Source organism: Pristis pectinata, chromosome X (assembly GCF_009764475.1).
Source record: "Pristis pectinata isolate sPriPec2 chromosome X, sPriPec2.1.pri, whole genome shotgun sequence".
NCBI classification, from domain to species: domain Eukaryota; kingdom Metazoa; phylum Chordata; class Chondrichthyes; order Rhinopristiformes; family Pristidae; genus Pristis; species Pristis pectinata.
In genome coordinates this window covers 6,112,028-6,184,116 of record NC_067450.1, presented here as the reverse complement: position 1 = coordinate 6,184,116, position 72,089 = coordinate 6,112,028, and the positions used below count along the sequence as shown (strand labels likewise).

Sequence of the window (72,089 nt, the reverse complement as noted above, 5' to 3'; positions counted from 1 at the left end):
GCAATAGCAAATTAGTTAAGGGGATAGCATCAGCGCAAAACCTTACTTTTAGGACCACAACTGGGCCTTAGTGATAGAGCACCTGGAGTTCTGTGTGCAGTTTTGGTCTCCTTATCAAAGAAAGGATGTATTTGCCATTGAAAGAGCGCAGCGAGGATTCACCAGATTGGTTCAAGGGATGGTAGGTTTGTTGTAGGAGAAGAGATTGGGTAGACTGTGACTGTATTCTCTCAAGTTTAGACAAATAAGCAATCTCATTGTGACTTACAAAATTGTTTATGAAGGGCTTAACAGGCTAGATGCAGGGAGGATGTTTCCCCTAAGTCTAGGAGCAGGGGGCACAGTTTGAGAAGAAGGGGTAGGCTGTTTAGGACTGAGATGAGGTGAAATTTCTTCACTCAGAGGGTGGTGAACCTTTGGAATTCTCTACCCCAGAGGGCTGTGGGTGCATAGCCATGAGTTCATTGAAAACAGAAACAGAGAGATTTTTGGATATCAAGGGATGTGTGGATAGTGCTGGAAAGTGGCGGTGCAGTAGAGATCAGCCTTTTACCTCAGTAGGCTTGAAGGGCCAGATGGCCTACAGGTGCTTGTTCTTACAATTATTAAGATTGTTCTTATTTTCCAGCTACCAATTTGCCTACCTGCACAGGTTGTCCCCACACCATCCCTCCCAGTTTCTCAGTTCTGATGACAGGTCTCCAACCTGAAACATTAACTCTTTGTGCTGTATGGTTCTATGGTTCCTCAGATGTTGCCCGGCCTGCTGATATTTTCCCCAGCAATTTTCTGTTTTCCTTTCAGATTTCCAACATCTTCAATCTTAATCATTTTCATTTACACATGAAGTTGGCTTGTTCCTTTGCACTGTCGATTGGCATTGCCCAGGTATTGTTGTTGTGCCACCAGCTTCCAGCTGGCATCATTTTATTAGATGTTAAATTTCTGAGACCATTCCAATTTTTAAAGAAATTATACAATGTAAAATCCGTCAGTGGTCTTGTACTAAATTAATTTAGGAAATATACTCATATCATATAAATAGCAACATCTTGTATTTATATAGCACCAATGACATGCAAAACTTCTCAAGGTACTTCACATCAAACCAAACTTGATGCCAGGCTTGGGGGAAGATGACCAAAAACTCAGGCAGAGTTGGATTTTATAGAATGTCTTGAAGGCGAGAGTTGGAAAGGTTTAGGGAGTTCCAGAGTTTAAAATTAAATTTTAAATTTTTACTTACAGCGTGGTAACAGGCCCTTCCGGCCCAACAAGTCCGCACGCCCATTTTAAACCCCAATTAACCTACCCGTATGTCTTTGGAATGTGGGAGGAAACCGGAGCACCCGGAGGAAACCCACACAGACACGGGAGAATGTACAAACTCATTACAGACAGTGACGGGAATCGAACCCCGATCACTGGCGCTGTAATAGCGATGCGCTAACCGCTACGCTACCATGCTGTATAAGTGCCTTAGCAGCTGAAGGCAGGGCTGCAAATGGTGGAGTGATTCAAATGAGGGATGCACATGAGGCCAGAAAAGGAGCAATGCAGATATTTTGGAGGGCCAAGAAAAGTTACAGAGATAAGGAGGGACATGAAAAACAAAGATGAGAATTTTAAAATCAAGTCATACAGTAGGTTAAGCTGGAGGCAGTGTAGATCAGCAAGCACAGAGGTGATAAGTGAAGCATCCAAGAGAATGGGCCAAAAGCTAAACCCCCCTGAGACCTCCATCAATCTGCCCCCACTTAACTAACCCCTCACCAAAATCTGAACAATCAAAAGCCATGATGACACCCTGGAAAATAGGGATCATCTTCGATATTTTAGGAGCGCTTCTCATGAACGCAAAGTTTGATAACATAGTTCGCTACTGCTTCCAATGCACCAGCACAGTTTTCAGTTAACTGAAGAAAAGAGTCTTCCAAGACAAAACCTCAAATCCGGCACCAAGTTCATTGTCTACTAAGCAACAGTGATCCCCACCCTCGCATATATTTAATAGAAATGGACAATCTACAGTAGGCGCTTCAAAGAACTGAAGAAGAACCATCAAATCTACCTTCACAAAACCCTCCAAATCCACTGAGAGGATGGGCAGTTGAATGTCAGTGTCATCTCCGAGCTTAACACCCCCAACATCAAGGCTCTGTTCACACTCAACCACCTCCATTTGGGAAGACCATATCATCCACATGTCTCACAGCAGACTCTCAAAGCAAGGACTCTACTCCAAGCTCCATTATATAGCAAGAGGTCACCAAGAGAACAGAAAAACCACTTCAAAGATGTTCTCAAAGGTTCTTTGAAAGAAGTGTAACAGTCCCTTTGATTATGTGAATCCCTGGTCCGTGACCACTCATACTGGAGGAAAAGCATCTGAGGAGGTACTGACCACCTTGAATTTCTGTAGCAGAAGCATATGGAGGCCAAGTGTAAATAGTGGAATGGATACACAGTAGCCCAAGCTAGCCACCCACCTGCCCTGACTAGCACCTGCCCCATCTGTGACAGTGTCTCCTGATCCCACATAGGACTCTTCAACCACCTCAGAACTCACAGAACTGGAGTGGAAGCATGTCATCCTTGACAAAGCACTAACCAAGAAGAAGGTGAAGAGGAAAGTGGGTGAATGAGACTTGGCATAAATTAGGAGCTGGGCAGCGGAGAGTTGAATAAGCTTATGTTTATAGAAGGTGGAAGATGGGCAACTAAACAGGAGAACATTAAGGTAGTTGTCTAGATGTGACAAATGCATGGATGAGAGCTTCAGCAGCAGAGGAGCTGAAGCAGGGATGGATTTGGACCATGTAATGCTGATGAAACTACATGGAAAAAGCTGTTTTTGAAAAATGTAAGAAAAGTAGCTTGCAGTCCTTCAGAAACAGGTGACTGCTGAAAGGAAAGAAATAAAGACTAACATTTCTATTGTGCCTTTCACAACCTCAAGCTGTCCAAAGAACTTTAGAGAAAATAAAGTATTTCTGAGATGCAGTTACCGTTGTAATATATGGAAATAGCAGCCAATTTGTTTGCAACAATGATTCCAAAACAGTGATAAGATAATGACCAGATCATTTGCTTTAGTGATGTTAGTTGAAGGATAACTATTGACTAGTCATCATAATCTCATCTCTGAGTAAGAAGTGTGTGGGTCACATCTCAATCTGATGGCTTGGGAACACAGTCTAAACTGATACTCCAATGCAGTACAGGCCATCCCTGGATTACAATCACTCATCTTACGGACACACCTACATACGAGCAAGCTCCCATAATATTATTAAATTCCAAGATCCAATGTATGTACATACGTTTGCTTCAGAGAACAGCAGAACTAGTTTCCTCCCTCTCTACTTTTAGTAATTGTTCTTTCTCATCAGTCTTATGTGTTTTTTGATGCCTTTCATTACAGTACTGTGGAGGTACGGTTACCATATCAAGTGATTTTTGTGTATTTTCCACCTTATGGCCAAAATTGACTTATGGACATCTGTTAAAACAGAACCTGTTCGTTACCCAGGGATGGCCTGTGTTGAGGGAACACTGCAGTCAGAGTGCAACATTAAACCGGGACGCAGTCTGCCCTCTTGTGGCCATAAAGATCGCAAAGAACAACTAGATGAAGAGCAGGCAAAAGGTTCAAGTCTCCTGGGCCAATATTTCACCCTCAATTAGTGTTACTAAAACTCATTATCTGGTCATTATCACATTTCTGTTTGCGGGAGTTTGCTGTGTTGGTTATTACACTGCCTGGACTACAACACTGATTCAAATTGCTTTATTGGCTTTGGGATATCCTAATGATGGGAAAATAAATAAGTCTTTTTTTTCTGCTAATTAGCCAGCCAGCCGCTGTATACCAAGCATTGTGAAAAGTGACATAATTTGTAACTAGAAAGAGGACTACTTTTACCTGGATTTTGGATGTAATGTTACGACACAAAAGCCAGAATTAATTGGCGGACTTCCGACAAAAGCTTGCTTTTCATTTGAAGTTAAACGATGCCATCTGCAGGCTACAAGCTGTTGTGACAACTTATGGAGTCTCACAATTTCTGTGTTCATAATTAAGCAGTTAAATTTATTTTGATGAATTAATATTCTAATATTTTTAGAAAATATCTGTTGATTGAAAAGCTCTGTTTTGAGTTGAAGAAGTCTCACAGTCTTTTTCCCTTTCTAAAAAGTGTTGCAAAGTATTTTGTTGACCTATCGTCCTTGTTGACTTATTTTTCTTACTTTTATTCAAAGATCAATATGAATGAGGATGGCAATTTTATCCATATTTGAGCATGTCTACCGCAGAATTTAATGTTGCTTTAAAATGTTTAACAATCTCTCCTTGAAATTCCTTACAATATCTGTCCAGAGGATAACATTTTGCCAGTTTGAATATATATACCCCCACAATATAATTTGATGTAATATTCTGGATTAATTTTTCTATACCATCTTGTTACATCTTTATATGATCTCCTCTTGGTTTCTAGGTTGAGGAGTCCATGCAACAAATGATTTAATTCCTTCAACATAGAGAGTTTTGTATTCAAGCAAACCCATACACAGTCATATGTACTCAAACACATTTGTATGCCCAGACAGATATGTGCATATTGGTATTGGTATTGGTTTATTATTGTCACTTGTATCGAGGTACAGTGAAAAACTTGTCTTGCATACCGATCGTACAGGTCAATTAATTACACAGTGCAGTTACATTGGGTTAGTACAGAGTGCATCGAGGTAGTACAGGTAAAAACAATAACAGTACAGAGTAAAGTGTCACAGCTACAGAGAAAGTGCAGTGCAATAAGGTGCAAGGTCACAACAAGGTAGATCGTGAGGTCATGGTTCCCTTATACGATGAGATGGACTATTCAATAGTCTTATCACAGTGGAGTAGAAGCTGTCCTTAAGTCTGGCGGTACGTGCCCTCAGGCTCCTGTATCTTCGGATGGAAGAGGAGAGAAGAGAGAATGACCCGGGTGGGTGGGGTCTTTGATTATGCCGGCTGCTTCACCAAGACAGCGAGAGGTAAAGACAGAGTCCAAAGAGGGGAGACTGGTGTCCGTGATGCGCTGGGCTGTGTCCACAACTCTCTGCAGTTTCTTGCGGTCCTGGGCAGAGCAGTTACCGTACCAAGCTGTGATGCATCCAGATAGGATGCTTTCTATGGTGCATCGATAAAAGTTGGTGAGTGTCAAAGGGGACAAACCAAATTTCTTTAGCCTCCTGACGAAGTAGAGGCACTGGTGAGCTTTCTTGGCCGTGGCATCTATGTGATTTGACCAGGACAGGCTGTTGGTGATGTTCACTCCCAGGAACTTGAAGATCTCAACCCTCTCGACCTCAGCACCGTTGATGTAGACAGGTGCATGTACACCGCCCCCTTTCCTGAAGTCAATGACCAGCTCTTTTGTTTTGTTGACATGGAGGGAAAGGTTGTTGTCATGACACCATTCCACTAAGCTCTCTATCTCCTTCCTCTACTCTGACTCATTGCTGTTTGAGATACGGCCTACAACGGTGGTATCATCTGCAAACTTGTAGATGGAGTTAGAGCAGAATCTGGCCACACAGTCATGAGTGTATAGGGAGTAGAGTCGAGGGCTGAGGACGCAGCCTTGTGGGACACCAGTGTTGAGAATAATCATGCTGGAGGTATTGCTGCCTATCCTCACTGATTGCGGTCAGTTGGTTAGAAAGTCAAGGATCCAGTTGCAGAGGGAGGTGTTGAGTCCTAGGTCTCAGAGTTTGGTGACAAGTTTGCTTGGGATTATTGTATTGAAGGCAGAGCTGTAGTCAATAAACAATAGTCTAACATAGGTGTCTTTACTGTCCAGATGCTCCAGAGCTGAGTGTAGGGCCAGGGAGATGGCATCCGCTGTAGAGCTGTTTCGGCGATAGGCGAATTGCAGTGGGTCCAGGTTGTCTGGGAGGCTGGAGTTGATGTGTGCCATGACCAGCCTCTCGAAGCACTTCATGATGGTGGATGTCAGAGCCACTGGTCAGTAGTCATTGAGGCATCTTACCTTGCTTTTCTTCGGTACCGGCATATGCATTAACACACAAATGTGTTCACACATACATATGTACATATACATTTGCACACATATATTTGCATCTATAAACATTCATGCCCAGACATACATGCATATATATGCAGAATCACATAAGCATACGTTCATACATTCATGCACATTCACACACACATACTCATACATCCCTTTTTTCTGAGGCAGTCCCTTGGGATCGAGTATGAATTGGTTCCCTTCCAGTTCTGTGGGTTCTCGGGTGGCTGATGAGGCCAATGTGGGAACTGCAGCCTCTTCCACAGGGCGGGTGGGTAGTTTGTGAAGTGGTGCACTCCTTCTGCCATTTACACCGGGCTCCTGTGTGCTTTCAGTGCACGGCCTCGAGGTTCTCAATGACATCCCACTTTGAGCAGCCGTGGACCAGAGGTTCCCAGGAGTCAGTAGGGATGTTACACTTCTTCAAGATTTGAGCGCACCCTTGAATCTTCATCTCTGCCTGCTTCATAACATGATCCTACGACAGAGTTTGGAATAGAGTGCCTGTTTCAGGAGGCTGGTGTTGGGCATTCAAACAATGTGGCCTGCCCAACATGGACGACTGGAAAAAAAAACTAAGACCTCAGTGCTTTTGCATTGACCTGGGAAAAGACACTGACATTGGTTTGGTTATTGTTCTGTGAATTTGGAGAATTTTCCTGAGATGATATTGGTGGTATCTCTCCAGTTCCTTGAGGTGCCTGCTGTAGGTAGTCTGGGTCTCAGTACCATACAGGAGGACAAGGATCACTCCTGCATGGCAGACCATGAGTTTTGTGCCAGGTTTGAAGTTTTGACCTCCAGAAACTTTTCCTCAATTGGCATCATCAATTGATGCAGTGCATCATCAATATCTGCCTTTGCTGAGAGATGGCTCCCACGATATAGGAAGTGATCCATCATGTACCTTTACTGTCAAGGGGGAATGTTGTGTAGCAAGGACAGGTTGGTGGAGGAGCTTGTCCTGTGGATATTGAATGTAAGGCCCATCGTTTGAAATCCTCTCAGAGCTCAGCCTCTGAGTATGCACAAATGCAAGTGTCCTCTGCATACTGCAGCTTGACTACTGAGGTTCAATTGATCTTGGTTCTGGAGGGCAGTCACCGTAGGTTGAACAGTTTCCCATTAGTTCCGAAGATTAACTTCAGAGCCACGGGAAGTTGATTGGAGGTAGGGGACAGCATTGCAGCAAAGAAGATTGAGAAACATGGGGCAATGACACAATGCTGTTTGATGCTGGTCTTCACTGACATTGGTTCTGGTGCAGACCCATTTGTTAGGATCATTGTTTGCATGGCATCATGGAGCAAGTATAAGATGGGGATGAAGCTCAGTTTGAGGAGGATGTTCCGCAAACCCCTTTGATGGAGGCAAAGAATTTTGGTGAGGTTGAAGATGGTCATGTATATGGTTGGTGCTGCTCTCTGCATTTTTCTTGGAGCTGACAGTGAAGATTATGTCCACTTTGTCTTGAACGTGCATGGCTTTTACAATACAACATAAGATATCTTTATTAGTCACATGTACATCGAAACACACAGTGAAATGCATCTTTTGCGTAGACTTTTCTGGGGGCAGCCCGCAAGTGTCGCCACGCTTCCGGCGCCAACATAGCATGCCCGCAACTTCCTAACCCATACGTCTTTGGAACGTGGGAGGAAACCGGAGCACCCGGAGGAAACCGGCGCAGACACTGGGAGAACGTACAAACTCCTTATAGACAGCGGCGGGAATGGAACCCGGATCGCTGGCGCTGTAATAGTGTTACGCTAACCGCTACACTACCGTGCCTGCCCATATGTCGTATGTCATATAAGACCCTACGTATGTCAAGGCTGTCAGCAAGTTGCTGAGCCTCTTGTGCTCTCTTCATCTACCACGTTCTCCTTAGGTCACAAGTTTTCTGTGGGAGCTCAGCAATCAGGTACCTGTAGAGCTGGTTCTTTATCCTTGAATAAAAATGGATCTTCCAGTCAGGAATGCCTTACACTTCTGGTTGATTAGCTCCTTGCTCTTCTTATTCTCAACAAACCAGTCCTGGTTCTTGAGAGAGAAGCCAAGGTCTCTCCACGTGCTGATTATGACAGACTTCAGGGCAGTCTATAAGCTGTGGATGCTCTGGGAATCGACAGGTTGTCTGTGAGGTGCAGTACGTTTGAGAAGAGCTGCTTTAGTAGGGTGCTTGAGAGCTTCAACATTGGTCTTCATGGATTGGATGGTGTTCAATCCCACCAACCACTCACCCCAGCAGAAGGGCTGGTTCTGGAATGACTGAAGGAAAATGCCGTTCGCATCTTGAACTATGTGTGGTGTAGGGTTTGGTTGATCGGTTGGAGGTCCATCAAGGCACTTGGCATTGCTGCACTACACTCGTTCACCCTGTGTCGTGTGGGTTTCCCCCAGGTGTCGTGCAGTCATAGAGTTATACAACCCAGAAACAGGCCCTTCGGCCCAACTCGTCCATGCTGACCAAGGTGCCAATCTGAGCGAGTCCCATTTGCCTGTGTTTGGCCCATGTCCCTCTGAACTTTTCCTATCCATGTACCTGTCCAAATGTCTTTTTAACGCTGTAATTGTACCCGCCTCTACCACTTCCTCTGGCAGCTTGTTCCATATACCCACCACTCTCTGTGTGAAAAACTTGCCCCTCAAGTCTTCTTTAAATCTTTCCCCTCTCACCTTAAACCTATGTCCTCTAGTTTTAGACTGCTTTTAACTGGGGAAGAAGATTGTGACCATCCACCTTGTTTATGCCCCTCATGAGTTTACATACAGTACCTCTGTAAAGTCACCCCTCAGCTTCCAGCCTATCCAGTCTCTATTTGTAACTCAAGCCCTCCAGTCCCAGCAACATCCTTGTGAATCTTTCCTGCACCCTTTCCAGCTTAATAACATATTTCCTATAGCTATGTGACCAGAACTGCACACAATACTCCAAGTGCGATCTCACCAACGTCTTGTACTGCTGTAACGTGATGTCCCAACTCTTGTACTCAGTCCCCTAACCGATGAAGGCAAGCATGCCAGTGCCTTCTTCACTACCCTGTCTACCTGTGTCACCACTTTCAGGGAACTATGTACTTGTACCCTTTGGTCTCTCTGTTCTACAACACTCTCCAGGGCCCTACCATTTACTGTGTAAGTCCTGCCCTAGTTTAATTTAAGAAAGCGCATCACTTCGTACTTGTCTGAGTTAAATTTCATCTGCTATTCCTTTGCTCACTTTCCCAGTTGATCTAGATCCTGTCGTAATCTTAAATCATCTTCTTCACTATCTACTATACAATCATTTTTGGTGTCATCTGCAAACTTACTAACCATGCCAGCTACATTCTTATCTAAATCATTAATATATTTGACAAATAACAGGGGACTCAGCACCGATCCCTGCGGCACTCCACTGGTCATAGGCCTTTGATCTGAAAAGCAACCCTTCACTACTACCCTCCCACTCCTACCTCCAAGCCAATTTTGTCTCCAATTGGCGAGCTCACCCTGGATCCCATGTGATCTAACCTTCTCGACCAGCCTCCCACATGGTATCTTGTCAAAAGCTTTGCTAAAGTCCATGTAGACAATGTCTACCGCCCTGCCCTCCTCAATCCTCTTGATTGCCCCTTCAAAAAACTCAATTAAATTCCTGAGACACGATTTCCCACTCACAAAGCCATACTGACTGTTTCGAATCAGTCCTTGCCCTTCCAAATGCAGATTGATCCTGCCCCTCAGAATTCCCTCCAGTCACTTTCCCACCACTGATGTTAGCTTCATTGGCCTGTAGTTCTAAGGCAAAGGCACAACATTAGCCACTCTCCAGTCTTCCGGTACCTCACCTGGTACTCGGGTTTTCTCCCACATCCCCAAGTCGTGCGGATTAGTGGGTTCGTTGGCCGCTGTAAATTGCCCCCAGTGTGTTGGTGAGTGGTAGGACCTGGGGGGATTTTGATGGGAATGTAGGGAGAATAAAGTGGGATTGATGAAGGATTATTATAAATGGGTGGTTGATGGTCGGCATGGACTTGGTGAGCCAAAGGGCCTGTTTCCATGCTGTATGTCTTATGACTCTATGACTATCAGCTCAGGGGTAATTAAAGATGAACACTAAATGATATTTTGCCAGCAAAGTCCACAATAAAAAATACATTCATAAATATATCCACTCACTCACATATTCACACATAATGTATAACACCCAAAAGCATCTTCAAGCTACTTTGCTTGGTTATCATGCACATTAACTTTTAACAAATCAAATGAAATATGGAAAAAAAATGACAAGAAAGATAATAAAAATCATCTTTAATCTTTGCCTCGTGGAGACTCCAACCATAACACCATACTTTTTGTGAATATTTTCACTTTTAACAACCACTTTATGTAAATATATAGTTTTTGTTACATAATTAAGGTTTCAAATTGTTGGGGGATTTAACAACTGTTTGTGTGCAAGGAATAAGGTTTCTTTAAAATTTTTTTAAATTTTAAATTTTATTTACAGCGTGGTAACAGGCCCTTCCGGCCCAACGAGTCCGCGCCGCCCATTTTTGAACCCAAATTACCTACCTGTACGTCTTTGGAATGTGGGAGGAAACCGGAGCACCCGGAGGAAACCCACGCGGACACGGGGAGAATGTACAAACTCCTTACAGACAGCGACGGGAATCGAACCCTGATCGGTGACGCTGTAATAGCTTCGCGCTAACTGCTACACTACTCTTTATTTGTAGGTCAGCTTTGCAATAAGGTAAACATTATTTCATTCTAAAGCTCCTGCTTCAAAGTACTTTAACCATTATCTGACCATATTTGATTTATTTACCATTATTAACTGACTAAAAATTTTGTGTACCCAGTGCATGAAAAAAGGTGTGCTATTTCCAGTCAAGTACTATTTTTTGCCACGAAGAGGCAGTGTTGCTTAAGGAAATAGAATCAACCAGGCATTAGATTATGGTTCCATTAATGATTTTGTTCCTTCAAATAAAGACATATTTATATAGGACAGTTTGTGCAGTTTTTACAATTGCATCATGGTCAAATTACTGATTAGTATCCTGGATTATTAATCTGGTGATGTGAGTTCAAGCCATGGTACCTGGGGAATCTAAATTCAATTAGTTTAATAAATCGGTAGTGATGCCCATGATATTACTGCAGTGTTGTAAAACTACACCTGGTTCAATAATACCTTCCAAAGAAGGAAATTTGCTGTCCTTACTCCAACTGACATGTGTAATTCTGTTTTTAATTGCCCTGTGAGTGGGCCAACAAACTATTCAATTCAACAAGCAATTAAGGATGGACAACAAATGTTGTCCTGGCCAACAATGTCCAAATCCCATGAATAAATAAGTAAAGAAAATTGGTCTCAAAAACACCTTTGGGCAGTGTATCACTTTGCAGTTCAATCATCATTAAAGGGACCATCCAATTTCCACACAACCAGTTCCCACAGACACCAATAAGATGACATTGGTATTATTTATTACAACTGTATTGGTCAAGTCACTAAGGGAATTTCCTGTTCTTATTCTGATGAAGGCTGGTACCTTTAATATCTGTACAAAGATAGAGCTTCAGTTTAAAAATTCCCGGTTAAGCAACACTTCAGTTTTAAAATTCCCATTCTTGTTTTCAATTCCCTTCATAGCCTCAACCTCCATATGTCTACGATCTCCTCCGGCTCTCCAGCCTATCTGAAACGTAGTTGATCCTCCAACTTTGACCATTTGATCCTCACAGAATTAAATTGTTTCCCCATTGGCAGGCCTGGCTTCAGTTGCATGGCCTGGAATTCCCTCCCTAAACTTCTCCACTTCTCTTTCCTCCTATGAGTCATTTCTTAAAATCTACTGCTTTAACCACATTTTGGTCAAGTGCGCTAATCTTTCAGTGTTAAGTCACATAGCCATACAGCATGGAAGCAGATGAGTTGCCCAACTGACCTAGTCCCACATTTGGCCCATATCCCTTTAAACCTTTCCTCTCCATGTAACTGTCCAAATGCCTTTTAAATGTCATAATTGTACCCGCCTCTACCACTTCTTCTGGCAGCTCGTTTCATGTACTCAACGCTCTCTGTGTGGAAAATAAAAGTGTTAAATTATGCACCCTCAGTACTGCACAGATCTATCAACCTAGACTCTGTGCTCCTATTTTGCAGGAAGGCTTGAACATAACCTTCTGACAACATGTTTGTTTTCCAGTAGTTTCCTGGTCACCATTACTGAGGCTAGCTTTTGCTGTGGATAAAGGGGAGCCAGTAAATATACAATACTTAGATTTCCAGAAGGCATTTGATAAGATGCCGCATCGGATATTATTGTAGGAAATGGAAGCTCATGGTGTAGGGGATAACATATTAGTGTGGATAGAAGGCTAACAGGAACCAGAGTAGGTATAAATGGTAGACAAGGTGTAATGAGTGGTGTGCCACAGGGATTAGTGGTGCACCCTTTATGCCATTATATAAATTACTTGAATGAAGGTGGCAAAGGTATGGTCCCTAAATTTGCTGATGACACAAAGAAGAAAGTTGTGAAGAGGAGATAAGGAAGTTACAAAGGGATATAATGAAAATCAAAAAAAAACTGCAGATACTGCCATTCTGAAACAAAAACAGAAAATGCTAGAAACACTCAGCAAGTCAGCCAGCATTGGTAGAAAGAGAAACAGAGTTAACAGTTCAGGTTGAAGACCCTTCGCCAGAAATGCAGATACAATTGCTGTGCAGGCATTCAGTTTGCACACAGTAGTCACCAGCCCTGTTCACAATGGAGGAAGTGAATCACAAAATAATGTGCATTTTCATGGTGCTCATTGATAACAAATATTTCTTTTGAGAACTCTTTGCTTTTCAATTAGTGAGCAGGTCCAAAGAGACCATGTGGCTTACTGCTGCTTCTATTTATGCTCTTAAACAGTGCCATGCGATCATAAAATTTGGGTCCTCATTTAGTGGACTAGCAGTCAGAGTTGTGGGCAATTGATACAGAGAAGGGAGTTCAAACCCCACTGTAGCAACTGGGGAATTTACATGCATAAAATTAAACAAATTTGGAATCTTTAAAAAAAGCCTAGTCTTGATAATGGTAATCATAAAATCACAGGTTTCCTGGAAAACCCCATCTCATCACTAATATCCTTCGGGGAAGAAAATCCACGATCTTTGCCTGGTCTGGTCTTTGTGTAAGAGATAAGATATCTTTATTAGTCACATGTACATCAAAACACACAGTGAAATGAGTCTTTTGCATAGAGTGTTCTGGGGGCAGCCCGCAAGTGTCGCCACGCTTCCGGCGCCAACACAGCATGCCCACAACTTCCTAACCCGTACGTCTTTGGAATGTGGGAGGAAACCAGAGCACCCGGAGGAAACCCACGCAGACATGGGGAGAACGTACAAACTCCTTACAGACAGTGGCAGGAATTGAACCCGGGTTGCTGGCGCTGTAATAGCTTTACACTAACCGCTACACTACTGTGCCTATCGTGTGACTCCAGACCCACTAATATGGTTGACTCTTAACTGCCGCCTCAGTTCAGGGGTATTTAGGGATGGACAATAATTAACGGCATTGCCATCGATGTCAACATTCCATGAACGAATAAATAAAATATTTGATCTGAAAGAAATAAGTCTTAGACATTGCAGTATGTTCTTCACTACTGCACTGAAGATGGGACAAAAGCAAGTGCTAGGAAAGCAAGAGCTAAGTGGTGGGGGGTGGTGGTGGTTGGAACTGTCCTGAATCCTGCACATTTAGTTTCCACTGTTCATTCCTGCTCCTGTACTTCGAACTATGCTCTCCAATGCTATCTTTGTGCTATGTTGTCTGCGCCCTTCCTGTACCCCATACACCAGAGTAAAAAGTTACATGTTCATCTCCTAGCACCAGCAGTGTGAACAAGTTTGTAGAATGCACCAAACAAAATGCTCGAAGAACTCAGTCTGCCAAGGCTTTCTGGAGCTCCCGGTTGCCAGCCATTTTAATTCCCCTCCCCATTCCCTCACCAACCTGTCTGTCCTCAGCCTCCCCCATTCCCAGGGTGAGGCCAAATGCAAACTAGAGGAACAGTCCCTCATATTACCCCTGGGTAGTTTACAACCCGATGGCATGAACATTAATTCTCCAATTCTGCTCCCCCTCTGTCCCTTTTCTCCTCCTTATCTACCCAGTCCCCCTACACCCACCCCAGACCCCCACCACCCTGTTTCTTTCCCTAACTGCCCTCACCCACACACTCCTCCCACTAGGTCCCCTCCCCCACTGTTCCCATCTGCCTTTCCCACCTCCCTCACTTGGTCCCAGGCCCCACCTTCCTCTCCTGTCAGATCCCACCATCTGCAGCCCTCTGTCACCTCCACCTCTCATCTCCCAGCCTCCCAGCCTCTGTCACTGTCTCCACTCCCCCCTCTCCCCTCCTCACCTGGATCCACCTATTGAATGTCAGCTCTTGCTCCACCCCTTCCCCTCACCCTTTTATACTAGCTATCTCCCCTCTATCTTTTGGTCCAGATGAAGGGTCTCAACTTGAAATGTCAACTGTCCATTTCCCTTCCACAGATGCTGCCTGACCTGCTGATTTCCTCCAGTATTTGCAGCCTCTTGTCTCCATTTTCAGAAAGCACCTTGAGAACAAATGCTGTTATCAGTTAGCTGATACTCAGTGAGTAGCATCCACTCCTCTGATTGAGAAGATTATGGGTTTCGGTCCCATCCCAGAGATTTGGGTATGTGCTGTCCTGAATACACACCCAGCATAGTACTGTTAAACCAAGGTCCTCTCAGATGGACATAAAAGATCGGGGAGTTATCCCCAACATTCTGGCCAACATCAACCAGCAACACAAAACCCAATTATCTGGCCACTTGCAGTCTGTGGGAGATCTCTGGGTCACAAATTGGCTGCTGCATTTCCTGCAACAGCAACTTATCTGTGAAATGCTTCAGTGTGACCTGACACCATGAAAAGTGTGCGAAATGCCAGTTAATTTGCTTTGGTCAGCAAACCACAAAAAATGATCACAAACAAAGTTTAAGGGCGAGAAAGTTCTTTATAGAAAAGGCAGTTTGAAAGTAGATTTCCTTGCCTTACATCTCTGTTGCAGTTCAAATTCTTCTTTAAAAGGAATTTGATTGTTGCTTTAAAAAAGAGAAATATTAAAAGGAATGAAGAGTGGGCAGGACTTGCCCAGGTGGCTCATGTGGAGAGAAACACTAGTGCTGCCCTGATCGGCTATTTCAATGGAGTAACGATTTAAAACTGAAGCTTGATAGCTACCTATTACTATTTCTGATGGACCTCATTACATCTCCTTGTTGTCTTGCAGTATCTTAAGAGTCTAATAGGTGGAGGTGTGGCTGAGTAGTCTAAGACCTTTCATTTCCTGTCCTAATGAGGATTAGAGTGCAGATCCCCTTTCTGATAGGGTGGCGCAGCAAGTAGAGCCACTGTCTGCGTGGAGTTTGTTTTCCCTGTGACCACAGGTTCTTTGGTTTTCTCCCAAAGGTTGCTGGTAGGTTAACTGGCTGCTGTAAATTAGCCCTCGTGTAGGTGGGTGGCAGAATAGGGGGCAGTTGACAGGCGTGTACGAGAGAATAGGTTACAGGGAAATAAGGGGAGGAAATGGGACTGATGAGATTGGTTCGGAGGTCAACATAGACTGGATGGGCCAAATGGCCACCCACGTTGTGAAAAAAAAGAGAACCATCCATTACAGAAAACAACCCAACTTATTTTCATAACCATGTCTCACAAGTGAGCCTAGATTATGAATATCAACAAACTAGCCTGTCAAGGTAACAGTGCACAAGCTTCTACCCCATGCTCACTGGTGAGCTAATCATATCCCTTCGGTGGGAAGGGAGAAAACCACTGCAGCAATACAAAGGAGCTAGGAGCTGGGGGAACTCAGCAGGTCAGGCAGCATCTATGGCAGGAATTGGACAGTCAGTGTTCTGGGTTGAGATTCTTCACCTGGACTGGAAAGGAGGAAGATAGCCAGTACAAAAGGGTTGGGGGGAGGGGGTGGTGTGTGGGAGGGAGAAATAAAAAGAGCTGGCAGGTGATAGGTGAGAAACAGATTGGGGGGGGGGGGGAAAGAAAGGAGAGAAAAATAAAGTGGGAATAAGTAAGAAGCTGAGAGATGATAGAATCTGATAGAAGAGGACAGTGGACCATGGAATAAAGGGGAGGTGACGAGGGGAACCAGAGGGAGGAATGTGTGGGTGATGGGCAGATTGAGAGGGCGCAGGAGGGGAAAAGGGACAAAGGGGAGTGGTTACCAGAAGTTAGAGAAATGGATGTTGACGCTGTCATGTTGGAGACTACCAAGGCGGAATATGAGGTGTTGTTCCTCTAATCTGCTTCCAGCTTCAACTTGGCAGTGGGCAGACATATCAGTGTGGGAATGGGAATGGGAAGTGGAATTCAAATGGCTGGCCACTGGGAGATCCTGGCTGGTATGGCAGATGGAGCAAAGGTGCTTGATAAAGCAGTCCCCCAATCTGTGTTGGGTCTCACTGATGTAGAGGAGGCTGCACTGGATGCAATAAATGACACCAAAAGGGAAACTGTGCCTTGCTTTTGTGGAATTGGTTAGATTGGTCCAATGTTCTTGACTTTCAGTAAAAGGGCACAATCTTCACCAATCATTTACTCAAGGTTTACACCAAAAGTGTGTAAAAACAAAATCACTGAATAGTGATTAGACACCTTGGTTGGTTTCTCCTCTTCCCAAAAATCAGAGTCCAGTTGTTGCTCCCTACCTTTTATCCCAAGTAAAAGACAAATCATAAATTGACTTAAACAGTTGTAATGACAATGCATTCATGCAATATGCAATCCATTGAAGGCAACAGCAGTGCTCCATGCAAATCTTTTCCCTTCCTATCAAAGGGACCTTCTACTCCCCATGTTTATCCAGTTTTCCCCTTCCATTTCTCTCAACCTCCCGTTTCAGTGAGAATCTCCACATTCTAAACATTCTGGATAAAGCTTCTTCAGAATTTCTTTTATGACCCTCTTTTGGTTTCCTGCACAGGTGGAAACACCTTCACTATATTCACCCTATTCTTCCCCTTTTATCATGTTAAAACCCACCATCAGAAAGAAGAGCTTCATCCTATTTGACCTTAGGTGACAACCATATCCTGATAGTATCCTTTTGAATGTTTTGTTGCGTCTTCTCCAGAACCAACTTTTCAGGCAATTCCTAAGAGAATATTCACTGAAGTATATGTAATCTGTTTCCCAAACCATTTCTCCCCCCCCCCCCTCCCCCAAATGACAGCAAGATGTTTAATATCCAATTAAAATTAATTGTAAAATAACCAAGAAAACATACATGCATATTATCAAGCTTTATTTCACATTTATTCCCAGGAGTGGAATAAAATCCTTCAAAAACCGTTATTCTCACAATCCTTTAAGAACTCATTGAGGACTTGAAAGGCAAGACATTGAAAATTATTGAAATGACCAGACAACTTTTAGCAAAATGTAGGTACTTCATCTTCTTTGAAAGACAGATGACTCAGAGAGTGTCTTCCCATTCTTGGTCTCAATCGTCTTGACAATAAGAGATCTGCTTGTTCCACTTGTTTCCAGGCCACCATGGATTGAGGTCTCAAACTGCATCCCTGGATACGAATAATCTAATAAACAGAGGCACAGTTTAATCACAAGGAAGAGAAAGAGTAATTATTGCATTGAGAAGCACAACATCTGCCAATTATTAACTAAACACTAAGCAGTACCCATGGCCAACATCTGCCACTGTACCAGAAAGGGAAACAGTGCACTGCCTTTGTTGAATTGGTTAGATTGATCCAATGTTTCAGACTTTCAGTCAAAAGGCACAATCTTTACCAATCATTTACTATGTTATACTGTCTATTAGGTTCACACCAAGGGACAGTGTAACAGATGAAGGGAGCTGGATTGGGTAGACAAGTGAAGGAAAAATACTCAAATTGAGAGCCAGTTGTTCTATTCTACAAGAGGACTCTGTCATCTTATAGGGTTGTTGGGAGAGCGTTTCCTCCTAGATAAATATTTATCATTACATTCAAATCCTTCCAGGTCTCACCCCCATCCCTGACTCTAAACTTCTCCATCCCTACCACCCTCCAGGATCTGTGCTCCTCCAGTTCTAGGCTCTAGAGCACCCCATGATTTTAATCTCCACCATTATCAACTGTGCTTTTAGCTGCTTGGACCCTGCGCATAGTGGGAGTGGCTTTGCCATACATCTGAAGCAGTTCAAGAAAGTAATTCATCACTACTTTCTCAAGGGCAATTTGGGCTGGCAATAAATGTAGGCCTTGTCAAGAGATGCCCAGTCCTGTGAATGAGTGAAGTATCTCCCTAATATCATTGCAACTTTCCACTTCTACGATGTTTTGTTTTTAAAATCTACCTCTTTAAACAGGTTTTGTTTAACTTCCTAATGTCCATGTGAAATCAAACTTCACTTGATAGGATCCCATCTGTATCTGCCACCACACCCACCTACGTATTTCCAACTTTCTAACCAAGGGGGTGAGAGACCCTTCCTGTGAACACTCACTCTGCCCAGCCCTGTCTCTGATCTAGTTACAAGGAGCTATTGACACCAGAGGACAGCAGGCAACTCAAATACATCCTGCTCTGCACAAAGATTAGATTTTTTTATTGATTGAAAAGACAGTACTTTTAATACTTTTTGTTGATTGGTGCATGGTCACGCTCACTGGTTTTGACAATCTGCAAATCAAAGACAGAGTAACTGTTATTGGAAAGAAAACATACATGGGTGAATAAACAAAATAGTGGAACCCATAGTTTGTGTAGCACTCATCTGTACTTAGAATTGCCTTATATTATCTTGGCTCAGAGCCTTGAAGAGCTCCTCTCATCCTGCATCCCATAACACTACTGGAAGTCTAGTGGAAGTACACATAAAAGGCAATTCCTGGTACATTCCCAGTGGAGGAGTGGGAGAAGTGAGGAGATACCCAGTCTCAGTTTCCCACCACCCATCTCCTATTTTCATTAAATTGGTTGAAAGCCAACCAAAAATTTGTAGCCACTGGTTCCACCTGAGTGACTGAGGTAAAGTTCTTGGGCTTAATAGTGAAATACACTGAAAATATTATTTCAAAAGACAGTAAATTCATGAATCAAATGATTTTATTCCAAGGTCTAGTTTGCATAGATAGTTTTGGTTTAGGTTTTCTGGAGGATGATTGTCCATTTACATTTTTTGTTTGTCATTAAGTACTTCACCAGTGTCCTGTCCAATATAGGAGACTGAGTTTGCAACCCTGCATTCATGCATCTCATATCAAACCTTGAGCTGAATCTCTGCTGAAGTTGAAGCAAAACTGCTTCAAGTAATACACAAGTATTGTCATCAAGAGCAACTGTTCATTTAGAACTTGGGACCCTCTTATTTCCCCTTGGAAACAATTCAATCTCATCCAGAGCTACAGATTTTATGCTGCAGCACAACCAGCTGACAGATCAGTGGGCCTCCCAGTATCACAAAGAAAGCCCCCCACTTCAATCCATAAATGGGGTTCATTTACATTTTAAAGCTACAACACCATGCACCAGTTTAAACATACACAAGCCCTTTCAGCAGCAGTCGAGGAATGCAGCCCAGAATAATCACAGGCTCAGATGTCAACAATTAGGTCAAGGTCATGCCCACCAATTCTCTTGAGCTCAGAGCAATATAATATGGGACTGCCAGGCCTCTTCCAGGGGCTGGTCCCCTTGCCCAGAATATCCTGGTAACAGTCAAGACCCAGTCTAACTTGTCTGCTGCACCAGGCATCAACTCCAGGAAGGTAATATAGCTCAGCCAAACCTCCAAGGTAACCTCACACTACATTCTCAGAAAACAGCCAAGACTGGAACACATTTTCCACAATCACTGACTACAGGCAGACGTCAAGCTAGCGCTGGAGTTGAGAAAAACTTACTGCAAGCAAGATTTTCATTGCACCTGTGCATACATGTACTTGTGCATACAAACTTGACTGACATTAATTGGACTAAACCACATTGAGAGATGCTTGATGTACAAACCTGATCTCTTCGCCTTCAAGCAGTTTCTTGTAAGTGGCAATTTCAATGTCCAGGGCAAGCTTGGTATTCATCAGCTCCTGGTACTCCCGCACTTGGCGGATCATTTCTTGGTTAGTTTTGTCAATGGCATTCTGCAGTTCAGCAATGCGGTTCTTGGCTTCAGCAATGGCCATTCCTCCACGTTCTTCTGCTTCAGAAATTGCAGCCTCCAACGCCTCTTTCTGTAACACATGGAGAATGGTTAGTCTCCAGTGAGCCAAGAATTTGACTTGGGAATTAGAGACAGCTGAAGAGTCCAGAACAAGGGGGCAGAATGTTAAAAATCAGAACCAAACAAGGCAAGGAACTGTCTAGCTTCTACTAATCTCCTTCCAGTGTCCTTTTCCAAGGCAACTGAAATAGCCCATATAGTGTACCTTTTTCCCTTTGTTAGTATATTTCTTTGCACTATTAAAAAGGGAATAATAATATAGTAGTCACGTTATGGAAATGGTAACAGACTGGACTAATGATTCAGAACCACAAGTTCAAATCCCATAAGGGCATTTAAATTCAGTTAAATAATCTGGAATTAAAAAGCTGCTCTCAGTAATGGTGACTTGCAAGAACCCATCTGGCTCTCTAATGACCATGAGGGAAGGAAATCTATCATCCAAAGTGTGACCCCTGATTCACATCAATCTAGTTGGCTGCCCTGTGAAATGGCCCATCAAGCCATTCAGTTGTATCAAGTTGCTGCAACTCACTGAAAGAGCACCCTTGTTACACAGACAATTGTGGCTCACCTACACCTTCTTAAGAAGCAGGTAGGGTGGGCAATAAATGTACACCTTATCAGTAACATCTGCATACCATGGGAAAATTCAATAAAGTAACTTCAATTTTATTTTAGTTCTGATGAAGAGCCTTTGACCTGAAATGTAGGTGTTTCCATTGATGCCGATTGATCTGCTGAGAGGTTCCAGCATTTACTTTTATTCCACTTTAATTTCTTTCATGGATTTTAAATCACAATCAAAGCAGTTTTACAAATTAAATGCAAAATGCGTCATAAAATCACACTGATATAATGGTAGGAATGTCTTAACTTGGTTCCTTCATCTTCTCTGGCTCTTTTTACAAGTGTGCCTGGTAGATTGGTACTAAGGTATGTAAACAGGGAGCTTCCTGTTGAGTCAAACCATGTTGAGTCAGGTGCAATAAGCCAAGGCAGGAGGAAAGGGGCCAACTATTGACCTCAGATGACATAGTACTAGGGATTTTGTTCCAGAGCTTCCTACAGGCTAGACTGCAGGCTTGATTTTCTTTTTTTTTGTTGAAAAAATGTGTTTATTGGGAAATGAAGGATAACCGATCTGCCTCACCCCACCTAAATCATCCTTTCCATCTTATATTGCTTGTCATGTATAGTAATGATTTGGATGACAACATAGGTGGCATGATTAGTAAGTTTGCAGATGACACCAAAATTGGTGGTGGTGTGGTAGACAGCGAAGAAGGTTGCCCATGGTTACAACAGGACCAAGATCCACTGGGAAAGTGAGCAAAGGAATGACAGATGGAATTTAGCTTAGGCAAGTGTGAAGTGATGCATTTTGGGAAGTTAAACCAGGGCAGGACTCACACAGTAAATGGCAGGGCCCTGGGGAGTGTTGTAGAACAGAAAGACTTAGGGGTATGAGTACATAGTTCCCTGAAAGTGGGAACACAGGTAAACAGGGTGGCGAAGGTGGCATTTGGCATGCTTGCCTTCATCAGTCAGGGCACTGAGTACAGGAGTTGGGACGTCACATTACAGCTGTACAAGACGTTGGTAACACTGCACTTGCAGTATTGTGTGCAGTTCTGGTCACCTGACAATAGGAAGAATGTCATTAAGCTGGAAAAGGTGCAGAAAGGATTCACAAGGATATTGCTGGGACTGGAGGGCTTGAGTTACAAGGAGGTTGGGGCTGTTTTCCCTGGAGTGAACAAGGCCGATGGGTGACCTTATGGGGGTATACAAAATCATGAGGGGTAGATAAGGTGAATGCTCAGTCTTTCCACCACCACCCCCCCCCCCCCGCCCCCATAGTAAAGGAGTCTAAAATTAGAGGGAATATGAAAGATTTAAAGGGGATCTGAAGGGCAACTTTTTCCAGAGGGTGGTGGATATATGGAATGAGCTACCAGAGAAAGTGGGAGAGGTGGGTACAATTACATTTAAAAGACATTTATACAGGTTCATAGATAGGAAAGGTTTAGAGCAATATGGGCCAGGAAAGGTTTAGAGCAATATGGGCCAAGTGGGACCAGGTCAGGCAGGCACCTCGATCAGCATGGACAAGTTGGGTCAAAGGGCATGCTTCTGTGCTAGAAACGAAGAAGTCATAAGGCCATCCTCCAAAAAAGCCAGTTGAATTAGAGTCACAAGGTTAATAGGGACCTTCTGAACTGCAGAGTCAGTCTAGGAGAAGGGAGTAAATAGAAGGTACAAGAAGCATTTTACAGTGCTCTTACTTGTTGCTTCAAACCCTGGATTTCAGAGGTTAGTCTTCCAGTTTGTCTTTGCATGTCTGTGATCTCAGTCTTCACAACACGGAGCTCATCTGCACATTTTCCAGAATTTTTCTTCATGTCACTGAACTGAGACAAAAATGCAAAGCTCATTATCATTCTTCAAACATTTATTGAACTGCCTACAGCTCCCAAACATTGATGCATTTCACCTTTTACAGATGCAATGGCCCCAGTTTACCTACTGATTTCAAAACAGTGTTTTCAAGGTTGATTCATTCTCTTTAAAGGAGGCAAGGTAAAAATCAAGTAGTGGTAATCATGCAAGACCAAGTTTTGATTATGGATTGTATGAGGGTGTAACACAGATAAACTGAGTTGTGACTGAGAATGAAGAATTTACAGGGATAACACTACAGTTGACAGATTCTCAAAAGATTGAACAAGCTGGGATTGCTTTATCTGGAAAAAGGAAGGCTGGTTGGTGACATCATTGAGATTATTGAAAGATTATGGATGTAGAGAAGGGGCCTTAAACTTAATTAACCCAAGTGGGAATTCTGGCAGAATTTCATTACCTTGTTAATGATGGCAACATCAAACATACAACCACAAGCAATGGGGGAGGCAAACAAAATAGACCAATTTAATGAAAAGGTAGGCAGTTACACAAGGAAGAGGGAAACAGAAGGACATGAAGGGGTTAGATAAAAAGACAGGAGGGAGGAGGCTTGTTCCTATGCTGTGATTTCTTTGATGGGACATTCTCCGCTTGTCCAGATAGGTGCTGATCTAACATTTGAAACCATCACCATCCAGTACAAAGCAGCCCATTTGAATTGCACTCCCTTTCACCACTCAACCTTCATTCCCTTCACTGTTGGCACACAATGGTTGCAGTGTGTACATCTATAAAGTGCACCGTTACAACTTTTAAGGCTACTCCAACAAGGCAGCACAGTGACGCAGCTGCTGCCCCACAGCTCCAGCAACAAATCCTGGCCTCTAACACTGTCTGTGGAGTTTGTGTTGTCCCTCTGACTGTGTGGGTTTCCCCTGGGTGCTCTAATTTCCTCCTACATCCCAAAGATGTGTGGGTTGCTGGGTTAATCGGCTGCTGTAAGTTGCCCCTAGTGTTGGTGGATGACAGAATCTGGGTGCAAGTGATGGGAATGTGGGGAGAATAAAAGTGGGATTAGTGTAAATGGATGTTTGATGGTCAGCACAGACTCGATAGGCCGAAGGGCCTGTTTGCCCATTGTAGGACTACGAGACCAGTGCAGTCTACAAAGACAAAGGCAGCAGGCAATGGGGTAGTGCATGGAGACACTATCCCCTGCAGGTTCCCCTCCAAGTCACACGCCAGCAAAAATTTGGAATTGTATTACTGCTCCTTCTTCGCCACTGGGTCTAGATCCTGGAACCCAGTAGCACCATAGGAACACACTCACCATATAGACTGCAAGGGTTCACCACCATCTTGCAGGGATGGGCAATATGCTGGCCCACATTCCACAAGATAGAACTCTAAATACTGAAATGCAGCAACAAGTCCAGCACAAAGAATGTGGGGGAGAGGAGAGCAGGAGTCCAGTCTGGAAAAGCTGTGAATCATTATTTTACAAAACACTGATTTCATGTACTAGTACAACTCAGTTATTGTATACAAATTTGTATTTTTGACAGTGGGCAAAGTTGTACATTTTTCAAGAGGGAGCACTTTCAAAGCCTTTGAACTGGAAAGAAGTTTATCAAGTCAAATGCATCTTGCAGTGGGACATCAGTACTACACCACACCACTTTGTTGTGCTTCCAGAAAATAAGGCATGGAGGGCAGCAATTTGGGTTTTGAGGGGAGAGGGGATGGGGAGTGATGTACAGCTGACAGTTAATCTAATATCATCCATTTTATTATTATCCTTCCAAGTTCCCAAAATTGACCTTACACATATTGGTCCTGAAGCTCAATGGGGGTTCCTCAGTCATCACAGGATCTCAGACTGAACTGGGTTACATCAGAGCTCAGCTAGGGGGTTGAAAGTCTTCTGCCAGACCGTCAATGGGCAATAGGGAAAACTGCTGCAGAATTTGAGGGCAATAGTTACATTTATGCAACATTGAGACAGATAATCAGTTATGCAGAGAAAGTTGTACCTTCTAATACTGAATGTTTGGTGAGGGCAGAATTTCTGAATTGGATCTTCAAGTGCATTCACTCTATCCTGTTGATATTTATTGCAAGAGGTTTCTTGATGCCCACCCACAGAAAAGTGTTGGTCTTTTGTATTTTGACAATATACAGGGAAAAACTTTTGGTAACCAAGGCAAAATAACCAAGGAGGAGATGAGGAGCATTCTCCCCACAGCTCATTGTTACAACTTGGCAATGCACTTTCCAAAAGGGTGGTAGAAACAGACTCAGGAACAACTTCATAAGTGAATTGGATAATCTGTCAAAAAAATAAAAAAGGGGTGGGAGGGGTAACTGCAGGAACATGGGGAAAAGCAAGTAGGATCATTGACAACTCTATTGAAAAAGGCAGCACAGGCCTAATGGCCTGAATGTCCAGTGAGATTTAATAATGAATTATTTGGGTGAAATTGTACTGTATGTTATTAGTTTAAAAAAAGAGCACAACTTTATATTCCAGAGCCTCCCTTCCCTAGAGGTCAGGCTTGTTCTGGAATTCAGTATTTATATTTATGTAGGATGCCAAGATTAGGAGATTTTTTCTTTGGTAATCACAGCTTCCTGCAAGATCATTCACACTCCCTGGTCCCAGATCTCCAGAGGTCCTTACTGATAAGACCATTGGCAGTAATGAGACAACTCTTACCTTCATCTCACATGTAGAGATGTTTTCTTGGCGCATTTTGTTCACCATTCCTTCATAATGAACCCGGACATCATTGATGATGTTGCTAAGGTCCAGGTTGCGACTGGTATCAACTTCCAGAGTGACAGCAGTGTTCTTGATCTGGGCTTGCAACTCACGGATTTCCTGGGTGGCAAAACAAAGATGTACTTCAGCTGAGCAATGTCCATGTCCTGCTTAGCAGTTACAGCTATTACTTAAACAGAAACAAACAAAAGTAGGTCATATTTATATTGTACACCACGTCAGAATTATGTCAACAGGGTTAACTGGTAAACATTGTTTTAAAGGTCACTTGGTACAGCAGCACCTATTTGCTACTGCAATATATGTATTCACATTAACCACACGGAAATAGTTCCTACCCATTGAATAGCTTATATAATGCAACACAATGGAGGCATCTAGAGATTACTGCCATTTGCAGTTGCTAATTAAACACAGCATTTGACGAATGTGGACAGTTGTAATCCAGATCGTGATGGGCATCGCCATCAATAATAAAGTCTTGGCACTTGTATAAAGGACTGGTAATGATTATGAAAAGACCTTGAGTGTAAACGTGCAAGTCACTAGATCTCACATTGTGCATTTCTTTTCTGTATGGGTTGAGATCTTGGACAAGGGGTCAGAGACTACAAGTTATAGCCAGGCTTTTCAGGAGTGAAGTTAGGAGAATGATAGAAGCTTGGGGTACTCTTCTGCCAATCACAACAGATGCCAGGTCATCTGTAGGGTTTAAACCAGAGATTGATACTTCTTGGTTAACCGGAGTCTATCAAAGGATATGGAGAGAGAGAGCAGGTACCTGGAGTAAAGTCACAGGTCAGCAATGCAGAAAAGGATTGAGGCCATCTTCACCTCACGTTCCAACATTCAGCTGCCAAATCTTTTGGCAAAAAGGCACCAATTTTGTCCTAATGAATGTTCAAAGACCATAAGGTCACTGCAGTGGGGAATAGAAGAGTGTTACAAGTATGGGCATACTCCTTTGGTCAGGTCTCAACCACACTAGCGAGGCACAGAAGGGAGCTTTCACTTGCATCTAAATGCACTCTGAGAGACCTGGGAGGGTTAGAGGTCTTAAACTGACACGTCTTCCATTTCCCAGCATTGTAGTTCTTTGACGAGCTTCTGGTCCTGTCCGCAGACACTGAGCCTTAACTTGTCCCTCAACTTGCTGGTTCTCCACAACCTGCACTGAACTGCAACATTGGCTGAAGATTAACTTCATCTCCACAGAGCCTCAGGCTTTTAGACCCTTATATTTCTCCTTAATTTACAAGCAGTTTGAATCTCTCCTAATCTCTGCCATGCATGTGTAACCCAAATTCTCTTTGTGACTGGTTCTGTTAATACTTTGGTTCTAATTACAAACCCAAGCTTCTTACTTCCAGCTTGAATTTTTTTTTGCCTCGAGCCTTCTTGGGTTCTTTTCCTGTCTGCTCATCTTCCTCTTATTCCGTCATGTCACCTCTAATATCTTCTTTTTCCAATCAAGGCGTTTCTACTCCCTTGCCTGCCTTTTCTCCAAGCTGCCTTTTTCTCTCAGCAACCTCAAAGAACCCAGTGAGGCCATTGAAACTGCCTTTTTACAGGCAGGAACCCCAGCCACTGTCCCATCTATCCCTCTCACTAACCTCCCCACCCAGTGTATTCACAGGGTCCCATAGGATTAGAATTACAAAGACACAGAAGGAAGCCATTCTGCCCAACAAATCTGTACTAGCTTCTGCTAGATCCCATTGCCCTGCTCTTTGCCAGTTGCTCTGCACATTTTACCGATTGTGCATCTCCAAGTCCCTTTGGTCAGCCCTGACTGACTGTATCTACCACCCTTACAGGCACTGCATTCCACATCATGGTCCTCAAATCCACTTGTATGTTTTGCCCAAAACTTTAAATCATGCCACCTTGTCCTTGAAATGCCCCTCCATCTAAACTAGGTCATGATCTTGTGCACTTCTATCAAATCCCTGAGCTTCCTTGCGCCAAGGATAACAACCTCAGCTTCTCCAGTCCAACATTATAGCTGAAATGCCTCATCCTTAGAGCCATTGTACTAATGCCCAAATCATTGCCAACCTCCTTCCCATCTTGCATGCTTTGTCCAGCCTGGTCTCAACCAGCTCACAAGCAAAACCTTCAACATCCACCACAATGTGGACAATTGCATTGAAATACTGTCAGGATAAGGGGTTGGCTATTTACAATTAAGAAGATGAATTTCTTCCATGAGAGTTGTGAATCATTCAAGTTCCTTCTATTAGGGGTATCAAGGAGGCAAATTCATTAAACATTTAGACTGAGAATGGATAGATTGGATACAGGGTTACTGGGGAATAAGTAGGAGAGTGGGGTTAATGCAAAAGATCAGATTGGGCACAATTGTATTGAATGGCAGGGCAGGATAGAGGAGCCAAAGTGAGTGATTCAGCTCCTACTTCTGATGTTCTGGTGAGAGAACAGGGCCTTACTGTAGCTCCTGTGCCCTCCTAATCCAACTCCAGGGGTTTACCAGTTGAAAATGGAGAGATCGTCACAACTCTCTAGGTCTATCCATTACACACAGTATGGTCGTTACCTCATCAAATATTTCCTTCAGGAAGTTGATTTCATCAGTAAGGCTCTCAAGCTTCGCCTCCAACTCCACCTTGTTGAGATAGCTTTCGTCAACATCCTACAAGGAAAAGAAAAAGACAAGCGTAAAATTCACATACTGCACAGGAACAGTACAAGGTGGAGACTAGGCTGGGAGTGATTTCAACACCATTGTTTTTACTTTTTATCCTCCAACCATTTTTTCTGCCTGCCAGCCTCCTGATCACCAGCCATTTCACATACCTTTAGATGCATTTAAAGGCAAGAGGGGGAAAGTTTAAAGGAGATGTGCAGGGCAGAGAGAGTGGTGGGTGCCTGGAATGGGTTGCCAGGGATAGTGTTGGAAGCAGATACGATAGAGGTGTTTAAGAAGCTGTTAGACACATGAATATGCAGGGAATGGAGGGATATGAATCATGTGCAGGTAGAAGAGATTTCGTTTAATTTGGCATTGAGTTCAGCACAGGCCAAAGGGCCTGTTCCTGTGCTCTTCTATGTACCTTGGCAAAGTGGCCATTCTTCTTACATGCTTGGATTCTCTACCCTGACACAACAAAACATGTGCCCACCGAACAAAAGCTTGTGCTTACTCCAGTGAACGGCCCGAGGCCAGCTTGGTTAAGGTTTTCAGCATAATCTTGGCTGGCAGCTTGTCAATGAAAAACAGCAGCAGAATATTCAATGTCTGCAGTGGGCCAAAGAGCAGGCCAAGGTTTCCACTCTGCCAAGCAGTGATCTTCTCAGAACGCCAATCCCACCACATTGAGGTCCCTACTGGAGCTACACTGATATCTCCCAATCCCTCGAACCCCTGGACACATGTTCCATATTGTAGTGCAAGCTATGTGGCAAGTATCAGAGGGGGTAGTGCCCACTAAAACTAGTGCAACACCATTATTCCTGCTTCAGTTAAACATTACTTCCCCCTCCTGGATTTGGGAAGGTGCTTGCAGGAAATTCTGACAACCATGGAGGTGGGTGCTATCCAACTTTCTGCAGGAAATGGGATTTCCAACCGAGAGTCAGTGTGCTTTCAATTCTAGCAGGAGATTGGGAGTCACACGCAAACACACCCTTAGTTGACCTCAGCCAGGGTGCTCAGCACCATCCTGCTTGGGAGGGAGAAAATTAGTTAAGCACAAACCAGGGATAAACACCAGGCATTTCCTCACCACTTCACTGGGTGAAAGTGTTTTATTCCCCCAAAATGGAATTGACTTTTAACGTGAACCCACCTTCTTGATCATAACAAATTCATTTTCCTTCTCTGTGCGCATGTTAATTTCATCTTCATACCTGCAGAATAAAAATAAATGCTGCAGTTAATGATTCTGGGCAAAAGCTGCATGTGGATTGTCTGCAAACTGATCACCTGCCGAGCATTTCTTAATAAAACCAGCCAGGAGTTGTTTTTAAAACAACTTTGATACTATACCTGCCAATAAAATAGTACACTTCTGGAATTAAAATGATCTACACTGAATATTAAATACTTACAATTTACAGACTGTTCAGACTCCTGACCCTTTACACCCACCCTGTTCACATGCAAAAGTTTTGTTTCTAGCTTTGAACACCAGCTGCCCAGAAAAAAAATGGGTAAATGCTCCATTTGGCACTGAGCTATAAACACCAGGATTCCAAGCCCTATCCCTTCTTCTGGTGAAACAGCTTTGCACTGATATCAGAGGCTCAGTAAATGCCCTCACTATTCCAGGGCAGAGGGAGAGGGGTTTCAAGTATAGATCTTTACCCTGGTCACAATCCCCTGAGCTCTGTTGAAAGTAGGTGTTGGACAAACTGATGCACTCCGTAGTTCAATAGCCAGCATTTACTGTCTAAACCCACACATGGGGGAGATGTTGCACTGACCTCACCCAATGCAAGGGGAGCACCTTGGATGGAAGGGGTAGACCTACTTGTTCCTGTGCAGCTACACACGAATTGATGACATAAGAAATAGAAGGTAGGCCATTCAGCTCTTCATACCTGCTCCACCATTCAACAAGATCTTGGCTGATCATTTACTTCAATGACACTTTCCCCCACACTAACCCCATATCACAAGAGTCCCTCAATATCTAAAAATCTGTCTATCTGCCTCAAATGTAGTCAGGAACGGAGCCTCCACAGCCCTCGTGGGTAGAGAATTCCAAAGATTCACCACTCTCCAGGTGAAGAAGCTTCTCAAAGTCCTCAACCCCTTGATACGAGACCATAACTCCTGGTTTTAGACAATTCAGCTGGGGGAAACATTACATCTACCCTGTCAAACCCCTTATGAATTTTCAATGAGATCACCCCTCATTCTAAATTCAAGAGAGTTTAGGTATAGTCCACTTAATCTCTTTGTAGGACAATTTAACAAAAAACTTCACCTGCCCATCCCTGGAATCATTCTGGAGACCTTTTCTTGCACTCTCCATCACAAGTACATCCAAGGCCTTGTAGGGAGACCAGACCTTGAACACCATTTGAGGTGCACTCCCAGTAAGACCTCCTTACTTTTGTACTCAAATTCTCTTGCAATAAAGACCAGTTACAATTTAGGATTAAATCTCAGAGTCTGATTTAATCCTAAATTATTATTCCTAGACAAATTAACTGCAAATCCATTCCAGTCTTAGTGAGACTGTTGGGCACAAAATGAGTGCAGCCTGCAAGTCAATATTTCCCTTCAAAGTAATTTGCAGTCGTAAATTTCATAAAATTCCAGAAATTGGGAAAGAAAGGCATCATACAAGTTCTTTCTTTCCATTAATAAAAGCAAAATGAACGTCTATTATTCTACAAGGGGTAAACAAGTTTAGGGAAGAGTTGTTTATCTTGATAATCTAGATAACAAATAGCAGCATTTAGAACCTGGTCATACTGCCTTGCAGACCATTGGTCTGCATCAAGTTTTCCAACCTTGCCTAGGAATCATTAACTCAAATGTACAGCACAAAAGGAGAACATCTGACTTATTCTGTCCACACAAGCAATCATACTGATACCAAAGTCCCATGCACACATTCCCAACATCGCCCTAAATCAGCTTCTCATCTGGCAACACGTATACAGTTAATGGCAGGACCCTCGACTGCAGTGATGTGCAGAGGGATCTTGGGGACCAACTCCATAGCTCACTGAAAGTGACAATGCAAGTAGATAGGATGGTAAAGGAGGCATATGGCATGCTTGCCTTCATTGGTCAGGGGAGCAAGTGCAAGAGTAAGGAAGTCATGTCAGGCTGCCGGTGTAGTGGTGAAGGCAGATACAATAGTGGCAGTTAAGAAGCTTTTAGACAGACACACAAATATGCAGGCAGAAGGGATTTAGTTTAATTTGGCTGAGTGTTCGGCACAGACATTGTGGGCTGAAGGGGCCTGTTCCTGTGCTGTATTGTTTGATGTTCTAACATCTCAAAGATCCACCCCTTCTGTCTGTTTTCTGGTAGAAGTAGTGGCCACGTACAGACAGCTAGTAAGAACAGGATGAAGCACAAAAATGACAAGGAGGCCCCATAGTTAAGGAGACAATTGACACTAAAGAAAGGTGGAAATTCATTCTTGGTCATGTGCACTAAGTGGGCTATAGAGTGGCAGCCATGGTCTGTACTCCATGACTAACAGACTTCAATTCTAATCACGACTCTATTGTGTCCTTGGCAAATGTGACTCGGGACATATTCTTACCTGCTGCTGTTTCATCTTGCTCATGAGCATTAACCACTTGACTGAGGTACCAGTGGAAGTGGAACGGCACATCAGCCCAATCAGTGCCTTCAGGACAGGGGCAAAGAAAACTGAAGAATTCCTGCCACATAATCAGAGTTAAACTTCCAACCCTTTCTCTCTCCCCCCCCACCTTGTGGAAACCCACCTTTCCAAATAGAAAACAGCCATTGAGCTAATGTCAGCTCCACGGTGAGTTAAGGAGTGGCAGCATAGGAAAGCACATTGATCAACTTTCTCCCCTTCAGGAGGGAGAAGATTCAAATTTGTTTCATTGAAGAATTTGAGTCTACTGTAGCTAAACTCTGGCCCAGTGACCTAGCAGCAGTGAAGTTGATAAGATTTATGGCGAGATTGACCCGAGATCCCCAAATCTAATTTTGTTCTTTAAGACAGTCTTTGAAATCCATCTCTTTGACCTGGCTTTGGTCACCTGGCTGTCTCTTTAAGGACTACTGGTTAGTCTCAACACCTTGTACATAGGACAGAATCACACACTCTGCTCACAGGCATCCCAAAATTATAATTGTGATTCATTTTACATCATGGGACCCCAGACTGTTTTAGATGCGGTCTCCCTCTGAAGTGGTCTAGGACATCGGCAAGGGGATATCAGCCTTGTCAGTCACATTCACAGCTTGAGAACAGACTAAAATGAAGAAAGCAGAGGGCACATCAGTTGCCCATGAGGGACATAACCAAAATGGTGCCTGCTAGGCCACCAATCAATGTGGCATTGTGACCCACCAACATTTGTGGGTTACTATTGCCCCATTTATACAGTTAAAATAGAATTGATCAGCCCACTGTGTTTCAAACAGTGCATTAAAATAGCAAAGAATTGTCGCAAGCAAACCAATCAACCTGATGTGAAATGAAAACACCACATCTGGCATCGAAGGTTAACAAGGCTGGCTGCAGATGTACAAGTATGTCTGTCAGCATTTGAGCATGGTGTTCCTGTCCAGAAGGAACTGATTTTGGGTAAGCTGTTAACAGGACTGTGGCAGTTTGCCTCGGGAGTGAGAGCAGTCAGCCAGAGGTCCTCCAGCTTATTACCATACAATGGCTCCTGTTGTGGAGAGCACACTCAGAAAAGGCAGGGACAGGATCAAACAACACTGATGGCCCTGCCCAATCAGTACTCACAGGAAGGATGCCACGTGGACAAGGAACCAGAGATAAGAGCGACAATCCAGTACGAGTCATTGCTTTTGAGGGCAGAGGGGTAGGAACACATTAGTGGTGAATGATCTGCAGGAAGTCCAAAGTGCTTCAAGTCTGACATGACAGCAAGAATCAGATTTATCATCACTGACATATGTCGTGAAGTTCCCATTTGGATTTAGGCAGCTGAAGGCAGACACCACAGCAGTGGAATAATTAGAGGAGCACAGATCTTGGAGGGCTGTCAGACTGGAAGAGGTTACAGAGATAGAGTGAGACAGTGAAAACATTTGAGAATTAGAAATTAAAGCTCCTTTTAACCTCCCTCTTGTCCAGCAGACAGTCAATGGCTTTGATGTGGGGGGGGGGGGGGGGTTGGTAGTGGGAAGCAAAAGAGTCAGGCAGGCATCAAATAAGCAATTCCTCACTGGATAATAGGACTTACCCATGTTTATGTATCCTTCTATTGCCCAGTGAATCAAGCAAAGCTCAGCTGCAGCCCAGTTGTGTCTGTGTCATCCCAGCAAAGCTCAAGTTATGCCCTCACTTGACATCTTGATACACTTGCTGGAACTCCACATTACAGAAAAAGCTCACCACAGAAGCTAACCAGTCAATTTTGGTTTTGACTACATGGTGAGCACATCAGTCACTGAATGAAAACTCAAGTCACCATCCTGATGAATTTGCTGATCTTCATCACAGAGCAAGGTTTGAATGAGACTAGCTCAGATTGACACCCTGGTCAGCATGGACGAGTTGGGCCAAAGGGCCTGTTTCTGTGCAGTACGACTAGGAATCTGGGGACCTCATGGTCTGTGTACCCCAGATCAGTGTACTTAAGCCATCAAGAGGCTTGGCTCTTCAAACCTTGAGTGGTTATTAAGAATTTGATTGTGCAAATTATAGGCTGCTTTTCCTCTACATGCCAATAGTGATTAGCGAAAAAAAAATATTTTGCAACCTTGAGATGTTAAAAGTTGCATAAATTACATAGTTATTTCAGATGTAAAGTGGAACAAAGGGTATCAACCAGCCCAGACTTGCAGCTAACTGTACAAGGATTAAACAATGCAAGCAACTGACTTGCAACTTCACCTGCAGTATATTTATATCACAAAACTAATTTGCCTAGTGCTTCTTTGCATACTTTCTCTTAGTGTTGCTTCTCTCACTGTCCTGCACAACATTTACCCTTCAATCAACATCACAAAAAATGATCGTTTCACTGTGAAACATTCAGTGAGTTTAGGAAAGAATGTTGAATTTATATTGTCAGTTCCAATGAGATTACAATACTGCTCACCATGGTACTCCCCACTGATCCAGAACAATTAAGATTAATGAATCACTTACTAATAATGTGTAGTCAAGGAGGATTGGGTAGGGCATTCCAATTCCTTAGAGTATTTTTTAATCTTTAAAATATTCCCTCAGATGGGCTGTAACCAAAGCTGAGGAACTCAGCAAGGATCTGTTACAAGGATCATTACCCCTCTCCTTTCTGACTCAGAACAATGCTACAGATCCAGTGGTGTCACTCCCTGCTGGATGTCAACTAGTATTAAGGAGTTATATCCTCTCCACTCACCAGGGCTGACTCAAGCAGAGTAGGAACCCTTCCACCTCAGAGTGGTAAAGTTATCATTGAGCCAAGGTTTGGTTCCATTTACAGACCGTACAGAGTGAGTGGAATCTCAGGGAGGTATATAAATTAGATTAGGGCAAAGACACTTATTTTGCACTCTGCCAGACTTCCACCGAGTTCAACAGGAGATAAAAATGGATGCGGATTATTTGCCTGTTATCCCTCTTCCACTACCAAATTCATTTGGCAAATTCATTTCCATACCACTCAGAAGAGTTGAAGATGGTCTAGCAGGGAGTCTTAGATGCATGAATGGCAGAAGATGGTGCCTGCCTTAAACAGAACCAACTCCTTCTGTTTGCTTTCAATGTTATTTCACTATCGAAACTCCTTGTGTTGTGCACATTGCATTCTGGAAGTCAATTTTTTTTTGGATTTCTAAAATGATTTTTCCGAGATAATATTCTGCTTAAAAAAAGGGACAATCATTTGTTCAAATGCAAAGAGCACCATCAGGCTCTGGGATCCTTGCCCTGCCAAACTATTTGGAAGCCCCTGTCAGTGAAGTCTGGCTGTTACTTATCGTGCAGCCACTGCAGTGAGCTCCGTGTGAATAGCCCTGCCCAGCCCCACTACTCATTCTGTGATGAAACCTATGTTATTACGTAAACAGTGAACCTTAAACCATAGAACAAGGCCATTCAACCCATCGTGCCTTTGAAAGAACTTGGAAATCCATGTTTTACTCCTGCCCTTTCATCTCACACCTGCAGTTTCTTTGGAGACACAAGACTGCAGACGCTGGAATCTGGAGCAACACACAATCTGCCCAAAACGTAGACAATTCTTTCTCCCCCCACAGATGCTGCTCGACCCACTGAGTTCTTCCAGCAGATTGTGTGTTGCTCCTGTATCTCCTTTCTTTTGCATCAAGATAGAATTAAACTTCTGAAAAATTACTCACTTTCATGCAATGAATTCCTGATTGTAGCAACTCACTGCTGGGAAAACAAGTTCTCATCTCCTCCACCCCCCCCCCCCACAGGCTCTTTACCAGAAAAGATGCAGCTGAATTGTGGTTTTGATCTGACACCCAAGACCCCTTGGGCAGCAAAATCAATTGTGCATCTAAAATCATCCACAGATCAGCTTACAAAATGCCTGTGCTCAACTTAATTACCAGTTTCGTTTTACCTGCAAGGTGGTAAAGCAATCAAAGCAACTGTGGGTGAGGGACACCAAGTTATCCTGCCTGCCCCCACTTGCCCCCAACTCCAAATGTCTCTGCTTGTCCACTTTAACGTGGGATAGAATTTGCTGTGGGTTCACTAATGCTGATGAATAGCCTAGTGGGCCTGTACCAGTATTACCGCAGTGAGATGGAGGGCATTCTCAGCAGGACCTGGGCTGGAAGGGGTTGTCACTGATCTTCCAGCAAGGTTCTAGTGGTCCGTCAGAAACACCCCAAAGGTTTGGGGTGAAGGCAAGATACTCTCCACTTAAATGCCTCAGAACCACAGTGCAGGATGCTGGTAACAGGTGTATGCAACCACCTGGTACTAAACTTGTTTTAGAAACCACCTTGCAAGTGGCAGTCAGAGGAATTTCTTGGCAATGTGTTAACACATTTATATTTCATTGCCAGATTTTGAACCAAAGTTGTACGCCACTGTGGAGTATTGTGTGCAGTTCTGGTCACCCCATTATAGGAAGGATTTGGAGACTGTGGAGAGGGTGCAGAAGTAGTTTACCAGGGTGCTGCCTGGATTAGAGGGTATGAACTGCAAGGGAAGGTTGGACGAACTTGGGTTGTTCTCCCTCGTGCGTTGGGGGGGGGGGGGGGGGGGCCTGTTGGGGAGACCTGATGAGAGGTTTTTCAAATTATGAGAAGCATAGATAGAGTAGACAGTTAAAATCTTTACCCCAGGGTGGAAATATCAAGCACCAAGCCACGTGTTAAAGGTGGGGCGGTGAGTTTAAAGGCGACCTGAGGCCCAAGTTTTGAGATACACACACACACCACAGGGAGCGGTGGGTGCCTGGAATGGGTTACCGGGGTAGTAGTGGAAGCAGACAGTTTGGTGGAGATTTTTTTTTAAAGAGGCTTTTAGATAAACACACGAATGGAAGGATATGGATGATACACATTTAATATAAATCGGCATCAAGATCGGTAAAACATCGTGGGCCGAACGGCCTGTCCCATGCTACGTCCTAAACTGCTTTAATTTCTTTCTCTGGAGAAATTTCATACGGGTCTAGTTAATCGATTCGCGCCCTTTTCTACCAGCTATGAGACGCAAACTAAAGCTCTAAGAACGCCAGCCTGTCACATGCAGGCAGCTTTGAACTTTTGACCACATACTTTGTCTTGTAGTCTTCCACCAAGCCCTGCACGTTGTCTAGTTCGGCTCCCAGGCGCATTTTCTCCTGGGCCAAAGCTTCAATCTGCTGCTTGAGGTTGTTGGAATAAGCCTGGTACAGACCGTCGATGTTGGAAGTACGCACACCTTTCTCCTGCAGCAACTGCCAGTGCATTTCGAGTTGTTTGTTGCGTTGTTCCAATGCCCGCACCTAGAACACAATGCGCTTGGGTTAAGAGCCACATTGCCGTCAGGCAAACCCATTTCTATTCCCCAACATTCAACTTTATTTTGGAGATTAAAGCATGTACTTTTGTGGAATAAATCACAAGGTACAAACCGTTCATTCTTATAGAAAAGCTATACGGAAATAACACATTAAACACTAAATAACCCCGATTCTTTTTAAAGCGAAGAGGCGAGTAAAGTCTTGTGACACCAAGAAAATTCGTTTTAGTTTAAATTCGGGGAACGAGACTTCTAAAATTAGGAGCGGAATGCAACCAGGTTAAAGACGAAACAAGCACTGGTTATAAAGCAATGAATCCTGAGAGAACTCGTCCCCTCGTCCCCCCCCCCCCCCCCCCCCCCCCGACCCATCGCGTCCAAACCCAAACGGTGAAATATTGGAAGATAACGTGCAACTTGGGAAGGAGAATGGTTCACCGTGTATGAAGTGTTACAGGCTTAAAGCAACAATCTGAAAAGTTTGGAGGGATCGCATGCAAGTCAGAGCTTTCAGATTGACAAGCCAAATAACGGCTTTTAGTAACGCCGCCGCGCTTTTACACAACTTTATCACCGAGCTCGTTCGTTAATACTTGTTTATACGACATCTCGTTAGTTAGATATTGCGTTTTTATTTTCTTTTTACCTTGTCGATGAAAGAGGCGAACTGGTTGTTTAGTCCCTTGATTTGCTCTTTCTCTTGGATGCGGAGCTCCTGGAAAGCCTGACCATCCTCGAAGTGGGGTACCTCCAGCGACACGGGTCTGGGGATTAGTCGCTGCTGCGGCGCCGCAGCTAGATACCCGGCCGAGCGGAACGAACCAGCCCGTTGCATCGCCGAGCTCGGGGTGTAAGACTGGCTGCTGAATTTCTTGGTCTGGTATGAGAAACGTTGGGACATGTTGAACTCTTTCAACGGAGAAGCTTTCGCAGAATGAAGAGCGTCACGCTTCGATTATTTACGGCCGGTGATTAGCCCCGAACCCTGCTTGTGTCCACGTCTGCCCCGAGGGTACTACGTTCCCGTTAGCTGGAGCGGGGGGTATATATCGAACCCCGACTCTCCCATTGGGCAGCGATTGACTCAGAGACAAATTGCCATTCGTTATTGGATGCAGCTCTCAGCCAATCAGCTGATGCCGGATGGTATATAAAGTTTATAAACTTCCTCGTAGTTGCTTGTTGATTCCTTGCCTTATTTCCAGTTCGGATTAGTTTTCCTGCCTCTCAAGTACCAAGATGAATGTAGCAAGGTTTTCTTCACTGTCCTCTTACGGTGGCCCCGTGTACAGCCATTCCGTGCGGAGGTCTGTGCCCATGCAGTCCAGTGCGAGCAGCGTTAGTGGCCTCGGCTCCCGGTTATCAGTGACCCGGGTCTCTAGCACCTACAGCCGTCCCGGCGGCTACGGCAGTGTCGCCGGCATGGCTGGCGCTACCGTCGGGGGTATTTCCAACCAAAAGGAGACCATGCAAGACCTGAACGACCGGCTGGCTAGCTACCTGGATAAGGTGCGTAACCTGGAAAGTGCCAATGCCGAGCTGGAACACCAGATCAAGGAACACATGGATGCTAAAGGACCCAGCACACGCGACTTGAGCGCCTACGAGAAACCGTTGAACGATCTTCGCAAAGAGGTAACCGCATGCGGCCGTTGGAAGGGTAGAGCCGATCATCCATAGCTCGCATGTTCAAGTTTATTGCTGTTATGCCATGAAAATTGTCTTTTTGCAAGACAGTACATTAAGAAGTTAGGACACAAACAGAAGTTAGCATAAATTAGCATACTCGCACGTGTACAAAATGGGCAACTATACCTGTGCAAGATAGAGAGAAAAATAGTCCGCGGTAATGTTAGATTTTGGAAGGTGTAGCGAGGGTTTGGCCGCTCCATTGCCAAGGGTTGACTAGTAGTTTCAAGGCAGATTGACCCCAATCGTCTGCCGGTGATATTAGGCGAGGTACAAGTCAATCTGACACGGAACCACTTTAAAATCCTCTAGGTCTTTGATATGACGGTGGACAACGCTCGTTTGATACTTCAGATCGACAACGCTCGGCTGGCCGCGGACGACTTCAGAGTGAAGTGAGTATCTCTTTCCTCCGCCGCCCCCAACCCCTTCTCTATCTCCGACAGAACGACGCGTTGATTCAGTCCCTCGCCCTTTCGCTGAGCGATGCGCTGAGGGTTCGGCTTGGAGCGGCGTTAACGCGGGCCCGCTCTCCTTCCTCTCCAGGTGGGAGTCAGAGCTCGCTATCAGACAGTCCGTGGAGAACGACATCAACGGATTGCGCAGAGTCATCGACGACACCAACATTGGGCGCCTGCACCTGGAGACCGAGATCGAATCTCTGAAGGAGGAACTCATCTATATCAGGAAGAACCATGAGGAGGTGAGTTCCGCGCTGGCGAGAAGCTCTCAGGGGCAAGGGTGTGGGAGCTAGAGGGTCACCCGACCGTCTGAAGACTGGTGTAGGGACATCGCACTCGAGGGACACAGCAATGTACCGTTGGAACACCAAGCACAGTATTGTAGAATATTAGGGGCATTGCATTTGAGGGAGATTGAAATACACCATTGGGGGAAAAACCCAGTTTTGACACGTAATTAATTTCCTTGTAGGAATAATTTTAAGACATGTGTTGTCAATGGGTTTTTATTTCGGGTTTTTTTTTAGCATCTGCAGTTTTTTGTCGCGTTTCATGGGTTGATGAATAATCCGGAAAAGGACACTGTCCACGAAATGGCAGGGCGCGTCTCTGTGTCGTTTACCAGTTGTAGTTTGGCTCTCTCCACCTTTTTAAGATGTAAAGCAGGGTCTGGGCAGCTGGGGAGTATGGCCTTATTCCTGTATGCTTTATTCCTGCAGGAAATCAAAGCCCTCCGCTCCCAGGTCAGTGACTCCAGCGTGCAGGTTGAAGTGGACTCTCCTCGGGGCCCAGATCTGACTAAGATTATTTCCGAGATCAGGGAGCAATACGAGAAAGTTGCTCAGAAAAACAAAGATGATGCGGAAAATTGGTTCAAGGTCCAGGTAAATGAAATGCTAATTCTAAACACACAGATAACTTGCATCAAAATATTTACCACCTGGGCATATTTATGGAAAATGCTTGTGTTGCTTATAATTACAGATGGAGACCCATACAGTTGAAGCCCAACAGAATAATGATGCTCTTGAAGGTGCAAGGGGCCAAGTCAGTGAACTGCGTCGCCAGATCCAGTCTCTGGATGTTGATCTGCAGAGTCTTCTGAGCATTGTAAGCACTCCGAACCCTCATGGTCCATTCTCCTGCTACTCTTGGGAAAAGCTCTGGCTGCATTCTGCATGTGGGCTATTAATCCAAATCCAAAACTCTGCAATGCTTGATCCTAATAGAATGGGTTCAAACTCGACAAACCAATTTTTTTTTTAACAATTGCAGAAAAACTCACTGGAAGGCACTCTCAGGGATACAGAACAAAGAAACGAGATGGAACTGCAGAAATTAAATGGCATAATTGCTTCTCTGGAGTCTGATTTGATGCAGCTTCATAATGAAATGCAGGCCCATACCGAGCAGTATAAGAATCTCCTGGACATAAAGATGAAGCTGGAGGCTGAAATAGCAACATACAGACGTCTGCTGGATGGAGAGGATGTCAGGTAAGCTTGCACGAAGCAACAATGGGGAAAGGGAACCATTACCTCAATGGCAAAATGGTGACCATCCTCCACCCTCGCACCTCATCTTGACCCTGTTGGCAGACTGAATTATACTGATCCTCATTTTCCTCCTTGTTTTTACAGTGGCCTTGTTGAATCAACAAAAGGTAAGACCATTCGATTGCTTTCAGGAAGCTTGAGAGTATGATTTTTACAGATGAGCCCAAGGCCATCGGGAGTGACTTTAACCTCCTCTGCCTGGGCAGAATCAGTCCGCTTTATGCTGCATTGATCTGAATGGGATGAGAATCTGTGGGATTCTACTAAAGACATAAATGAACCCAGGACAAAAATTCATTGTCTGCTGAGTTTCTTGCCTGTGAACATCACTGCTCATTGGGTTATTTCTTTGCATCAACAGGTGCTTCATCACAAACTATCAAGAAGATAACCACTCAGAAGATGACTGACGGCAAGGTGGTGTTGGAGAGTGAGTTGGTCCAGATGAAGTGATGACATGAAGTCACATCCACCTTCCATTGCCATGACAGCATCAGTTTAACCACATGTAACCAATTGTAATTTCTTGATAACTTGGCTAAATAAAGATATGGCATAACTTTCAAATTTGTCTTGTCTTTTAAATAAAGGGGCAAGGGGGAAGTAATCCTGGCAAATGCTCATGGGGTTAAATTTCTAATAGCAAGTGAGCAGGTTTTCATTCGTGTACCTGAGTGCAATCAGCACTTTGGGCAGAAGTGTCCGATCTCTGACATGTGCAGACACACGTAGCCCACTCTCACTCAGTCTTTTAATCCCCTCCCCATGGAATTCCACAGCATTGCAATGAGTTTTTCCTCTCTGCAGATGCTGCCTGACCTTGAGTACTTCTGTATCACTGTAAATTGCCTCAAATGTGTGTTTGAGTGGGTGAATGAGGGAGTTGATGGGAATGTAAGGTCAATGTAGGATCGGTGTAAATATGCAGTTGGTCAGCATGACTTGATGGGCCGAAGGGCCTGTTTCCCTGGTGTATGACTGACAACCCAGACACGGTGGTATCTCTCAGCAGCCCATCCACCTCTGCCCTGATACCACGGCTCCTGCCAATGCCTTTGCCATTTGCTGTTCCCCTCTCTACATCACAGCTATAACCCTGCTCAGGACCAGTGTCCTAACACTATTATTTCTTTATAAAGCCGATCTAAATTGTTTTCACATCTCCATTTCCTGGGTTACCACTGAAGACATTCTGTAGTGCCAAAACCAGTAAAATATCCCAAGATGCTTCGCAGGAGAGTTATGAAACAAAAAGATGTATAAGAATAGTAGATTTTAAAATCTTTTGAAAGGAAAAATGGTTGAGAGGTTCAGGGAAGGAATTCCAGAGATTGGCTGGGCTTGATTTCTTAGGAGCTGAGGGGGTTCTGATGGAGGTGTCCAAAATTATGAGGGGCATAAATATGGTAAATAGAAAACCTTTCCACATGGCTGAAGTATCTTTAACCAGAGGGAATAGGTTTAAAGGAGGTGGTTGGAATCTGGAACACACTGCTTGAGGGGGCAGCGGTGCAGGCAATCTCACAGCATTTAAGAAGTGTCTAGATGAGCACTTGAATTACTTAAGGCAGAGAGGGTTACAAGACCATGTGCTCGCTAATGTGATTCATGTAAGTGGCTACTTAATAGCCAGCATAGACAAGGTGGGCTGAAGGGCCTGTTTCTCTATGACTTAAGACATCCGAAGTCACAACCCCCCAGTGTCTGAGCAAAGTGGAGATGTTGAAGAGGCCAACATTTTAAGAGTGCGGAGTTGTCAGTCGGGCAGGGCTGACAGAGAGAGGAAGGGGCAAGGGGAGAGTTAGGACACAGGGCAGTGGGGCTCTGGATGCTGAAATCCCTTGAGCTTCCCTGTTGACACACTCTTCACACTTTTATCTTTTTCTCCTTCCTACTCTTCTCTTTTTGTCTGGGATACTGAGGTGCTTCCCCTAGTGCGTGGCCAGTTTCAGTTGCATCTCTGCCATTAATCCTACTAAACAGGTTTAAATATTTTATTCAATGCAAACCCAATGAACTGCATAGGCAACAGGTTTGAAAGCTTCGGTCAGAATTGTCCTCTCGTCAAGATCTTCATAAGCTGCTGAAAAATCTGGCAAGTTTCAAATCTATGGACCAATTGTCTTCAACATTCAAACCAAGCATCGATAATTAGTGTGTATCCATGGGTGTGGGCTAGGGAGAATGTTTTGATGATGATAATCTTAGAGCTTTCACATTAACACATGTCAGAAGCTTTCAACTCTGCTCTCTTTGTCGCAACAATAACAATTTGCATTTGCCTAACGTCTTTCCCTCAATATTTTTCACGTTCAATAAAATTTAGCACTGAGCAACCTTGGGAGGTTTGAAGTAAAATGATCAAAAGCTTGGTCAAAGTGTCGATCTTTATAGGAGAGGGATTGGAGAGGATTAGGGAATGAATTCTGGAGATGAGGGTCTCAGCAGCAGAAGGTATGGCCATCACTGGGTTATAGCTTGAATTTTATTTCTTTTAAGTAAGTTAACCTCTCACCACGGTATGTGCAGAAAAGATCAAAGCTGCAAGAGCGTCTTAAGTCCTAAGAGCTATTAGAGACATTTCATATACTCTGGAAGAAAAAGGTGAAATCATCTAATTGTGATAACTGGTGAAGATGCTCCCACTGTGCTGCTGGGGAGGGACTTCTAGGATTTAGACCTGGTGGTGATGAAGGAACGGTCATACAAGAGAAATAAAGGACCGCAGATGCTGGAATCTAGATGAAAAACACGATGACACTGGAGGAACTCAGCAGGCCAGGCAGCATTAAGGAACGGTCATACGTTTGCCATTTTGACCTTCTTGGTGGTAGAGGTTGTAGGTTTGGGAGGAGCTGTCGGAGTAGCCTGGGTGAGTAACTGCAGTGCATGTTGTAGACGGTGCACACTGCAGCCACTGTGTGCCGGTGGTGGAGGGAGGGAGTGTTCAGGGTGGTGGGTAGGGTGTCAATCAAGTGAGCTGCTTTGTCCTGGATGGTGTTGGAGCTGCACGTGGAGAGTGGTCCTTCACACTCCTGACTTGTGCTGTGTAGATAGTGGAAAGGCTTTGGCCAGTCTATGATCTTTTTTGCATATTTTGTTTTGCATTAAAACAAAAGGAAGAAATCATAAGTTGAAATCAATCATGAATATATACAACAGGAAGGGTTCATCAGTCCCTGCAAGATCTCAAATAAATTGTAAACCGACGAGACATTAACATGTCGAAATAAGAGTTCAAAAGACTTGAATAATAACTTTGTGGGGTCTTAGCAGAAACCCCGTTGACTTCTGTTGACTCTCTTCTCCCTTCACTTAAACAGATTACCGCACAGATTTGACTGGGTGATGTCTTACTCCAAAGACACGGAGGTCCAAGGAGATTGGGGACGAGGTTCTGCCCTGCGGACAGAGCACACACTGATGCCCACTCATGTTCTAGCCATACTCAGACGTATTCCATGCAGACACGCGCACACACGCACATGCACGCACACAAACATACACACACACACAGACATGCACACACACACACACACGCACACATACACACACATGCACGCACACACGGACACACACACACACACACGGATACACACACGTGCGCGCACACACACACACACACACACACACACGGGCTGAATAAAGGGGTCTTGCTCTCACTTGCTTCTCCTTTCTTTCCCACTCGTCTATTCCCACACTCCATCAGTCCCTCTTTCTCAGCCATCCCTCCCTCCGTGCTCTCCCCTCTCTCTCTCTCTCTCTCTGTTTCTCTATCCAATGCTCCCACCCGCACTCACACACTTCCCATCTCCCCTCCCCAGCATCCACACTCCCACATCTCACCCACACCACCCATACTAGTGATGGAGTTCAGTTGGGGTATGAAATTCCATGGGATTATACTCATCACAGACCTCGTGACATGTTATGGTCTTTGCAGGAAATGCAAAATGGATGAACTTTTTATGTGAATTTGACCCTAAACATTAACAGTTTCTCTCTGCATTGAAGCGGTCTGGTTTGTTGGGTGTTTCCTTCATTTTCTGTTGTTATTATACAACCCCAGAATCATCTCTTTCATGGATTTGAATGTATCAGGAGATGTATGTGGAGTACAACGAGGGGTTGTTGTTTATGACGGAAAGCCTTTCAAAAAGAACAAAACTTTGTTCCACTTTATTCTACCTGTGATTTTCTTTCAGTGAAACGTGTGTGCATGGTCTTCCTCCCTGACCGGTTAACTAAGGCTGTTTTGTGCTCACTCTACTGATGTGTACAAACTTGGCCGGTGCATGTCGAGCTACAGCAATACTTGATGCTTCAGCAATGTTTTGTGAAGCGATTCGTTGGTCGGACCTCATCACATTTTTGCACTTAGACATTCTCCCTCAATCAATCTGCAGATCCCAAAACATTTTCAGGTGATAGAAGTATGTTGATTTTTTTTCCACCAGCTCATATTTCACTCACACTTGGACCTACCACATCCTGTGGGGGGTAACAATACAGTAACTGCAAATAATAATGGAAAATGAAAACATTTTAGATTGTCTGTGCAGCAATGTCCAGTGTCTAAGCAGTTAGCCTGGGTAATTAGAGGCACTCGTCCTCGATCTATGCTTCTCATAATTTTATAAGCTTCTATCAGGTCTCCCCTCAGCCCTCAATGTTCCAGAGAAAACAACCCAAGTTTGTCCAACCTCTCCTTTAGCTCGTACTCTCTAATCCAGGCAGCATCCTGGTGAACCTCCTCTGCACCCTCTCCAAAGCCTCCACATCCTTCCTGTAATGGGGCGACCAGAACTGGACCCAATACTCCAATTATGGCCCATCCTGGGACTTGCTTTGTTGGCTCCATTCCCACCTGTCCAGCCTTTAGTCATAGTGGGTAACATCTTCCCCTCCCACACCCACAATATTACCCCTGGCATCCCCGGGGATTACTCTGTTTCCCAATGGCACACCGCCCCTTGTGGACATCTCCTTGCACCAGAACAGCAACATCTCAGTTTATCTTTACGCTGCCAATATTTGAGCAAAGACGATTTGTTGGTGAGGTGGGAGCTCTGTCACCTTGTGAAAGGCACTCAGGCTGTTAAAGAAAGAACTTACGTTCATGTCCTGGCTCACAACACTTTACAGTGGATTAGCTCCTTTTCTGGGAGTGCAGTCACTCACTGTTGTAATGTGGATATTTCACCAGCCAGCCTGCAAACTTCATGACCTCACAAACAGCAATTTGACAATATATGGATAATTTTATTTTCAATAGATGTAGCTTAAGGGATAAATATCAGCCAAAACAGCGGGGAGAACTCCCCTGGAATGTCATGAGTAATGTAGACGGATGTTCGCATTCACTAAGGATTGCAAGTGGGACCTCGGCTTAACTTCTCATCTGACAGTGCAGCACTGCCTCGGTGTCACACTGGAGCTGTTGACCCAAACTGTCTGGGTAAGGAGTCAGTCACGAAGCACCACTCGCAGAGCAAAGGGTGACCATGTTCGATGGAGTCTTATAGAATTTGCAAGCAATTTAAAATTCCCTTCCAGTACACTAAGTGTGTATCACAGGAGGAGATCACCAAGGGGACAGAGGAAAAGATTCAAGGATCTACTTCAATCCTCCTTGAAGAAATGCAACGTCCCCACAGACTCCTGGGAATCTCTGGCCCACAGCCACTCAAAGTGGAGAAGAAGCATTCGGATTGGTATTGAGAACCTTGAGTCCGTGAATCAGGAGCACACAGCAGTCCTGTGTAGGTGGTAGAAGGAGTAGACTACCTCACAAACGAGGATGAAATGGTTGATGCATGAAGAAGGGTTGAGCCAAAACACATTGGAGTTGGAAGAATGAGAGGGGATGTTATTGAAACACGCAAGGTTCTGAGGGGGGTTGCCAAGGTGGGTGCTGAGAGGATGGTGGGGCTAGCTAGAACCAAGCGACATGGTTTTTCAAATAAGTCGGAGGTGAGGAAGAATTTCTTCTCAGAGGGCAGTATCTACAGGAGGCGCTGCCTCAAGAAGGCAATGTCTATCATAAAAGATCCCCACCATCCGGGCCGTGCCATCTTTTCGCAGCTCCCATCGGGCAGGAGGTACAGAAGCCTGAAGTCCCTCACCACCAGGTTCAGGAACAGCTACTTCCCTTCAACCATTCGGTTCTTGAACCAACCTGAACAACCCCAATCACTACCTCAGTACAGCAACACTGGGACCACTTTGCACTGTATTGAACTTTGATTTGTTCTAATTGTGTTCTTTCTTGTAAAGATTGTGTATAATTTATGTTTTTCTTGTGAATGCTGCTTATCTGATGCTGTGCGCCTGTGATGCTGCTGCAAGTAAGTTTTTCACTGCACCTGTGCACGCATGGACTTGTGAATCTGACAATAAACTGACTTTTGACCTTGAAACTCTCTCGCCCATAGGGCTGTGGTGGTGGAGTCAATGAATATGTTCAAGGTGGACACCGATAGATTTTTGACTGACAGGAGAGTCAAAGGTGATGGGGAACAGATAGGAAACTCTGAGGCCAAATGAGCTCAGCCATGACCTTATTGAATGGTAGGCCAGGTACAAGGGGCCAAATGGCCTCTTCCTGCTCCTATTTCTTATGTCCTCCTGCATTGCCACAACAGCAGAACTGTTACACTGACCAAACTCTGCGCAGGATACAAAATAATTAAATAATGGCCTCACGGCAAACCAAAGGATATCTGAAAATTTAGCGTAACGCTATTACAGCACCAGTGACCCAGGTTCAATTCTCGCTGCTGTCTGTAAGGAGTTTGTATGTCCTCCCTGTGTCTGCGTGGCTTTCCTCCGGGTGCTCCGGTTTCCTCCCACATTCCAAAGACGTACGGGTTAGGAAGTTGTGGGCATGATATGTTTGCACCGGAAGCGTGGCGACACTTGCGGGCTGCCCCCAGAACACTCTACGCAAAAGGTGCATCTTGCTGTGTGTTTCGATGTACATGTGACTAATGAAAATATCATATCATATCATATCATATTGTTGCAGAAACTCAAATTACTGATGTCACAGGAACTTGTTCTCTCCAAGGTGCACATCACTCCGATACTGTTCTGTCAAGTAGTCTCTCTACGAAGCCTATTTCTTGCTCCTTTAACCTCATTCCCACTAATGGTTTGAGCACCTGAGTTCCGATCTCATGCCCATGGCAGCTGCCATTGAAATGGGTAATTGAAAAAAAACGCAGATGCTGGAAATCTGAAATAAGTAGAGAAAATATTTGTAGAACAGAGGGACCTTGGAGTACAAGCGTACGGTTCCCTGAAAGTGGCGTCGCAGGTAGACAGGGTGGTGAAGAAGGCGTTTGGCACGCTGGCCTTCATCAGTCAGGGCATCGAGTATAGGAGTTGGGATGTTATGTTGCAGTGTACAAGACGTTGGTGAGGCCTCATTTGGAATATTGTGTTCAGTTTCGGTTACCCTGCTGCAGGAAAGATGCCATTAAGCTGGAAAGAGTGCAGAGGAGGTTTACGAGGATGTTGCCGGGACTCGAGGGACTGAGTTATGGAGAGAGGTTGAGCAGGTTGAGACTTTATTCATTGGAGCATTGGAGAATGAGGGGTGACCTTATAGAGGTGTATAAAATCATGAGGGGCATCGATAGGGTGAATACACACTGTCTTTTTCCCAGGGTTGGGGAGTCAAGAACTAGAGCACAGAGGTTTAAGGTGAGAGGGGAGAGATTTAATAGGAACATGAGGGGCAACTTTTTCACCCAGAGGGTGGTCCGTATATGGAACGAGCTGCCAGAGGAAGTGGTTGAGGCAGGTACATTAACAACATTTTAAAAGGTACTTGGACAGGTACATGGATAAGGAAGGTTTAGAGGGATATGGGCCAAACGCAGGCAAATGCGACTAGCTTAGATGGGAACCTTGGTCAGCATAGATCAGTTGGGCCGAAGGGCCTGCTTCTGTGCTGTATGTCTCTATGACTATGCTGGGGATACTCAGCAGGTCTGGCAGCATCCAAGGAGAGAGAAACAGGGTTAACGTTTCAGCTCAATGACCGTTCTGTTTTTATTGCAAATGGGTGCCTCTCTGCAAAATCTAGGCTCCACTCCAATCCCCAACTGAGGGAATGCAGACATGACAGAGATCCCACCTTTCACTTGGGCCATTAGACCAAGGCCCTGGCTACTCTCTCCAGTACGTGTAAAAGGGTCCATGGGTCAATTTTGAAGAGTTGGGGGGGGGGGGGTTAGTTTCCCCAGTGTCCTGGCCAATACTTCTCTCCCACTGAACATCACTGAAACAGATTTTCTGGTCGATCTGATACTGCTGTTTATGGGAGCATGGATTTGCAACCACATTTCCTACGTTGCAATGGTGATCACATTTCATTGGCTATTAAGTGCTTTGAGATGCCTTGAGGTCGTGAAAGGTGCTATAAAAATGCACTCCGTAGGTACTTGAGCCCTTCCATTCAAAACCAGCGTCCATTAGGCCCACACCTCAAAAGCCCTACCTTTGGCTATTCATGCATTAAACAAGCACAAAGTCATCCAAGCTAATTCCCCACTCACTCACTGGATGAATTCACATTGTCTGATGATCTCACTGAGCTGACCCATTGGTTGCTTGTTGCAGTGTTACACTGTGGAACAGTTGAAGGGAGATTTAGACCTGTCAAAACTCACAAAACCTGTTTGGGACAAGCTGACACAGCCCCCAAAAGGCAGCCATGCAAGCATCAGTTACCATCTGAAAGTAAACCAGTGACTAGTCCCACTGTTTTGCACAGACTGAATACAGGACATTTTGTGGGTGCTGGATATTCTCCCCAGTGTTCAAAGGGTCACCTTTCTGTGAAAGTTCATTGTTGGGGGGAGGGCGGGCAGAGCCAATTTTTGTTCACCTTATCCCACTACTGGGGAAAGGGAGTGTTTGTGTGTATCTGTGTGTGTGTGTGTGTGTGTGTGTGTGTTTGTGTGTGTGTGTGTGTCTTTGTGTGTGTGTTTGTGTTTGTGTGTGTGTGTATGTGTGTGTGTTTGTGTGTGTGTTTGTGTGTGTGGTGTGTGTGTATGTGTGTGTCTGTGTGTGTGTGTCTTTGTGTTTATGTGTGGTGTGTGTGTGTGTGTGAGTGTGTTGCAGAATAGGGTTGGTGGTTTGTCCTATTAGGAGATACTGCATTAGAATGGCCAATGCCCTGGATTGTAAACAACCTCATTGAGAGTTCCAGGGCTGTGAGGGAAGACTGCCGGGGTCAATGCTAACAGGCTGTTTCCTCACCCTGGAGACTGTGGAAGGAAGAGCAATGTCTCAAGACCAGGATTCACCCATCGATGCCTGAGATCAGGAGAAATTTCTTCCAGGGCTGAGTGAGGAAGTAAAGGGTTAAGAAACTGTGGCTAACTGTATCTATACATAGAGCTGATGGAAAAATAACTTGCAAGCAAGAGCAGGCAAGCTACTGACTCAAGCTAGGTGATAATTGCTGTGTCCGGGACCTTGGTATACTAGATGATAAGGGTGGTGGGTGTAATAAACAGACTAGAGGAAGGTTGTTTTAAACAATGAGGGTGAGACCTGTCTTTGAATCTCTTGATATTAACTCAATTATGTTGGACAATAGGTGCGATGTCTGTCTTTGGTTCTCTGAGGCCTGACTGAAACTCGTGGAGCCGAATTCATTAAGTGTGTGTGACAATATCTGTATAAATTACTGTCTGCTGCTTTGGACTGCGGAGACATCTGATAAAGACTCTGCATGAGAGTTTGAGGAGAATTCTCCCACAGTATACTGCTAATAAATGCACTTTATCGAATCATCCTTGTGGCACTGTGTTACTTTGCAGCGGACAGAAGTGGGAACTCAAAATCAGGACAACAGCTGAGAACCTTTGGAAGTCTCCCCCCATGGATGCCCAGTCACTGAGTTCATTCAGGGGTGGCAGATTCTCCTGTCCTCAGTGGGTATGGGGATAGACAGGTATCCAATGCCCATCCCAGGGTGTGGATTCACCCTAACACAACATTCACCCTGTGGGACGCTACTTCAAGCTGCAGAGCTGAGCACCAATTATATTGGGGGAAAGAAACTGCAATGCACAGGGATGTATTTCTGTCGGGGATGGTGTACATAGAAATAGAGTGTCATGGAGTCACACTGCATGGAAACAGGCCCTTCAGCCCACCGAGTCCATGCCGACCATCAACCACCCATTCACACTGATCCCATTTTATCCTCCCCACATTCCCATCCACTCCCCCCAGATTCTGGGCAATTTACGGCAGCCAATTAACCTACCAACCCGCACGTCTTTGGGTCGTGGGAGGAAACCGGAGCACCCGGGGGAAACCCACGCAGTCACAGGGAGAACATGCAAACTCCACACAGACAGTGCCAGAGGTCGGGATAGAATCCGGGTCTCTGGAGCTGTAAGGCAGCAGCTCTACCTGCTGTGCCACTGGGCCACCCAGATAAAGCATGAATATATATTTGGATTATTCAGACATTTAAATAGCATGGTTCAGCTAACAGTGTAGCAAACAGAGAGCCTTCCCAGGATCTGTCTGGGCTGAAATGTTTCCCAGTGCTTTAGCAGGTCATGAACACACAGGGCCACTTGAAAAGACACATTCATTCCTTTTCATTGAAAAGGATGAATGTGAGACGTACATGGTGTCAGAGCTACAGCCACTTCCAAACCGTAATCAGCAGGTGAAATGGTGATGGGTAGGTTGCAATGGTGATGCATTATTTAATGAAATTGCCAATGACCTATGTGTTACAGATAGAATTACAGATACTTAGGATGAAGTTACAACACCATAACACATTCAGGGGTTTAGAATGGCTTTGTGGGCGCCAAGTTCATTTCTACATGCAGCTGTGAGAGATGAGAGCTTTTGGTATTTTGAGGTTCTGAACATCTCTTTGGGCGGCACAGTGACGCAGCTTGTAGAGCTGGCGCCTCGCAGCTCGAGCGACCCAGGTTCGATCCTCACCTCCTCTGCACGGAGTTTGCGTGTTCTCCTGTGCTCCGGTTTCCCCCCACATCCCAAAAGACGTGTGGCTCAGTGGGGTAATTGGCCGCTGTAAACTGCCCCTAGTATGAGGGTGAGGGGCAGAATCGGGGGTGGGGAGGGAAGTTGATGGGAGTGTGGGGAGGCTAAAGTAGGATGACTGTAAATGGGTGGTTGATGGTTGGCACAGAATCAGTAGGCCAAAGGGCCTCTTTCTGTACTGAGTGAACCTCTAACTCATTCTCTATGTTTCCTTGTGCAGCAACTGCTTCCTCCTGGAGGTTCCCTCCTCCCACTAAGTGTTGCTCTGCAGACTTCTGTCTCATACATGTCCATGAATTCAGGTAGCCCAGATTTCAAAGATAATGACGCAACACAGGTTGGGCAATGCTGTTTCTCAGCTCCTTTGCTCCGTTCCCTCAGCCCACAAGGATTAGCTGCTCCCAGCTCTTTGACCAACATAACAACCACTTAGCACCTTGTGTTTGACACTGTAGATCCCAAAATCCACTGGCTCATGAACTGGAATCCTGGAACCCAATGAGGACATTGCTTGCCAGTGACTGAGCCTAATTATCTGATTCCCTTTCTCCCCACTGCGCCCTCTCCCGCCCTTGCCCCTGTCTCCACCTTCCCCCACTGGGTCATGAGGAGAACAGAGCTACAGACACCACCAAAGTGCGTGGAGGATGGGGGGGGGGGTGTTCATCACAGGCCAGCTGTGGGAGTATCCACACTCAAACCTTGTTCGATGAACAGGGACTCCAAGCCCTTTCCTCAATCAGCCTGTTTTTTAATTTCAAAAATAAACTTCATTCATAAAAAAGATATATACAAAAAGAACGAAACACAGTGCAAAACTCATTGAGACACGAGAGATCGCAGATGCTGGAATCTGGTGCAACACACAATCTGCTTGAGGGACTCAGCAGGTCGAGCAGCATCTGTGAGGGGAGTTGGACACTCGAGATCCCTCTGAGTCCAGGTGAAGGGTCCCGACCTGAAACATCGACTGTCCGTTTCCCTCCACAGATGCTGCCTGACCCGCTGAGTTCCTCCAGCACCTTTTGTGTTGGTGAAAAACTCATTACATTCTTAGTGTCACTTGGTCAATAGATTCAGTTGTGTCAGCACGTTTCCTTTTAACACAGCACCATTGCCACTCATGTGGCCCCCTGGGGTGATGCACCCTTTCATTGTTTGAGGGACTTCCCCGGCGGACTCAGCCCCTCCATGTGCGGTAGCGGAAGGAGCCCAGACTGTGGTCGCTCCCCACGGAGCCTTTGCGTTGGCTGCACTGAGCTTCAGTGCGTCCCTTAGCACATACTCCTGCAGCCTGGAATGTGCCAGTCAGCAGCATTCCCCTACGGACATCTAACTGTTGTAACTACTTCTGTGCACCACCTATACAAGAATTGGCTTCTGCCAATGGGAGCGAACTCCCTGTTGCCCAAACCACATCTTTGCAAAACAGCGTGGACCAGACCCAACATATCGTTCAGCTCAGCTCTGGGTATCCACAAGGCTTTCCGATCTGGGTCAGCAAGGGTTAATTGCTCAGCAGCTCTTGAGGTGGTCACACAGTACAAATTCACATCAATTTTCAAAGCAGTGTGCTTCCAGATTAGTGAATGATGCAAACTGGCTGCTCTGCCTGTCTTTAATTCATTGGCTTGGGCTCCATGGGGCTTCTGCCCAGGACTCATCCATTGCTGGGCAATTGTAACAAGGGCCCCTGGTAGGATCCAGACCCCTTTGCAACTGCTGCTGCCTAGGGGAGTGCGGCACTGAAGCTCGGTGCAGCCAATGCAAAGGCTCTGCGGGGAAGGATCACAGTCTGGGCTCCTTCCGCTACCTCACACGGAGGGGCTGAGTCTGGTGGGGAATCCCCTCAAACAGTGAAAGGGTGTCTCACCCCAGGGGGGCCACTTGGGTGGCAATGGTGCCGTGGTTTAAAAAACAGTCTTAACACTACTGAATGTATTGACCAAATGACACAAAGAATGTAAAAAGTTTTTGCCATGCGTTTTTCTTTTTGTATGCATATTTTATTATGAATAAGGTTTATTTTTGAAATAAAAATGTGTTGACTACCCCAGCCCAAGTAAACCTCCACAAGGGAACATCAGCAGTACTGCCTGGGCAATAGAGTGGCAGAGGAGTAGTTCAACTTGCCCGAAGTTCACCCCAATCATTTCACTGAGTCTGGGACTGAGCAGGCTCCATACAACATTACAGCCCATTGAATCCATATTGGCTCACTGAACCATCCAATACCCCTTCCAATTTTCCCCAGTAACCTATTCACCCCAGAATCCGATCAACTTCCCCCCTCACCGACACACTCAGGACAAGTTACAGGGGCCGATGGATCCACCAGCCACAAGGTGGGTGTTCCACTCCCTGGGCAGGTTGCTACCTTGCTTTTTTTCCCTCATCTTAGCTTTGGTAATCCGTTTCTAATGAGCTGTCAAGGTTTGGTTGGAGAGTCCATTCTCCAGCTGAGTCAAGAAACTCCTTCCCCCCCGTTAGACCACACCTGGAGCACAGGAAGAAGTTCAGGGATCCGATACGGACATCGTAGGTGCGGATTTGCCTGGACACCAAGGGGTAAATCACAGGATCGCGGACACAAGGGACTGCAGGTGCTGGAATATGGAACAAAAGACAAACTGCAGGAGAAATTCGGTGGGTTGAGCAGCATCTGTGGGGGAAATGAACAGTCGATACTTTCAGTCCTGATGAAGGTCTCAATCTGAAACGTCGACTGTCCATCTCCCTCCACAGATGCTGCCCGACCCGCTGAGTCCCTCCAGCAGCTCACTTTTTAAATCATGGGGTCATCACCTCTGGATGTTTTCCCTGGTATTTACATTAAGGAGTTATTTGATGTAATTTCTCAGGATAGGGAACTGATAAAGTCAACAGCAAGAAATGGTTTCCGTCGCTTGGGAAATCTGGGATCAGGGGGTAGACTCGACAATAACGAGCCAGGGTTTCAGAAGTGCTCTGGAAAACAAATCCACACATGCCTGGCGATTGTAGAACTCCTCCTCAAACCAAAATTGACATCAGGTCAATTGATAATTTTAAATCTGAGATTGTTAACCAAAGATATTTAAAGGTCTAATGAGTGCACAGGGTAAACCTTGAACTGATGATTTGCAGGGAAGCTTCAAGGGGCCATCAGCTCACTGACACTAATCCTCCTGTCCTTATCAGGCTCGTTATCAGGAATTCAGTTGATAAATTGTTACTAGATTGTGAGACTGAGCAGGAATTTAGGATTACCCAAATATTTAGGGTCAGAAGTTTCGAAACACATTTGAAATGATGTCTGAAACAACCCCTGCATGAGGCAGCGCGGTGATAAGGGATACAGCAGAAAGGGTCACGCCGGGAACTGCAGTTTACAATCACAGCAGAAATTTTCTTAATTTCCAAAACAGGACATAATTCATAAAACTTGCAAACATGATACAGTACATTCACATGTCACTTTTGTCAGTACAAGCCACATGCATCGTATCAACACGATGTCAAATTTCCTTTACATATATTCCTTGGACAGTCCCGGGATGTTTTTTTTCAACCATGGGTTGCAGCCCCTCTGTGCACAATGGTGGCAGGACCCTACACTGTGACCCTTCCCACAGATACTCTGCAGTGGCTTCAATGCGTCCCACAACACATGGTCCTGGACCATTGGAAGATGCCAGCCTGCAACATTTGATCATGGACAGCCCCATCCGCTGGAAGAGCAAGTTTTGGGCCAGAGGACATCTTTCATCGAGTTAATAACCTTCCAGCAGCAGTTGGTACTTGTCTCAGTGTCCCTGGGAACAGCCCGACAGAGTCCTGTGTTACAGTGTTCGGAATGAACCCTGACAACATCATTGCATCTCCATCCAGACCTTCTTGGCAAACACAAGGAGAGGGGTAACGGTTTCATCCCCAGTGCAGCTGCCTCGAGGGCTGTGTGCAGTGGTTCTGAGACTCCCGCTGTGCGTGCAGAATCTGACAGGAAGGGCCCTTCTCCCCACCAGCCCAACAAGGTCTTGGTGCTTGTTTGAAAGTTCTGGTGATGAGGCTTTCCCACATGTGACTGTGACTGTTTGCTCGGGGATCCATCCCACAGGATCCACCGTCTCCTTCTCCCACAGGGCCTCGTGGTTCAGACAGACTACTGCTTGACTGGCTGATGGTCAAAGATGTTCTTCCGCACAAACTTATCCATAAGGGACAGGCAATACGGCACAGTCCAGCTGATTCGGTTAAGTTTATTGTCATTTACACCAGGGTGCAATGAAATTCTTTGCTCATGTGAAGCTTACAGAGTAAACAGTGTACGTGGTAATAGTAAATACAACAATAAATACAGCAACGAGCACAAAACAGCAGAATGGGGCAAAGATTGTCATGCAAACTGAGGTAGTGCAAAAAGAAACGCTAAAGTGACAACAACAGAAGAAGTGGAGTTTAGGGTCGGAGAAGGTGGCGGCATCACCGGGAAGGGGATGTGAAAGAGGTGACTGGTTCAGGAGTCTGACAGCAGTGGGGAAGAAGCTGTTCCTGAGTCTGGACGTCCGGGCTTTCAAGCTCCTGCATCTTCTCCCAGAAGATAAGATATCTTCATTGGTCACATGTACCTCGAAACACACAGTGAAATACATCTTTGCGTAGAGTGTTCTGGGGGGCAGGCTGTAAGTGTCGCCACACTTCCGGCGCCAACATAGCATGCCCACAACTTCCTAACCTGTACGTCTTTGGAATGTGGGAGGAAACCGGAGCACCCGGAGGAAACCCACGCAGACACGGGGAGAACATATAAACTCCTAGTAGAAGAGAGAAAAGGGAACGGTCAGGGTGAAAAGGCATCCCTGACGATACCATTAGCCTTCCCGAGGCGACACCCCATGAAGACGGACTGGAAGGAAGGAAGTGAGGAGCCTGTGAATAGGAGCGTTTCACAGCAACCTGGTCAGACCCACCAGGGGCAGGTAGAGCCTCAGCACACAGTGACACTTGGTGTTTACACACCCGGGGTCTACAACACAGCTTGACGCAGCCACCACAAAGGTGAACACCAGAGCGAGGGCCACATTGGGTCTATTCTTCCCCCTTTCCCTGGAGATTTGTACATTGCATTTCTGCAGCTGTGGTCACTTTTGATAAGATTTCTTTATTAGTCACGTGTACATCGAAACACATTGTGAAATGCACCTTTTGCGTAGAGTGTTCTGGGGGCAACCCGCAAGTGTCGCCACGCTTCCAGCGCCAACATAGCATGCCCTCAACTTCCTAACCCATACGTCTTCAGAATGTGGGAAGAAACCAGAGCACCCGGAGGAAACCCACGCAGACACGGGGAGAACGTACAAACTCCTTACAGACAGCAGCCGGAATTGAACCCGGGTCGCTGGCGCTGTAATAGCGTTACGCTAACCGCTACACTACCGTGCCTGCCCATGTGTACCTGTAGATCTACCCATGGCTTCGGTGGTGGATTAACTCTGGTTGCTCTCCAGGCCAAACCACCCACTGCTTCACATTCTTTCCCCTGCCTGGTCAGAAGGTAAACAGAAGATTTGCAATGTGTTGCCTGGCAACACAGATAAGGGAGCCCAGGAGCTCTTCCAGAGCTGTCTCCAAGGGCTGAGCTGGCCATATTTTCCATGTTTTAGGCTAGTGTGTCACGGGAGCTGCTGGTGCCTTGATTTTCCTCCTTGTTTCCAGTGACCCTTTCGATATATCCATCAGAAATTCAGAAACTATCAGCAAAAATCTTCCTGCCCCACAAGTTCTGGTGGCAAACTTTTCCAAGCTGTGACCTGTCCAATCGAGGCCAATGCTGGCGTTAAGCAGTGTCAGACTGCACTGGTCCCAGGTGCAGGTGGGACTCAGGGCACCAGCAGGGAGAAGAGGAGCACTCTCCCTGCTGTGTCCCACTCACCACAGACCGGGCTCAAGCTTGCATTGTTTTAAATCCAAAGAACTCAGACAAATCCTGCTTCGGGACGATCAGTTTCCACCCTAATGGCATTGATTTTTGGTGAGAAAGTGGTCAAGTAAACACCGTTGCTAAAGGAGGATTTATATGTTACACCAGAAGACCATAAGATATAGGAGCAGAATTAGGCCATTCAGCCCATCGAGTCTGGCCTGCCATTCAATCATGGCTGATCTTTTTAACCCCATTTTCCCGCCTTCTCCCCATAACCTCCTTACCAAACAAGAACCCATCAATCTCTGCCTTAAGTACACCCAATGACTTGGCCTCCACAGCCGTCTGTGGCAACGAATTCCACAGATTCGCCACCCCCTGGCTGAAGAAATTCCTCCTCATCTCAGTTCTAAAGGGACGTCCCTTTATTCTGAGGTTGTGCCCTCAGATCCTAGACAGTGCGCACACTTCAGAAAGAATTCATTGGCTGTAAAATGCTTTGGGACATACAGACAGGGTTGCTTAGTTGAAAGGCTTTCTTTTCTTCGGGCAATCTTTGTAAATGATTAAATCCTATCACGTCAGCCTATAATCTGTGTGTAGTCCCACAGAAAGGGTGGTATGTCTTGGTGACGGGCGATGAGAGCCTTCTGTTGAATGCAGACCTTTGTTTTCATGTCTATAAACCCCGGTGGTACAGGTAGGACAATTTGAGCAGCCGTATCAATGGATGGGTGGTCACCCACCTGGTTTGTGTGACGGCTTGAAAGAGGTGAAGGAAACAAAGACCTTTCTGCCCTCCTGATTGCACAGATTCACTGGGTCGGACCAGAACCCATATGAGTGTGGTGACTCAAGGAATTCTGCAGATACCGGAATCTGGAGCAACACACACAAAATACTGGAGGAACTCAGCAGGTCAGGCAGCATCCGTGGAGGGGAATAAACAGTTGACGTTTCGGGCCAAGACCTTTCATCTGGACTGGAAAGGAAGAAGCTGGGGGGAGGGGGAGGAGCACACGCAGGCAGGGGAGAGGTGAGTCCAGGTGAGAGGGGGAAGGTAGGTGGGTGAGGGGGTGGGGGGAAGATGTAATAAACTGAGAGGTGATGGGTAGAAGAGGCCGAGGGCTGAAGAAGGAGGAATCCGGTCAGAGAGGGCAGTGGACCATGGAATAAAGGTTGGAGGAGGGGAGAAGAGGAGATGGGCAGGTCACCAAGGCAGGGGAAGGGAGGGAATAAGGGAAGACAAAGGACTTGGGGGGGGGGAGGGAAAATAGGGGGTGGGGACACCGGAAGTTAGAGAAATGGATGTTGAAGCCGTCAGATTGGAGACTACCAAGGCGGAATATGAGGTGTTGTTCCTCCAACCTGCGCCTGACCTCAATGTGGCAGTAGACGAGGCCGTGGACAGACACGTCAGTGTGGGAGTGGGATGTGGAATTGAAGTGAGTGGCCACCGGGAGGTCCTGGGTGTTGCGGCAGATGGAGCGAAGGTGCTCGACGAAGTCGAGTGTGGAGTCTGCTCTGCAGTTAACTCCCCCATGCAAGGCTGCAGAAATGTTGAAGCTGCACTGGTGCAGGTTGTTGGATAACACTGGCTGACTCCTGTGTCTTCGCAGTGGGGTGAGAGGGGAAAAGGCTTTTTCATATTTTTCATATTTTCTGACAACATAAGAGGAGGCAATTTGGCCCATCTGGTCTATGCCAGCTCTCCGATCAATCCCATTCCCCCACTCATTTCCCTTTAACCTAACCCAACCCCTCCCCTCGATCCTCCCACCATCCACCCACACTCGGACCAAGTTACAGAATTCAATTAACCCACTGGCCCGCACGTCGTTGGGGTGTGGGAGGAAATCGGAGTACCCGGGGGGGAAACCCACGCGGTCACAGGGAGAACGTGCAAACTCCACACACAGACAGTGCCCGAGGTCAGGATTGAACCTGGGTCTCTGGAGCTGTGAGGCAGCAGCTCTACCAGCGGAGCCACTGCGCTGCCCTAATAAAATGGGCAGTCAGCAAACTAAAGGGTGGGCCTGATATGAGGTAGAAAAAGGTCAAGATACTGGAAAGGTTTGAAGACCCACACTGATGCTTTGTAAGAGGATGCTTTGATTTGATAGCACAATAAATGCAAAGAGAGATGTATACCGATTGTACTTCCTGTGTATATTTTTATGAATAAGGTATACTTTTGAAATAAAATGAAGTTATCACTGTTGAGGTGTAGAAAGCATGCAAGAATCACACTCCCACTGCATCACCATTTCATCTGTTTCTCACATTGGTTGAGGGATATCGAGAGACCCCAAATTCTCCTTGACATAACATGGAATCTACACCCACCCAAGAGGGTAAACAGGGCCTCAGCTTAACATTTTGTCTGACAGAAAATGTCCCACCCCCCCACAAGCATCAGCTCAGATTTCTGTACACGGTCTTCCAGAGTGGGTCTTGAACCAACAACCTTCCGACCCACAGGCAAGAGTGCAACCCACTGAGCCACAACTGACACTTCGAAGCTGGTTGCAGGATAACAGCTGGATAAGTTGGATAAGTTTGCAGAGGAGGAAAGGAAGGAAGCAGTGAGAATAAGTTAGCACGGAGATGACAAAAAGCACAGGTAATGCTCTGTCCATGAGAAAGCCTGAGGTTCCTCTGTTAATCAAGTCTTCGAGTTTATTGTCATCTGAACAAGTACACGTGTACACAGGTGCAATGAAAAACTTACTTGCAGCAGCATCACAGGCACAGAGCATCAGATAAGCAGCATTCACAAGAGAAACAGAAATTAAACATAAATTATACACAATTTTTACAAGAAAGAACACATCTACACTTTACTCTGTATTCTGTTATTGTATTTACCCTGTACTACCTCAATGCACTGTGTAATGAATTGATCTGTACGATCAGTATGCAAGACAAGTTTTTCACTGTACCTCGGTATAAGTGACAATAATAAACCAATACCAATACCAATTAGAAGCAAAAAAGAACAAAGTCCATCTTAGTGCAAAGTGAGTAAAGTGGTCATAGTGTAGCTAAACTGTAGTGATTAAGGTTTTGCCAGTTGGTTCAAGAACCAAATGGTTGCTTATTATGAAGTCACTTATTCATCTTCCAGGATGGAAATGGCAGAACCAGCATTTATTACCCACCCCTAATTGCTCTTGAACTGAGTGATCATTTCAGAGGGCAGATTGGAGCCAATCACATTGGTGATCTGGAGTCACACTGGGTAAGAACAGTAGGTTTCCCACCCTCAAGGAGACTGATGAACCAGATGAGTTTTTTGCAAAATTCCAGTCGTTCCAAGTCATCATGATTAAAGTTAGCTCTCCTTTTACATTTTTTTGCATTTTAGATTATTTGCTGAATTTAAATTCCACAGCTGCCGTTGTGGGATTTGAACTCATGTCTGTGGATTTTTAGTCTAGGCTTCTGGTTGACTAATCCAATGATGTAACGACTGTGTGGTGGGTCAAATCTGTGAGAGATGGAGCAGGAGAGGCAACAGTTGGGAGCAGGAAATCTGTGGGCTGTCAGGTTTTAAGTTCAGCTCTCGATAGAAGAGGTTACCAGGGATGGATGTTCAAACCAATGGTTGGGGTGGTCTAATGGGGTCACTGGCAAGGAAGGAATCAAAGCTCTGCACGTTATACACTAATAGATTCACAGAGAGATACAGCACGAAAACAGGCCCTTCGGCCCACTGAGTCCATGCTGACCATCAAACCCCCATTTACAGCAATCTTATTTTTTATTCTACCCACATTCCCATCAACTGCCCCTGGATTCTACCCCTCACCTACACACTGCGGACAATCTACATCAGCCAATTAACCCACCAACCAGCACGACTTTGTGATGTGGGAGGAAACCGGAGCACCCGGGGGGAAACCCACACAGTCACAGGGAGAACGTGCAAACTCCACACACACAGACAGCGGCAGAGGTCAGGATCAAACCCGGGTCTCTGGAGCTGTGAGGAAGCAGCTCTACTCACTGCGCCACTGTGCTGCCCAGCCCTGGCACCCCTCCTGATAGCTGCTGAGAGGAGACAGTGCTCACACACTCGGTCGCGGCCATTCACAGATCTCTCAGCCCGAGTCCACGGTCTCTCCCTTCCATTGATCCATCTCCTAGGCTTCTGACATGATCACTTAGAAGGGAGTTTCACTGCCTTTCTCCTTCCCCGCTATTACGGGCTGTAATCCGTCCACCATAGTCCATCGCGTGGAAACGTGTGCAAAGGAGGTGCTGTGCAGGGCCCCGCTCCTTCGGATCGCTCTGACCTTCCCAAGTAACCACGGGTCATTTCAACGCAGGAAGACTCGATTTTTAACTGAGACTGGCGCCCTTAGCGAGTTCCCTTTGGTTTATTTGCCACTACTACCACCATGGATCCCACAGGAACTCCCTGCAGCTGGAATTTTATGCTGGGAATGGTTGCTGCTGGAATCTTCATTGCCTTGAGAAAGAAATTCAGAGCTACCAACCACGGAACATCCCAGAGTGTTTCACCGCTGACCCATGAAGTACAGTCGCAGGTGTAAAGTGGAAAAAGTGGCAGCAGTTCCACACAGCAAAGTGGTAATGATCAGGTAGTCGCTTTTAGCAGTGGTGATTGAGAGATAAATGTTGGCAAGGACTCTGGTGGGTTCTCCCCTCTCTATTTCTCAAAATGGGATCTCTTACATTCAGTAGAGAGGGGCCTCTTTTAATATTTTGTCCAAAAGGCAGCCCTTTCTACAGTGTGGCACCACCTCACTGATGCACTGGAGCGTCAGCTTCAGATCTCTGAAATGTGTCTCTGACCCTTGACCATCTTCTGGCTGTTTACCCCTCTGCATAAATGTATAACAACAAGCACAGCCTGTGGATTAGCACGACGTGGTGAAACTCTGCGGTTCTCTGCCCCAGAGGGTTGTGGAGACTTGCTTGTCAGAAATACTTAAAGTGGAGGTTTATACCTTTGAAAGAATGGGGGATTGAGGGAGATGGGGATCGGCCACACGGAAGGAGTTGAGGGGTAGATCAGCCACGATCGGATTGACTGGCGGGATAGGCTTGAGGGGCCGGGTGGCCTACTCCTGCTCCTATATTCTGCTGTACAATATGCAACTGTGTTTTACTTCCTGGCCGTCAGTAATGTACAGTGGTCAATGTATATTACGCTCATGTGTTTCCTGATAGGTACAAGGATGGTTTGTTAAACCTGGGACTCAGGTACAATGTGGGCAATGTTGACCAAGCTCAGCTGAGACTGGGTGGAGTGCCCAATTTATGACAAGCTAAGCGTAACTATCTGTTGAGGGCAAAATTAGACAGGGGAATCAAACAAATGTCGCCTCTTACCCCGCCAACTGCCCATCAGGCAGGAGGCATTAGGGGAAGGTTTCTGCCAGTGTTATTGTGTCTGTTGAGGATGGCTGTAAGAAACCATGCTGGGAGTAAGCCAACAGTTTGACAGAGCCTTTTGTAGTGCGGGGGATTTGTTGCTCAGCAGTGAGTAGAGCTCACAAAGAAACAAATTATACAGGGGCTATGGGATAACGATGATTAATGTTCCTTCCTTATTCAATACTTTATTGTGTTCATTCCCTACCTGAATTTCCCTTAATTGAAGTAATCTGATACAGCCAATGATAAATTGTTGATGATGGAATTTAAGAAGGATACTTAAGTGCTGTACTGGGTGAAGTGTGGAGAGCAGGCTCAACTCATCTGTGCTGGTCACCTCAGTCAAATAGCTTGTTGATACTCACATTCATGTGTAGTGCCAGAGGAACATCTTGTCCAAAAGGCAGCCCCTCCTACAGTGTACCACTGTATCACTTTGGAGGATGTTGCCAGGACTCATGGGCCTGAGTTACAGGGAGAGGTTGGCCAGGCTAGGTCTTTATTCCTTGGAACGTAGGAGAATGAGGGGCGACCTTTTCGAAGTGTTTAAAATTATGAGAGGCATAGATAAGGTGGACGGTAACAGTCTTTTCCCCAGGGTAGGGGAGATCAAAACCAGGGGGGTCAAAGCAGTTACCACCTTGCTGTGTGGAACTGCTGCCACTTTTTCCACCTTACACCTGCGACTGTACTTCATAGGTCAGCGGTGAAACACTCTGGGATGTTCTGCGGTTGGCAATTCCGGATTTCTTTCTTAAGGCAAAGGAGATTCCAGCAGCAATAGGTTTAGGGTGAGGGGGGAAAAATTTACAAGGGTCCTGAGGGGCAACTTTTTCACCCAGAGGGTGGTGAGTATATGGAACGAGCTGCCAGAGGAAGTGGGTGAGGCAGGTACAGTAGTATCATTGAGGAAGCACTTGGATAGGTACACGGAGGGGCAGGGCCTGGAGGGATATGGGCCCAACACAGGAAATTGGGACTAGCTGGGTGGGCACCATGGTCGGCATGGACTGGTTGGGCTGAAGGGCCTGTATCCGTGCTGTATTGCTCTATGACTCTATGAATTGAACAGAGCCCCAGCCAGAATTAGTTAAAAAGGCCAAGGAAAGAGACGTCAAAAAAAAAGATTGGTCTAAACAACTAAAAGTGTCCTTCTGGGGGATTTATAGCCACCCTACACTGTGATAGAAGAGAATAAAATGCTTCAAAAACACAAGAATGCCAGAATTACCATGTAATATAAAGTGGCAATTTGCCAAGTTTCTCTAGCGTGGTTCTCAGGGTAGCAAAATCTTTTCACTGTAAAGAACAAAGCAATTAAAATGAATAATGGTTGGAATAAGATCTGGGGGAGTGAACAGCTCATTTCAGCAACTTTTGGTTGGGACCTGGAGAGCCTCCTTTGAAAAGCACCATTGGTTTCACACAAAGCATAGGGTATTACCTTTCACAACACCGTTCACCTGGGACGGGCTGAGTAAACAGCTGAGCTTTGAATGGATTTAAGGTGGACTTGTTTGGGGTTGTTTTGGGGTGGTGAGGCAGCTGGCACAGGAGGTGGGAGTATGGTTGGGGATTGTGGGAGGAGGTGGTGGAGAGAGGAGGGAGAGTGGGGTCATGGGGGAATATTCAATTAGGAAACTTCTCCAAAGCCCAGCTGTGGGGTATTGAAGATCCAATGGCCACGGTAAGAATGACACAGACAAAAGCAACAACTTTCCATTTCTATAGCACCTTTAATGCAGCAAGTGGAGGAACAGAGGGATCTTGGGGTCCACATCCCTCAAGGTTGCTGCGCAGGTCGATAGGGTTGTTAAGAAGGCGTATGGAGTGTTGGCCTTCATTAGTCGGGGTATTGAGTTCAAGAGCCGCGAGGTGATGTTGCAGCTCGTTAGAACTCTGGTCAGACCACGCTTGGAGTACTGTGTTCAGTTCTGGTCGCCTCGTTATAGGAAGGATGTGGAAGCTTTAGAGAGGGTGCAGAAGAGATTTACCAGGATGTTGCCTGGATTGGAGAGCGTGTCTTATGAGGATAGGTTGAGCGAGCTAGGGCTTTTCTCTTTGGAGAGGAGGAGGGTGAGAGGTGACTTGATAGAGGTGTACAAGATGGTAAGAGGCATAGATCGAGTGGACAGTCAGAGACTTTTCCCTAGGGCAACAATGGCTAACAGGAGGGGACATAATTTTAAGGTGATTGGAGGAAGATATAAGGAGGATGTCAGGGGTAAGTTTTTTACACAGAGAGTGCTGGGTGCGTGGAACACACTGCCGGCAGAGGTCGTGGGGGCGGATGCATTAGGGACATTTAAGAGACTCTTAGATAGACACATGAATGATAGAAAAGTAGGGGGCTACGTGAGAGCGAAGGGTTAGATAGATCTTAGAGCAGGATAAAATGTCGGCACAACATTGTGGGCCGAAGGGCCTGTACTGTGCTGTAGTGTTCTATGTTCTATGTAGTAATGCTTCATAGAAAGGCCATCAAACAAGTCGTTGACACTGTGCCATGCTAGAAGGTATCAGCGCAGGTGGCTACAAGCCTTTCCAAGTAGTTAGGGTTTAAGCAGCATGGTGAAGCAAGACAGAGAGAGGCAGAGAGGTTCAGGGAGGGAATTCCAGGGTTTAGGATTTGGCCACCACTGGTAGTATGATTAAGCTCAGCCAGGGCCCAGAACTGAAGGAGTGTGGAGAACTCCGAGGGTTGTAGGGCTGGAGGAGGTCACAGAAACAGAATGGCTAAGGAAACGCAAGGAACCTGGGAAATGGGAACGTGAACTGTAACACTGAGCCTTAGTATAACCAGGAGACGGTGTAGGTCAGCGAGTGCAGTGGTGACAGGTGAAGAGGACTCGGTGCGAGTTAGGAAACTATGGTGGGTGAGAGGAAGCAAGGTGTGTAGAGCGGACCAGGATTCCTGGAATAACGACGGCACGGATGGTTACAGAGATAATGAGAACCTCACATCTAAAGATTTCTGCATGTGAGGACAAGTTACGACTTTCAGTTGAAGTTTCTAATCATAAATAAAGCAATAGAATTTTTTTTTAAATTCTCAGCATGAAGAGAAGAGAACTGGAAGCTTCACATTTTGGGAAGTTAAACAAAACTTATCCATATTTCCCTGTACCCCTGTAACACATTCTTCCCACACTCCCAGATTCTGCCCCTCACCCACACACTAGAGGACAATTTACAGCGGCCAATTAACCTACCGACCCGCATGTCGTTGGGATGTGGGAGAAAAACAGAGCACCCGGGGGAAACCCACACGGTCACGGGGAGAACATGCAAACTCCACACACAGTCTCCACCCGAGGTCAGGATCGAACCCGGGTCTCTGATGCTGTTTTTCTAGTGCAGGCTCTGTTGTAATCTAGCTAACACAGCAGCAAGCGACCATGGCAATGAGTCAGTGACCAGATTGCCAACATTTTTCTCGCAGTTATTCTGATTGAGCGACTGATATTTTTCTTGACACGAGGGGTTCAGTCTGTTGGAGTTTCGAGAAGGGGGTTGATTGCAACAGATACGATCCTGTGGGACCTAGACAGGGCGGGTGTGGAGAGGATGTTCCCTCTGGTGGGAGACTCTGGAATGAGGGGTCACTGTTTAATAATAAGGGGTCACCCATTTAAAGACAGAGAAAAGGTGTTCTTTTTTATCTCAGAGGATGGCGAGTCTTCAGAACTCTCTTCCTCAAAGACTCATTCATTGCCATGGGCAAACAGACCCAGGGTATAAATGCCATGGAAATGAGCTTTTTGCGGTACAGCGCGGTACAGCGCAGTACATTACAGACATGACAAACACAAGTTAACATAAACTTAAATGAACATAAATTATCCATAACTCACACGACAAAATAAACATAACGACATCAGTGCAAGTTGAGGGAAAGAAAAAGAAATACAGTCCGAGGTGGGTTTCTCAGGTGGGTTCAAGACCCTGACGGCAGTGGGGAAGAAGCTGTTGTTGAACCTTGAGGTGTGGGGTCTTCAGGCTCCTGTACCTCCTGCCTGATGGCAGCATCGAGAAGAGGGCACGATCTGGATGGTGGGGGTCCCTGCAGGTACTGAGGGAGAAGGACACAGTGGATCCTGTGGGATGGTTTCCTGACCAGACTGTCAAAACCACTTGAAGCTCACTTCATAAAGATTGGTAATAGGTAATTGGTTTATTATTTGTCCCATGTACTGAGATGCAGTGAAAAACTTTGTTTTGCATGCCATCCATACAGATCATTTCATCACATCAGTACATTGAGGTAGTACAAGGGAAAAGCAATAACAGAATGCAGAATGTAGTGTTACAGTTACAGAGAAAGTGCATTGCGAGGTCAAGAGTCCATCTTGTCATACTAGGGAACTGTTCAATAGTCTTATAACAGTGGGATGGAAGCTGTCCTTGAGCCTGGTAGTACATGCTTTCAGGCTTTTGTATCTTCTGCCCAATGGAAGTGGGGGTGGGGGGAAGAAGAGAGAATGTCCGGGGTGGGTGGGGTCTTTGATTATGTTGGCTGCTTTACCGAGACAACAAGAAGTCAAGAAGTGTAGACAGAGTCCATGGAGGGGAGGCTGGTTTTCATGTTGGACTGGGCTGTGTTCACAACTCTCTGCAGTTTCTTGAGGTCTCAGGCAGAATAGTTGCCGTACCAAGCTGTGATGCATCTGGATAGGATGCTTTCTATAGTGCACCTATAAGAATTGTGATGGTCATCAGGGACATGCCGAATTTCCTTAGCCTTCTGAAGAAGTAGAGGTGCTGGTGTGCTTTCTTGGCCGTAGCGTCTATGTGATTGGACTAGGACAAGCTCTTGGTGATATTTGCACCTGGGAACTCGAAGGTCTCAACATCTCCACCTCAGCACCATTGATACAGACAGGGGAACACTGAAGAAGGGTCCTGACCCAAAACGTTGACTGTCTGTTTTCCCCCACGGATGCTGCCTGGCCTGCTGAGTTCCTCCAGCATCTTGTTTTTTCAGATACAGACAGGGGTGAGTACACCGGCCCGCTTCCTGAAGTCAATGACTAGCTCTTTTGTTTTGCTGACATTGAGGGAGATGTTGTTGTCTTACCCATTAGCCTCTGAGCTGGATTTGAAATTGCAAACCCAGATAGCACAGGGCCTGAAATTTGTTCTCTGTTGTACGTACTGAATGCATACATTTGCGTTGAATGTCGCTTCTGAAATATAGTTCCGTTTTCTTTGTTCAAACTGCAATTGAAATAGGGAACTTAAATTGCTTGCTTTACCAATCGGTGTGTTAGCACACTTACCAGAGGGCAAGAAGTTTTGCTGAAGGGAATACCTGACAGCAATGCAAATGATGAGGTAGGAAGGGTGAGGTGAGGAGAGGCACACCAAGCGAGAAAACAATGAAAAGCCTCAAACTATTCCTATAACTGCACAGTCTGTGGTCTTGCCTGCACAGTTTCACAATTGTTAAATTAATTTGCACTCTCTCTCAACCTGCTGCAGTTTCTCTTTGCAAAGCCCAATAATAATGGGGAGTGTCTTGGCCCATTCTCAGTATTGCACTGACTGTGGGAGAAAGAAGGAAGTTACAGTGTTGGACTGATTTGTTTTATATTTATATGACATTTAAAAGCCAGCTGGGCCATGAATAAAGTGAAAATAAATCTTGCAGTAATCATGTTCTGTCCATACCACACCCAGCAGGTAAGAGGAAGGTGGGTGAACTTTGAACAAGGTGTGGCACCTGTGGTGCCCACTAATCACACAATGGTTGGCGTCTGCTGGGCTGCAGCCAACAAAAGAATCCAACGAGCCATTGCCCTGTTGCCTGCTCCACCCTGGGCTCAGCAAGGTGCCATCACTTGCCAAGGTTATGAGATGGCACAATGCATTGGAAGTAGAATAGAATTAATCCTGGGCTTTTGAAGATCTGAGCAACAAGGAGGCCCTTAAATGTCTCTAGTTGCACTCTGTTAGCACAGTATGAGGTACACAGGTTTAAAGGATAACGTTCCTGCATTAATAACACTGGTTGTATTACAGAAGATTAGATTGCAGTCTCTTGCTTTACAACAGGAGGAGGGATTAGCTCTCAAAAGTTGGATTTCAAACTATTGGTGACTTGCCATTGCGCCTGGCAATGTGAGTGAACGCGGCTTGGAGGAGGGACTCCGACTTCCCAGTTCCCCTGTACAATCCCTAAAAGATCCACAAACCACACCAGTGGTGGAGAGGGGTGTGCGGTGGCGATATCGGATCGCCCTGGGGAGCACTGTCTGGTGCTTGAATGGGCAAGTTCACCCACAAGTTCAGCCGCACCTGAGAATTGTTTCCCTCCTTATTATCGTGATTTCTGTGCCAACTGTGCCCCTTTATTACATTTAGCCAATGTCATGGGCTCCGGTTTTTGAGTTGAAGTTAGTTTGGGGTGATTGAACCCATGTGGACACTTCTTAAAGGGAATGTGTTCATGGTACTCCCTGCCTGCAGTCAGTGACTGAAGTCATTTGCAGGTTTTCCAAGTTACGTCAAAGAAACCTTGGGGAGTAACTGCAAAGTACTTCATAGATGGCACCCACCGCTGGTGGGGGGAGTGAACGTTTATGGTGACAACTGGGTGTCAATCATGCCTTGGACGGTATCAGGCTACTTGAGGGTTGTTGGCACTGCTCTCATCCAGTGGAGGACATTCCATTGCACACTTGACTTGTCTCTTGTCAATGGTGGAAAGGTTTTTGGGTATCGGGAGGTGAGCCTGCTCTATTTCTGAGGCTGGTCCATTGGAGTTTCTGTCAATGTTGTCCCCCAGGGTGTTGAGGGTGGAGGACTCACTGATGGCACTGCCACTGAACGTCAAGGATGGGTGGTGAGACTCTCTTTTGTTGAAAATAGTGATGACCTGGCACTATTGGGGCACAAAGGTTATTTGCCATTTACCAACCCATGCCCAAATGTCTCCTGGGTCCTGCTGCCTGCAGTTCATTCTCTCTGCTGTGTGTCTGGTGAGGAGGCTCCTGAGGTAAATGGAAGGGTGAATCACTGGAGCCTCACAGCACATTCCAAGAGGGTCTCCCATTGATTCCTTTATCTCGATGCTCCTCGTCTTTCTCTTCCCCTTCCTTGCCCACCCATCGTTGTGGTTCCACAGGGAAGGGTGGAGCTCACATGTCAAGGGTTTTTCCAGCATGCAGCAAGTGATGAGGAAGGAGGAGTCCCCTCTGGATGGGGCGACCATGAGTCTCCAAATCGGCCCAAGCTCCAGATCCCACCTGAAAGGTTTCCACTGATCCCAGTGCTTCAGGCGGTTCGATTTAGTTGCTGGAGCCCCGACTAGAGTTGGGATCCAGGGATTCAGGGAGAAGCCAGTCATAGAGTGATACAGCACAGAAACAGGCACTTCGGCCCACTAAGTTTGCTCTATCAACCACCCATCCACACTGCTCCCGTTTTACTCTCCCCATGTTCCCATCAACTCCCCCCAGATTCTACCCCTCACCCACACACTGGGGACAATTCACATCAGCCAATTAACCCACCAATCAGCATGCCGTTGGGATGTGGGAGGAAACCGGAGCACCCGGGGGAAATCCACGGGGTCACAGGGAGAACTCTACACACAGACAGTGCCCGAGGTCAGAATCGAACCTGGGTCTCTGGAGCTGTGAGGCAGCGGCTCTACCCGCTGAGCCACTGTGCCATCCTGAACCTTTGTTCCCCCAGGGTTTGGTGCAGTGGCTGGGTTATGGTGGGAACAGCGGACTGTCATGCAAGCTAGCTGGGTGCGTGGAAGTTACCGTCACAACCATTGCATAGAGAAGAGATGTTACCAACTGCCTGCTTCCAACATGAGCACAATGCCCATGTTGTGCTCATGTTGGAAGGCAGGCAGCAGGACCCAGGAGACATTTGGGCATGGATCGACGCTGTTCGATCTGTTAAGTAGCACCAGCCAGAACGCACCCACAGATGAAATTCCAAGCAAACTAGGACCAGAAGGCTGCAGCCCATTTTCATGGCCAGGGTGTGAGAGGATGTTAGTTCACAGAGCACAGTGGGTATGAACACAAGGTGGCCAATCCGGGTGTCAGTCAACAGCACGCACCTACAGCAGGCTCCAATCATTCCCAGGGTACTGGGAACCTCTGTCGAATCACAGCTGTCAGAGCACCTTGGCTGTGGGAATGCGATGGGTTTGGTGGCTGTCAGTTGTCATTATTATGGTTGGTGATGGTGTTTGCTGATGCAGTGTATCAAACGCTGATCCTCCCTGTGCCTGTGTACGTGCACAAGCACCGGCTCTCCATAATGTCCATGCATGTGTTGACTGTATAAACATTTCAATGCAAATTCAACCAGGTAGACCGTAGAACAATATCACATTACAACTCTTCAGTTGGAAGCACTTGGATCGGAGAGAGATTATTATTGAATGGCAGAATTATACACATTACTTCATGAACATTTATGTAAAAACAAGAAACTCTGCAGATGCTGCAATGCGATGAAGGGTCTCGTCCCGAAATGTCGACTGTTTATTTCCCTCCACAGATGCTGCCTGACCTGCTGAGTTCCTCCAGCAGTTTTTGTGTGTATAAAAAACACAGTTCCTGGTGAGAAACAAAAGCACTGAATTTCAGGCAATATGAATCAATACTTTGTTGGTCGTACACAAGCAATCATTTTGACAACGCAGTATAGAAACCAACATTAAAATTGGGTTCAAAAGAAGTAAAGGAGGGTGACTGGTGGATCCCCACCATCTGGGCCGTGCCATCTTCTCGCTGCTACCATCGGGCAGGAGGTACAGAAGCCTGAAGTCCCACACCACCAGCTTCAGGAACAGCTACTTCC

The 72,089-nt window shown here is 45.6% G+C and overlaps 2 protein-coding genes across 2 annotated transcripts; one reads left to right on the top strand and one right to left on the bottom strand.

Moving 5' to 3' along the window:
* Positions 1-17,434: 17,434 nt before the first annotated feature.
* LOC127566938 (keratin, type II cytoskeletal 8-like) lies at positions 17,435-38,230 on the bottom strand. The gene is made up of 9 exons (XM_052009474.1): positions 37,844-38,230; positions 36,972-37,180; positions 29,371-29,431; positions 28,119-28,214; positions 25,496-25,660; positions 22,662-22,787; positions 20,163-20,383; positions 18,781-18,833; positions 17,435-17,743 (listed from the first exon to the last, which is right to left on the bottom strand). The coding sequence occupies exons 1-9, from the start codon at positions 38,096-38,098 to the stop codon at positions 17,598-17,600; spliced, it is 1,332 nt and encodes a 443-aa protein (XP_051865434.1). The 5' UTR covers positions 38,099-38,230; the 3' UTR covers positions 17,435-17,597.
* Positions 38,231-38,373: 143 nt separating this feature from the next.
* Positions 38,374-41,464, top strand: LOC127566939 (keratin, type I cytoskeletal 18-like). The gene is made up of 8 exons (XM_052009475.1): positions 38,374-38,832; positions 39,199-39,281; positions 39,433-39,589; positions 40,067-40,231; positions 40,332-40,457; positions 40,623-40,843; positions 40,988-41,010; positions 41,265-41,464. Exons 1-8 carry the CDS (start codon positions 38,437-38,439, stop codon positions 41,354-41,356), a joined length of 1,263 nt encoding a protein of 420 aa, XP_051865435.1. The 5' UTR covers positions 38,374-38,436; the 3' UTR covers positions 41,357-41,464.
* The last annotated feature ends 30,625 nt before the right edge of the window (positions 41,465-72,089 follow it).

Bases quoted from the DNA above. Each gene is read 5' to 3' on its own strand.
- LOC127566938 (XM_052009474.1), bottom strand. From the start codon at position 38,098: ATGTCCCAACGTTTCTCATACCAGACCAAGAAATTCAGCAGCCAGTCT. The intron at 25,661-28,118 runs GTAACGACCATA...TTTGCCACCCAG, and splicing joins TGAAGGAAATATTTGATGAG to GAAATCCGTGAGTTGCAAGC. The intron at 20,384-22,661 runs GTAAGAGCACTG...CATGTGTTACAG, and splicing joins TCCAGGGTTTGAAGCAACAA to AAAGAGGCGTTGGAGGCTGC.
- LOC127566939 (XM_052009475.1), top strand. From the start codon at position 38,437: ATGAATGTAGCAAGGTTTTCTTCACTGTCCTCTTACGGTGGCCCCGTG. The intron at 40,844-40,987 runs GTAAGCTTGCAC...TTGTTTTTACAG, and splicing joins CTGGATGGAGAGGATGTCAG to TGGCCTTGTTGAATCAACAA. The intron at 41,011-41,264 runs GTAAGACCATTC...TTGCATCAACAG, and splicing joins CCTTGTTGAATCAACAAAAG to GTGCTTCATCACAAACTATC.